The 69,351-nt window shown below is 34.8% G+C and overlaps 3 protein-coding genes and 1 long non-coding RNA gene across 4 annotated transcripts; 3 read left to right on the top strand and 1 right to left on the bottom strand.

Annotated features, from left to right (window-relative positions):
* Nucleotides 1–11,532: 11,532 nt before the first annotated feature.
* Nucleotides 11,533–12,094, bottom strand: LOC136797897 (uncharacterized). The gene is made up of 3 exons (XR_010845313.1): nt 11,987–12,094; nt 11,764–11,805; nt 11,533–11,658 (listed from the first exon to the last, which is right to left on the bottom strand). It is a non-coding gene; the product is annotated as an uncharacterized lncRNA (long non-coding RNA).
* A 1,795-nt stretch (nt 12,095–13,889) lies between these two features.
* LOC136797928 (uncharacterized) lies at nt 13,890–27,235 on the top strand. The gene is made up of 10 exons (XM_067054513.1): nt 13,890–13,997; nt 20,333–20,423; nt 21,061–21,530; nt 25,077–25,113; nt 25,311–25,386; nt 25,649–25,723; nt 25,934–26,008; nt 26,534–26,601; nt 26,698–26,735; nt 27,140–27,235. The coding sequence occupies exons 2-10, from the start codon at nt 20,360–20,362 to the stop codon at nt 27,233–27,235; spliced, it is 999 nt and encodes a 332-aa protein (XP_066910614.1). The 5' UTR covers nt 13,890–13,997; nt 20,333–20,359.
* Nucleotides 27,236–29,756: 2,521 nt separating this feature from the next.
* On the top strand, nt 29,757–35,752 carry LOC136797896 (TP53-binding protein 1-like). The gene is made up of 6 exons (XM_067054474.1): nt 29,757–29,957; nt 30,456–30,563; nt 31,892–32,020; nt 33,255–33,361; nt 34,239–34,430; nt 34,864–35,752. Exons 1-6 carry the CDS (start codon nt 29,813–29,815, stop codon nt 35,173–35,175), a joined length of 993 nt encoding a protein of 330 aa, XP_066910575.1. The 5' UTR covers nt 29,757–29,812; the 3' UTR covers nt 35,176–35,752.
* A 12,542-nt stretch (nt 35,753–48,294) lies between these two features.
* On the top strand, nt 48,295–65,734 carry LOC136797927 (phospholipid-transporting ATPase ABCA3-like). The gene is made up of 23 exons (XM_067054512.1): nt 48,295–49,204; nt 49,396–50,019; nt 50,326–50,470; nt 51,286–51,480; nt 51,782–52,011; nt 52,251–52,386; nt 53,036–53,218; nt 53,651–53,793; nt 54,454–54,541; nt 55,198–55,525; nt 56,285–56,307; nt 56,731–56,902; nt 57,474–57,715; nt 58,020–58,190; nt 58,968–59,133; nt 60,093–60,166; nt 61,112–61,381; nt 61,708–61,872; nt 62,237–62,418; nt 62,744–62,931; nt 63,350–63,520; nt 63,837–63,964; nt 64,376–65,734. The coding sequence occupies exons 1-23, from the start codon at nt 48,326–48,328 to the stop codon at nt 64,621–64,623; spliced, it is 5,151 nt and encodes a 1,716-aa protein (XP_066910613.1). The 5' UTR covers nt 48,295–48,325; the 3' UTR covers nt 64,624–65,734.
* The last annotated feature ends 3,617 nt before the right edge of the window (nt 65,735–69,351 follow it).

Genomic DNA, 69,351 nt, shown 5'->3' with positions numbered 1-69,351 from the left:
TGCTTGCCTGAAAAAAATTTTTTTACTTGCGCCAAAACATGTTATATCATATACTGTTGGAAAGGTCTTTTCACACTGAATCTAAAAAACATCACCCCCTAAGGTACCACTGTACCAAATTTCATGCTTTCTACTCAAAAATGCACAATTGCATCCTTTTTGTGCACACTTTCCCTGCACTAATATTTTTGCTGGTTTGAGACAGATTGAAAATAACATATTTGCGTCCAAAGGAAATATTTTAAAACCAAAATTAGATAAAAATTGCATATAGCTTACTCTAGCTCCTTGGATATTGAAAATAAGTTATGAAAACGGGGTATAGGAAACTTTCTACACCTAATGCCGTTCAGAAAATGCAAATACTTTGGAGGCTGGGTAAAAGATATAGCATCTTGAAGGTCAACCAGTATTTTGGAGTACTAGAATCAGCATTGACAAAACCGAAAATTCTAAATATGAGAAAAAGCAAAAAATCTTGGAATTCTATTCCTATCACCTTGAGTTAAAAGTTTATTACAAAAAATCAACATTATATATAAAAATTTTCGCTGAATCAGCAAAAACGGCAAATTCTGTCATTTTTTTGCAAAATATAGGAGAAAAATATCATTAAAGCTTAATATTTTCAGTTTCAGTTAAGCTTTTTTTCTAAAATTTTCACAGCTTATTCCATACATGAATGGAACTATTTTCAAAAGAGATTTGTTTTCAAAAATTTGATTAAGATGTTGTTAAATCAAAATTGTCATTTTGAAAATTTCTAAATTTTCAGTTTGGACTTTGCAATATCGAAAATCTTGAAATATTTCATAAAAATCATAAATTTTACATCCATCGGGTCGTAAATTTAAGGGGAAATACAAATATGTTCATAGTTTTTCCCCCTATTACCCCAGGGCTTAATAATTTCATTTTAACTACAACTCCGTTTTGGGGGCCCCAAACCTGCATTTTGACAACCAGGGGTAAACTGTAAAAATTTTATCAAATAAATTTATGCCCAAAACCCTCTAAATCATATTTCAAAGCTATGGTCAAAATTTTGTATTCATATCTTAAAGATATCTCGAGAAATCGCTAAAATTTCAAACCTCCGTTTTGGGGGCCATTAGAAAAAAGCTACCTATCTTTAAGAGATTGAAAAATATTGTTGAAATTGAAAATTTTGAAAAAGAACTTCCAGGAAATAAAGTAGAGATGTTAAAGGTTTTCATGCAGCAAAAATTTTTGTCAAATCTCTTTTCCTCTAGATTTGAGAGAAATTTCAAATTTGATCGCCGTTTTGGGGGCCACATACTGTAGCGCTATTCTTATAAAATTAAAAAAAAAACGATTGTTGGTTTATCACGAGGCTCAATTTTGGCAAAATTATTCCAAAAATTGACAGAATGATAAAAGCAATCACAGATCAACAATTTATTATAATTTATGTATTAAACATTATGAATGTTGTAGTCACTAAGACGCATTCAAAAAGCACGTTCGTTGGAGTAGGGGGAGGTCAGCAAAAAAGCGATCGAAAACGCACGGGGAGTTTAAGTCAATCTGTGTAAACTCGCTTTTCAAAAGCGTGACTTTTTTAACCCCGTCTATGAAAATCTATTTCGAATCTATCTCACATAATCACTTTTTTTTTGAATTTGCCCCGTCTAAATTCACCAATACACTCTTCTCGAGATGCATAAATTTATTGTTGTCCTCGTTTTCAAACAGATTTCATTGCTATGAAATTACATATTCACGATAATTGTGTTGTTTACACCTCATGAGACATTTTGAATTTCAAGTACTTTTGTTTTAGAGTTAATGTTTGCCTTTTGGGAAATTAAATTGGTTTAAATGTATAATTTCATAGCAATGAAATCTGTTTCAAAACGAGGACAACAATAAATTTATGCATCTCGAGAAAAGTGTATTATCTTAAAAAGATAAGGTAATTTTTAAAACATTTCTTAATAAAACATGTGTTAGAAATTTTTGATGTATTTGTATTGATTGTGGGTTTATCACGAGGCTCAATTTTGGCAAAATTATTCCAAAAATTGACAGAATGATAAAAGCAATCACAGATCAACAATTTATTATAATTTATGTATTAAACATTATGAATGTTGTAGTCACTAAGACGCATTCAAAAAGCACGTTCGTTGGAGTAGGGGGAGGTCAGCAAAAAAGCGATCGAAAACGCACGGGGAGTTTAAGTCAATCTGTGTAAACTCGCTTTTCAAAAGCGTGACTTTTTTAACCCCGTCTATGAAAATCTATTTCGAATCTATCTCACATAATCACTTTTTCTTTGAATTTGCCCCGTCTAAATTCACCAATACACTCTTCTCGAGATGCATAAATTTATTGTTGTCCTCGTTTTCAAACAGATTTCATTGCTATGAAATTACATATTCACGATAATTGTGTTGTTTACACCTCATGAGACATTTTGAATTTCAAGTACTTTTGTTTTAGAGTTAATGTTTGCCTTTTGGGAAATTAAATTGGTTTAAATGTATAATTTCATAGCAATGAAATCTGTTTCAAAACGAGGAAAACAATAAATTTATGCATCTCGAGAAGAGTGTATTATCTTAAAAAGATTATAAGGTAATTTTTAAAACATTTCTTAATAAAACATGTGTTAGAAATTTTTGATGTATTTGTGACTGTTGTAAGGATTAGGGTGAAAACGAATATTCGGGGGGGGGGGGGTAATATTTGAGATAAAAAAGAATGTACAAATAAAAAGGGGGGGGGGGGGGTTTAAACGAATGCTGACGAACAAGGGGGGGGTCTGAAAATAGGGAAATTTGGACGAACGTACTTTTTGAATACTCCCTTGTTAGCATAACTTTTAAAGACCGGGGGGGGCACTTAGCCAAAAATAGGTACGGGGACGTGCCGCTGGTCAGGGTACCTTTTTCAGTGAAGTAGACGCATGCGAGGGGTAAACAGCTTTTTGCAAATACTTATCGCACGGCCAACACAAGCGCTTTGCTGCTGTTGTCTCGCACCACACGCCCGCCATTGCGCCCTCTTAAAGGGATCGAGGCTAATTTCAAAGATACCTTTATTGAACTATTTAGAATAAATGTTCAGCTGAATAGTGGTACTAACAACATTGTTTCCAGATTTTGATTCAGATTTTTTATTTCAACTGCTATGTTTTGTTTCTTCCCATATCGTTGAGACATTCCGCTGTATGCTTAGAACAGCTGTAGAACAGAACAATACTCTCGACTCTTCTGTATTAGTCTCATCGACATCCTCTCGTCCTCTTTGTAAAAAAAGCGTCGTTTTAAAGCTTATACTTGCAAAATACCTAGTCCTTTCAAACCTAGACTTCATCAGTTCTGATTTTGAGAACCTTACCGTAGGATCGATCACATAAGATTCCGATTCCTGCTATAACATTCCACTTGCCACTTGAAAACAGATGACAGTTAGTTCCGACTAGTTGAAAACAATGAAACAAGTTGGCCGATTATAAAAATAATGAAAACATTACTTCTTTTTTGCGTTTTATGATTTGCCAGATTGGATTAATTCACCAGTTTCTGACAGTATGCCCGGGAAAACTAGCGGAATGATCCCGGAAAAGCGCCAGTAATGCTAGAGCGGGAATCGGAATCTTATGTGATCCTACGGTAATCCTGGAAACGGATATCTGAAATTTATCTACGTTCATTATTACGTTTTTTGAAACTTTAGCGCTCTATTTGTTCTTGTACATCTATAATATTCCAGGTAATCCTGGAAACGGATATCTGAAATTTATCTACGTTCATTATTACGTTTTTTGAAACTTTAGCGCTCTATTTGTTCTGTTTGTTCTTGTACATCTATAATATTGTATGACCTTTCTAGCTTTGAGACATATTTTGTGGAAGTAGAGAGTGATGATTTTGAATAATATTAAAGATATGTTTACATAACTCTCATCGTTTATTCTTTTGGTCGGTTTTCCAGGTAATTGAGATTTTCAATTTTTGCAATGCTGTAGTTTTTTAGCCAAGAAATGTTGATATCACGTTATACTTAACGAAAAACGCGAAAAACGTGTATAAAGAGTAGGTTTTTAACATAGAATCTGACAGGATAGGTTTTTCACAGTAGAATCTGACAGGCTAGGTTTTTCATCGAATTTTTCTTCTGACAGGGTCTATTTTTCATCAAATTTCATTTCTGACAGGATCGACTTTTGAAACTCCAGTGGCACGTCCCCGTCGGTCGTCAAGGTCAGTGCCCCCCCCCCCGGGTTTTAAAGTAAACATTAATGCTTAAAAACAGTGACTGCTATCAAAGACAATCGAAACATCAATATTGGAGCGTAATTAGAAAACAGGGATTAGTAGGGGGAAATTTGTTCGATTTTTTTAGGTCGCTCGACTTTTTATTCTGACAGGATCGACTTTTGAACTCCAGTGGCACGTCCCGTCGGTCGTCAAGGTCAGTGCCCCCCCCCGGGTTTTTAAATAAACTTAATGCTTAAAAACAGTGACTGCTATCAAAGACAATCGAAACATCAATATTGGAGCGTAATTAGAAAACAGGGATTAGTAGGGGGAAATTTGTTCGATTTTTTGAGGTCGCTCGACTTTTTTAGTCAAAGCACTTGTTATACATTTTTGGAAAGCTAAGGGGTAGGGGAATCAAAATAACATGGGTGCCTTTTTTTTCGGACACTTTGGACAATATGACGGTCTCAGGCAAAAATCAAAGGGTCAAAATTTAATGAAAATTTTTAACTGGAGAAAAGGAAGACCTGTTGTATATTTTTGGAAAGCTCTAAAAAAATCAAGATTAGAGATATTGCGAGTATAAGTGATTTCTGTACCTGCATGTTTTTTTTATAAGCATAACGCTTATAAGCATATGATATGAAGGCTCAGATTTGCAGAATTCCTAAGCATAACATGAGCATATATGTCAGCCTAAAATATTTTCCAAGTGGTCATTTTTATCTGTTTAAAAAGGTTTGGTGAAGGTCAAGTAAAAAATAAGACATTTCACGGCTAGCTAACATTCCACTGCTTCGAAAATCTGAACAAATTTTTACAAAATTTCTGAAATTTCATTAAAAACTTGGCTCGGGGTGAATCATAAGCATGATTCTTAAGCATATATATAATAAGCATAAACTATGCCTAGATGCTTTGAGAACTTAAGCATACACGAGCCTGACCAAGGGGCATACGGGCATACACTTGCTTATAAAAAAAACAACATACAACTGAAGATATTGACCCTTAAAAATAGTGTTTTTCAGCCAGAAACAGATATTTTGTTCACTTTTTGCACTTTTGGAAGCTCGAACCAGCTCAGACCTTATTAGGACCCCCCCCCCCGTTTATCAATTTTTAAGAATATTTTCAGTTGGCAAGATAATGGCTCCTTATTTTACTCCAAAAAGCCTGATTTTAGCCTACATTTTGGGTTTTTAGAAGTACAATTTCCAACCCCCTCGTTTACACGTTTTTTTTAAAGAAAATATTTCACCAAGCAGCCTCGATGTTTCTTAAGAAATCGGCCTTCTGAGCCTTAAATGTTTCTAAACTTTTTGACATAATCAGCCTCGTGAAAGGCTGAATTGGAAACGAAGGATCTTGTTTCTTTGTTTTTAAGTATTCTGAGCCTCGTGTTTCTTAAAAAAACAACAACAACAACAACAAGCTCACAAGCTACATGCTGAATGGACCTACCTGAAGAGTGATGTAATAACACAATTGAAAAGTCACAACAATAGTAAGAAGATGCAGAATAACACAAGAACAACTCGAGAAATTCAAGAAATCCGGCGATTCTCGAGTGTTCTGGCGATTTTTGGAAAGTTCCTGTACCAAAATCACTTTCATTGAAAATTGAACCATGCTTAATCGTGGACATTCTTAAAAATAATGCTTTTGTTTGAAAAAAAAACAAAGACATAAAACGAAAAAATCCAATGAAAATCTGCAAACAATTTTTTCTCAAAATAATCGAACTCGGACATGTTCTCTCTGCAAAAAAAAAAGAAAAAAGTATGAATGAAAATTCGAGAAAATCCCAAAAATCCGGTTTTTCCGGCATTACGGTAAATTTCAGTTGAAGCTCACTGTGCTTAAGTAAAGCTCAATTTTGAGCCTCGACTTATGCTTGGCATATTTTATTTTTTACGTTCACAAAAACGAAAAGCTTATTGTAAGTTTAGAAAGTGTACATTCTTTAGAGACCAAGTTGTGTTATTTATAAGAGATCAAACAAAATAAAATCACCAATTTTGTTTTAAATTCTCTTCTTCATTCTTCTGTTATTTTCTGAAGTTTTGGAAATTACATGTGTTTTTTTAAAAGCATAACGTTTATAAGCATCCGAGACCTGAATTTGTCTAAAAAATAAGCATATTACAAGCATATTACTGAGCTTGCTTTTGAGATGTGTAAGAGAAAAATTTTTTAAATAGATTTTTAATACAGCCTGCATTAAATTAGCAAAAAGTTTCTTCAAACGGCATTTTGATTTTAAAAAATACAAGCGTAAACACGGCAATCGTTCACAACTTTCCTGAAAAATCTTTGTGTGATTACTATCCTCATGCATAGCAACAACAGATTTTGGAAAAATTGGAGAATCGAATTTTTCGGAAAAATAAGCACATGATAAACATACTTCGAGCCTGAGTCTAAATTATCTCTAAACATAACTGAGCTTGTTTCCCAAAAAACATGCTTATAAAAAAAAAAAAAACATGTACCGGGTGCGCCACAAAAAAGTTTCTCTCTTTGAAACTAAATGTCTCGAAATCTAAAAATTTTAAAAGAATCATTTCTATTTCATTAGAAAGAAGAAAGATAAACTTAAATTTGGATGGGTCATTTATTACATTCGGTTCATTAGATCGAAAGTTAAGCTCAATTGAATAAAAAAGTCACTTTCAGAAAGTGCTCGAAAACGTCAAAAATAGACCTATCAAATTAAACAATAACATAATTACATGATACATCAGTAGTTTTGTATCAGTCATTAAAAAATGATAACTAGCTGTCTAAAAGAACTTTTTTATATGAAGGAAGGTCGGATTTCAATGAAAGGAAGAAAATTCGTCGAAAAAGGCCAAAAATCTGCTAAAATTCTTAAAAATACATCAAATATGAATAGATCCAGCCTTACATAGACTTAATCCGGTCTAGAACCAAAAATCTGAGGAAAATTTCGGTAAAAGTAAATTAAATTGATTTTGATGAAGATTTTAAATCCTTTTTGACCCTTCAGTTTCAAAATTTGTGTTTGATAACTGAAAAATGCTCTTAATCATTTAAAGACTATTGCGATTGCCAAATTTAAAATAAAAATTTGATAGGTCGATTTTTAACGTTTTTGAGCACTTTCTGAAATTAACTTTTTTATTCTTGAACATAACTTTTGATCTAATGAACCGAAGAAATTTAGTTTCAAAGACAGAAACTTTTTTGTGGCGCACCCGGTATGATTCTTTCTAAATTTCTTTGGCTGAGCCTCAGCATACCCTAGGGGCTGAGTTAGGACCACAGATCTGTAAAGCCCGAAGGGCTAGCTTTGCAGCTTTTATCGAAAAGTGAAGCCTAGGTTTGGAAAAATTTCCTACCAAAGTCACATGACTAGAATATGCAATTTCACCGGTTTGAGAGATGTGAAATAGCGTTTACCGCCTACTTTTTTTTATCTCGCGCTCCGAAAACAATTAAAATCCTATCCATCGGCACGAAATTTAAAAAGTCAAATTTTTACTTCACTTTTTTTTGCTGGAGAAAGCTTAAAGTTGCCTATCTAGGGCTTTACAGATATCTGTGGTTAGGACTCGTATGCACATCGGCGTATAGTCATTTTTTCTTTTGATCATGAAAGTATATTCCTTGAAGAGTCAGAAAACGTGTATGGCGTTATTTGGATCAAGGACAAATTTCCATAATGGCGGATTTTAGATTTTCAACCTTTTTATTAGCCCTCTTGCTTGAAAAAAATTTTTTTTTTAACATAGACATTTATATAATCACAAATTTTATGCTGATTAAGAAAAATGTCAGAACCATGGTCTGAAAATTTCGTTATCTGGAGATATGAAGCACTTTCGATTTTGATTTTTTGAAATGACTACTTTTAGTTCAAAATTTGCGTGGCTGTAACATTTGATCGGCTTACTCGATTTAATTGAAATTTTCGGAGGGTCTTACCTACATGTTTTTTTTTAATAAGTAAGTGTCTACCCCTACATCAGGCTCGCATTATGCTTAGCATTCTATTGTTTTCAAACAATAGAGCCATTGTTTAGAAAACTGAGCCTGCATATGCTTATAAAAGAAAAAACATGTACCGTTCAAAAAATAAAATTCAGGAAAATTTATTTTTCTACATGAATTTCGAAATAATGGCGGATTCAAAACTTTCCATCGTCGCATGGGCTCTCAGTAGCCTAAGTAAAATATTTTTTTGATCTAAAGCCCTGCATATTATATACCAATCGATCAAAAATTTTATGCTGATTAAGAAAAAGGTCAGAACCATGGTCTGAAAATTTTGTTGGAAATCTATAAAACTAGGCACTTTAAAAAAAGACAAATTGTGTTTGTGAAGATCAATAAATATATTTCATATCTATGATTTGATGTCTTTGACTTGAAGACCTAAAAACAAAAGAATGATTATTCGTTAAAACAATAATAGGTTCAAAAAATATAGACAAGTATGGTTTGTTTTTTTAAAAAAGATCGTTTTGGGGGTTCCAACATCAGAGGAGATTTGTTTTAAATAAGAATGGGCTCTTCCAGAAAAAATCCGTTCATGGGGGGTGGAGGATTAATTGTCCAGGGGTATTGAAAAAATACCAAAAAATTGCAATTTCCAGGGGGTAAATTCCAATGTCCAGGGGTAATTTTTTGTGTCCACGGGGTTGAATTGATGTTTGTCCAGGGGTATAACCCGTGTCCAGGGGGTTAAAAATCAAAATGTCCAGGGTAATTCATGAAAAAAATAATACATCCTCCACCCCCCATGAACGGATTTTTTTCTGGAAGAGCCCAATGGTATCCTTTGCTTACTCGCCAATTTCAACTTTGTTGTTTAGTATCGGGATATTAAAGAGGTTAATGATAACTGTCTATAAAAATTTACCTGGTGGGAGAGATTGCTTAAGCTTTTCTGCTTTTTCTTTGTCTTGGACAGTCAAAGTGTATAAGTAACGGCTGCATCTGACCTTGAATTTGACTGAGTCATTCTTCTTGCTCTTCATGATTTTGACAGCTTAAAAGTTAAGAGAAGATTTGTGAACAAAGCCAAGAGTTAAACATGCATAATGCACTGGGTTCAACTTCAGTAGCTTTAAATTTTGTAGACTGACTTGAAAAATCATGACATCGAATGATCAACAAAGTAAAGTATTCAACTCAATATTTAATACTCCTTTTACCTTTTAGTAGAGGGCATTTTGTAAAATTGCGATTTGTTTTGGTCAAAACACAATTATACATTTTAGGGAAAGCTAAGGGGTAGGGGAATGAAAATAACTTGGGTTCCATTTTTCGTACACTTTGGTGTGATATTGGGACAAATATGATGGTCTCAGGCAAAAATCAAAGGGTAAAAAATTAATGAAAATTTAAGCTTGAGAAAGCTGAGACATGTTGTCTATTTTTGGAAAGCTCTCAAAAAATTAAGATTTAGGTACTGAAATCACCTTTCCTTGAAATCCAGACTTTACTAATCGATAAAATTGATAGCTAATTGATAACCAATAGATTGATTAAGACGGCAACCTAAAATATGTTCCATTTGCATCGTCCGACCGACTCACCTTCAAAACATAAATCCAGAGTTGGAAAAAGATTTTGATAGCAAAGCACTTCTTTGAATCATCATTCGCTGTGAGTTTTTGTTTACTTAACCCACATTGAGTCCCATTTGAGTTTTTTCATGTACACTTATTGAAATTTTTTAAGTCGAAATTTGGCGACGCGGTAGGGCCAATACCCCTGAGAGCCGAAAATAAGGTCCGCTTTTAAGGTTCACTGGCGAAGATTTTGTTGATTGCCGACTTGATTCTTTGGGATTTACTAGATTTTAAAAACCCGACAAAATTTACTACCGACCGACCGACTGGATTTGAAGATGTTTTATGACACGAATGGAATATATTTTAGGTTGCCGCCTAAATAGTTAAGTGTTTAAGATAAAAACAGCAATTATTGCTCTTTTCTGCAATTAGCAATGAAATGCTGAGTCAGCAAAATGAATTGTACTTATAAGGGCAAAGAGGTCAGGTGTTTGAAAATTGTAAAATTGCATCGACAAAAAGGTTTTTCGTTTTCTTAAAAGTGAATTTTTAAATTTTTCATTGCTCATTAACATGAACAATTCTTAAAATAAAATGTTAAAAGATCCTGCATCGATGCCGAAACACAGCCGGAAAGAGAAAACAAAACCCCTGTTGTAAGTTTGTTTACACATGACTTGATTTTGCCATCGCATTTCCGACAAAAACCAGATAAAAACAAAACTAAAGGCACAGTGGACCTATTTATTGCACAAGTGTCAAATACCATGTGTTTAATAAAATCAACTTTTCTTTCCAAATACAGCAATAATTGCAGAAAAGAGCAATAATTGCTGTTATTATCTGAAACACCCAAATGTTTACATATCGATTTAAAACGATAATCGATAAAATTTTTTACGGCCGCCCGCCTCACTTTTTAGACCCAACGAGGACGCGAAATTAAGATATATGTGATCGTTGCCTTAGGCTTGACTTTGTTTATCATTACATGCGCCATTTTGGGATCGGAGGTCACAAGTTTTCAAAGGTCATAATTCTAAAACCACCCATTACACGCGGTTGTTTTGGCTGCTGGCTGGCTGGCAGTTTACTCCAAGAATGCACTCCAAAAATGGATGGAAAAACAAAATTTTTTATGACCGACCGACCGACTCACTTTTTAGACCTAACGAAGACGCGAAATGAACATATTTGTGATTGCCGCCTTAGCTATCATTTTAATTGATAATCGATTTTATGGATTAGTAATGTCTGGTTGTAATATATCTTTAATCTATTTTTGAGAGCTTCAGAACAGATAATACCCAGGTCAAATGGCTGAAATAATTTATTAGGTCGAGTTAATAGGTTGAGTTAATAGGTTGTCCCTTTCTCCCAATCCAAACTGTTGAATGCAAGACTTACTCGCGCGGCTGAGGTCGAAAAAAGTGGCTAGAAAATGATTTTCGTGATACACCTCTTAGATTCCACTTTTTTCGATGGAAACTCTCGAATTAGCATATGTAGATTCCAAAATCAAAAAGTTTCCACGATATTATCGTGCAAGTAACGAGTAAATGGCGATTTTTTGCGTTTCCAGGCAAAATTGCAAGGCCTGGAAATTCATGATTTTTTGGGGGTCTTCAAATTAAAAAAAGACCTATATCACATGATAGAGCTCTTCAAACTGAGCAAAAAAGTGTATTACACCAAAGTCCCAACTTCTCTAGATCAAAAGTTATGGGCCTAACGCGACTAACTTACATTTAGCATCTTTCCTTCTGGCAGTGAGGAGAAAGTCCTTGATCTCTTTGATTTCACGAGGCTAAAATGAGAAGAAACGATTCCACCGGTAAATCTGCGACACGGTGAATCATGGACAGTATTTGTCGCAGTTCCTATGAAGGCAGCAAATTAATATTTGTAAATGATAAGAAAAACGATGTATACCAATAATATTGCATTGCTTGCTTGCAGTATAACAAATCTAACTAAATATTTACCATTTTGATACTTGATTGGTCTGGATACAAATCGTTGTGTACCTGGAAAAAGCAAACCAAAATAAAGTCGACGTTAGCCAAATAATCTGCCAAAATAACAGTGAAATATCAAAAGAAGTACAAACCAAAACCAATTGTGAATCAAATTAACATACAAGCGGTGATAACGAAGAAGATATTGTGAGATTTAATTCGAAAATCTGAGTTTTCAAAATGTACTCACCAGCGTCTTTCAAGTACAGGTTGAAAAGACCCACATTGAAAATTTCCAAAATTTTAAAGTAAACCAAGTTGTCCTATACTCAAATGCATTTCTTTTATCACGTGACGCGTTCAAATATTTCGACTTAAGGTCAGCGCAATCTTGGTCTCTTTACGAGCCAACTTAAAAAAATGAACTCAAATTATACGCGCGGACAGGCATGCCCTCGAGAATGGAGACGGCACACTAGACAGGAAAACGTAAGATACAAACCTCCGAAATGTGATCCTTATCTCTGATCCCGTCTTTCTCTTTTCTGACTGTCTGAGTTTCTGAGTTTCTCATTTCTGACTGAGTTTTCATACCTGTCAATCATTTGACCATCAATTTCGACCAGTCTAATTCTCGCACCGAGTGGGATTCGAACCACCACCAAAGAAAGACCTTCGGAATCGGAAGCCAGCGCTCTATCCCTTGAGGAGTCTGCTAAATTGCGTGGGCTGCGTGGGTGCGTGGGTGCGTGGGTCGATATTTTTGCGTGGGTCATTTTTTTGCGTGGGTGCGTGGGTCAAAATATTTTTTGTGTGGGTCAAAAATTTTGCGTGGGTCAATTTTTTTGCGTGGGTCGAATTTTTTGCGTGGGTCAAAATTTTTGCGTGGGTCATTATTTTTTGCGTGGGTCATATTTTTTGCGTGGGTCATATTTTTTGCGTGGGTCATTTTTTTTTTTGCGTGGGCCTTTCTTTTTGCGTGGGTCAAAATTTTTGCGTAGGTCAAAATTCTCTCTGTAATTCGAAAAAATGTCTTCCCTTGAAATTCGAACTGGTCACATCCAAAATGTTGGATTTGTTTTACATAACACGTTTTGGTTTATTTTGTTTATTTTGCATAGCTGTACAGTTCCGTACTTTCTGAATAACAATATGGTGAATTAGTTCCAATAAACCGGGTCGGAAAGAATGTTTCCAACAAAGGAGTGTCTTTTTATAAGAGGAAGCTTTATAGAATCTTTTAGAAGCTTTATAGCTTCTTATAGCACGCTTTAATCTTTTGGGTTTCCTTTGAGTGTTAAAGAACAAAGCAAATGGCAACAAAATCTGAAAATTTTTCTACAAAAGTTATATTCATTAGGCGACCGATTACTAAACAATTTAATCGTTGTCAATCGGTGCTACTACATAAAAACTGTGTGCTTTTGTTTAGTTTTCGTAGATATATACACAACACATTTTTGTATAAGATAACTTGGAAATTTTAGTTTGACAAAAAAAACGAGTTAGCTAAAAAATCACCAACAAAATAGTGACCCACTCAAAAACTTTGACCCACGCAAAAAATAATGACCCACGCAAAAAATATGACCCACGCAAAAAATAATGACCCACGCAAAAAAATATGACCCCACGCAAAAAATATGACCCACGCAAAAAAATTGACCCACGCAAAAAATTTGACCCACGCAAAAAATATTTTGACCCACGCACCCACGCAAAAAAATGACCCACGCAAAAATATTAACCCACGCAAAAATATTGACCCACGCACCCACGCAACCCACGCAATTTAGCAGACTCTCCCTTGAGCCATCACCGCACAGCAAAATCACGCAATTCATAACATTATATACCAAACTGGCAAAATACAGGGGTAATGTTATTATAATATGGGTAAAAGTACCCCTTTTTTTTAAACCTGACTGAAATTCGAGCCGTTACTAGCAACCCTGCGGGGCCCAAGGCGCCGAGTATGCACCCGGCACAGTGATAAGTCGTTACTAGCAACCCTGACCTAAACAATCCCAAACAGCAAAACCCCCGGAAAATTAAAAATGTCGGAATGAGCAATAGCCGATCACATTTTGGAGGTTTGTCTTTTATGTTTTCCCACTAGACAGGCCCCACTAGACAACAGCCAGACAGCCAGACTCAGACATCTCTAGCAATCTAGTGTCGTGTCCAGACCAGAAAGCTACCTACTGCCTACAAGTTTGATTTAATTAATAATTATCAGTAATATTAGACAAAATATGCAGGTAGGTACATATTATTTTTTTGTGGTTTTCTCCCTCAATAAAATTAACAAATTTAAGAAGCCCCAAAGGCAGTTTCTTCTGGTGCTTCTATCGCTTGTGCTTGTGGTTGTGACCTCTGTAACTAGTGGTTTCACACCTTAAATGTACCAACATGGATGATCAAATCTATCAATGCCACATCCAAGAGGAGAGTTTAGAATGGCTTTGTCCAGGTTGTGCTTTAGTTTAGCAGACATCTCATTATACTATAGTCTATGCCAGCAGTCTAGTCTATGTATGCATGCGATACCTCGATCTCGTCCTGCAGCTCAACCTCTACACCCAAGAAAAAGAAAGTCAACCATCTACGTGTCATTGTGTGCAATTTCCAAAGCATCTGGAATAAAAAACTTCTGCTTGGAAACTATTTACATAAAAACGACATAGACGTTCTCAGTGGCTCTGAAACTCACTTGTCTTACAGTCTTGTGTAACATTGCAACTCTCAATTCCTTCTAAAGCATTACCTTGCCATTGGAAAAGGAGGAGTAATCTTCATCCACAAAGATAACCTCCTAGTCCAAGAACTTCCCGCAGCAAAAATCTGAAATTGTATCAATTAAAATAGAATCCTATGAGAAGCCAGTAATTCTCACAGCTTGCTACAGACCCCCATCAAGTGATGCTTCTTACAACACTCAGTTCATTGAAGACAGTCAGGATTAACTGCCTAAATAGGAACAAATTTTTCGATTTCACAAATATTCCTATCTAGGATATAGGTACTTATCTAGGAATAATTTTTATTCTAAGCTAGGAACATTTTCTTTCTTCTCCAAATTTTTCCTTTCAAAACAAAGTCGCATGTTCAAGTTATGACAAATAGATGTAATAATACAAAGTGGTTTCTTCTTCCAAAAATCAGCACTTTTGGTGGGTGGAAGGGTGGAAAATCTTAGCTTTTGTTAAAAAATACTTAAATAGGAACATTTTAAGGCTCTCTTTACCAAAAAACGGGATTTGATGTGTAAATAGACCATTAATAAGCTGTGGAATCTGCCTGGAAACTTTAAAATGCAATAACTCAATACTGCATTGATGAATCTTTTTGAAATTTGGAACACAGTTAGAAAATACCTAAATGAAAACATAGATGATAATTGATACATGCGACTTTTTTTAGTTTTAGTGTAAAATAAACATTTCTAAAATATTCTAATCTTAGAATAAAAAATATTCCTAGATAAGTACCTATATCCTAGATAAGAATATTTGTGAAATCGAAAAATTTGTTCCTATTTAGGCGGTTGATCCTGACTGGAAGATATTTCTAACACTGTGAAAAAGTATAAAATGAACTGAACCTGCACTGGATTTGTGGAGACTTCAACCTTCCAGACATAGACTGGGAATCTAACACTATTCTATTACTCAGAAGCCAATACTCAAAACAATTAAACGAAGATTTCCTTGAAGCCTTCGATGTTCTAAACCTCAATCAGCTTGTTGACTTCACAACTCGTAAAAAAGCCATACTTGACCTAATTCTAACGAACCGACCTGGTCTTACTAACAAATGTGAGCCGTATGAAGGATTTGGTGACCATGAGACAGCCGTTATTGCTGAGAGAAGAGAGAGAAGAAAATTGACATTTTTGGGACCCATTAAGAGATTTTCGCCAAAATTTTGGGCCATTTCCCCCTTTAGAGGTAGCCCCAAAGCGGTTTGTGTGAATGCGTGAATGTGCTCTTTTGGTTGGGCGTGAATGCGTGTTTTGAAAAAAATTGTGTGAATGCGTGAATTGAAAAAACTTATGTGAACGTTAAAATCATTCTTTTCGATTGCACGAATGCGAATCTACCCTGTTTTTTGCGTTAATACTTGAATTTTCCCTTTTTTAACCGACTTTTTGTACAATTGGATAATTGTACAATAATTTTGTGTACGGTGGGATTTTGTGTACTTTAATCGTAGAAATTTTAGCGAGACTAATTTTAGCGTTTTAGCGAGTTTTCCCTATTTTCGCTAAAATAAATCTCGCTAAAACACGCCAACACGACAGATCGCTAAAATTTATCCACGCCAAATTTCTGGTTATATTGCCTTGATACATTTTTATCAATAGGAAGGGTTTAAGTGCAAAGAAATGCTAGAAAACGAATTCAGTCAATAATGTAATACGAGTATTCGCTAAAATTTATCCACGCGAAATTTTTTGAAATCGTGATTCGCTAAAATAAATCCAAAAAAAATCAAGATTTTCCTGACTCGCTAATATATGCTAAAATTAGCCTCGCTAAAATTTCTACGATTAAAGTATACCAAAATTAGAGGATTACCTTTTTAGGAGATTTTTACTAGGCTTCTACTTTTAAGAGAACAATACCTAAACTAGGAGAATTGAACACATTTGACTGGGTTGGTCTAAAAAGCAGGGTAGCCAATTGGGGTAGCCAATTGGGCTAGGTTGTGGGGTACCTAAATATTTTACAGACCAGAATAGAAATACCGAAAATGAATGCATAGAACCACATTTTACTGACCAGGGAGCATGAATCTGATTGATACTTAGATTGATCATGTATGATTCCAAAGATAAACAAAGATATAAATTACCACGTGTTAATGCACGAGGAGTAAGAAATAGAGCTTCATTATGATAGAGCTATTTCAAAAGACCTTTTGTAAGCTGCCATATTTAAAAATTTTGAAAGGAATTAATTGTTTGAAACATCTAAACATGATTTAAATTAAACAATAGATTCAATAACAAAGGATTGTTAAGATATGACAAGATTAGAGATCATATGGCCTAAAGGCGATTCCAAAGCTATTATCATCGAATTACAGCTTCACGGAAATAACAATTAAAAACATAAATAAAATCTAAATCTAAAATATTAAAAACTGTTTTGTATATATTTTTTATTCGGGTCTGTAAATTTTCAATCGAAGCCAAGAAGGAAGACAAAATGGCGCCAGGTCTCTTGAGAAGTAACAAAGTTCAGTACATTTGGAAAAAAGGCTATTGTGGCTGAAGTTCGAAAGGAATCTTAAATTTTATTACATGGAATCATTAACAAGATGTTGTAATAGTTATTTCCACATTAAACAGGTTTCAGATTTCAAAAGTTTAGGCAAAAAGAGGTACCCCATAACCTAGCCCAATTGGCTACCCCATTGGCTACCCTGCTTTTTAGACCAACCCCATTTGACTCATTTCCCTTAAGGTTAACTATTTGCCCTTTATAAAGGGGGGGGGGCAATTTTCCAATTTTGAATGGGTGAGGGGGGAAAATGAAAATTTGAATAGTAAAGGGGGAAAAAAAAGAGGGGGGGGAAACATCGATAGTTGGCAAATTTGGTGGGGGGGGAGTGTGAAATCACTTCAATTTTATCTCAGCAACCAAGGTCAGTCCACATGATATCATGTGATTAGATCATGATTGAAAAATTAACCGATTTTCTTTCTATTTTGTCTAGTATTCCTTTTGCAGCAAAATTTTACGTTTGTGTCAGGTTGAAATTTGAGAAATTTATACGGGTATATGGGGGGAAAATGATATTTTCAGAATTTTCTGGGGGGAAAGCAAAAAAGAGGGGGGAAACTAAAAAACTGAAAAGTCATAGGGGGAAAAAAAGAGGGGGAGATTTAAAAAAATCAAGAATTTGGTGGGGGAAACAAATCCTGGAGGACACTATATGGCTGAGTCCGATTTTTGAGAAAACATATTTTCCGGCCGAAAATGCCGGAAACATGCCGGAAATCGCCGTTTTTCTGGATTTTCATTGGACTTTTTCCTTATGATTGGTTGTTTTTTTATTCAAAAACATTATTAATAGCAATACCCACCATAAAGCATGTTTTAATTTTCAATAAAATTGATTTTTGAAGCCGGAACTGTTCAAAAATAGCTGGAACAACCTATTTTTGCCAGACAGACAGTATTTCTTGAATTTCTCGAGCTGTACTTTATATTTTTTCATGAAATTTTGCACACTGATGTAAAATGACATTATCTAAAAAGTGACGGAGCTTTATTTTCAAAAAACATTTTTTTCCGGCCGAAAATGCCGGAAATATGCCGGAAAAACTGTTTTTTTTGGCATTTTCTCAAGATTTTATCATTAGTTTTTTCAGATTTTTTGCTCAAAGATGCGTATTAACAATGCCCAAAACATGATCAAGTTCGATTTTTGAGAAACATTTTTTTCCGGTTGAAAATGCCGGAAGTCGCCGTGTTTGCAGATTTTCATTGGGTTTTTTCCTTATATTCATTTCTATGTTTTTTACACAAAAACATTATTGATAACAATGCTCACCACATCAAGCATGATTCAATTGTCAAAAAAACTAATTTTTGCGACCAGAACATTCTATTTATTTTTTCCCTACAACCCTTCCCTCTCCCCCCATCAACAATCAATGATGAATTTATTAAGTTATGCATTTTTGCTGAAACACTATATTTTCTGATTGATTTTTTTTCATTTTTCTCCTTGCACTGCTATCTAACTTTCATCATCAGGTAGGTCCATTCAGCATCTAGCTTGTTCATTGTCTGCAAAGCTTGACAGTGTTGAATACTTCACATTTTCATCAATTTCATTGATCATGATAATAAACAATAATGTGCCCAAAACTGTTGGGTTTGATACAAGTTGTATGTTACAGTTTTCTGGTCTGTAGTTTGTATGACCTGTGTCTATAACCTGTAACTTGTAACCTGTGGTTAACACTAACTGCTTTTTTCTACCATAATTCTTATTCTAAAACAAAAGAACAAAATATATTAGAAAAATGAAAAAATCACGGGTGTTATCAAGTCGCCCAATAAATGAACTTCATTTGCCGGGCCATATCAAATTTTTGTATTCGTCACAATCTATTGTTAATCATTGTCCAATCCTGTAAAGTGACTGTAGCACCGTCAGCGATAATCTGAGAAGAGAACAATAACATTACTAAAATATATTATGCTAGGAAAATTTGAGAGGACAACACACAGCCTTAACATTTTCCCCTCACAAGTTTTGGGGAAAACGAACGTATTCTATATTTTATGTATTGGGAAGTGAAAGAAAGATTTACAAAATGGGTAGGTCTAAAATGCCTAATTAATACCTACTATTTAATACTTACTACTTAAAAATTAATACTGACTACCTAATCCGTTTGGATACTTTACAGACCAGATCTTTCAGGCCCTGGCTCTACTTCGCCTGTTCGAAATCTCTGTTCTAAGAAAATTGGTTTCGTGGAATGCGTTATCTAAAAGAATATTTGAATATTAAAGTAAATATTTTCTTCGCATCGTATAAGTACAAAGCAATAGGTTATTATCTTTATCTAGTTTTTCTTCCTTTTACTGCTCTCTCTATTATGACTTTGATTTAATTATAAGAACACATGTGCAAATATCTAAAACAGTTATTCTTATACAACCCTGTCTCCTTTATAAAGATCCAAATGGCTAAAACATTATTTATAAATGTTATTTGCGGTCATTTTGCAACCTGTTGTATTTATCTGCATCATATCAAGTCCTACTACTAAAGATTGGTTTGTAGGGCTTTATCATCTCAACTGATTCTTATAAATAAAATAAATATGAATGAGCAAGCAAAATATTTTTCTCCTACGAAAAAGTGTGTCTCGACAAAATGTGTGTAGTCTGTAAACTTTATAGAAAAAGCGCGGGAAAATGAAATGAAGAGAAAAAAAGAGAGAAAATATTTCATGTCTTCAAAACGCTATAAGACAAAAACTTAAAAATTTTGTTACACTAAAATTTCAGATTTGGCTATATTTGGCATGCTGATTATTTTAAAGGTATTTTCGAGCAATTTTGAGGTATATATAGTAAATATTAAGTATTAGGTAGTAAGTTTTAGGCGTTTTAGACATGCCCTTTACAAAATAGAAAAGTTTCGTTTTGGGGTAAAGGTATTCCAGTATTGTGACTTTAAGCGAGTTTCTATTTTGCAATTTTTCTACAGAGCTAAATAAAGATTATTTCTATTGTTCTTGCTCGATTGCCTCTAAGGATAAATTCCATAAGTATGAGGTTATCAAGACATGATTTGAGTACTTTGTGGGGAAACAAAATTAACATTGGTCTAGGCTGAAATGATTTGTCTTTTACAACACAGATGTTACCTAGGTACAAGATAATTTATCTCAGGCTGGAGTAATTTGTTATCAATAGACGTTTGCGTTCTTCCAAATGACTATTTCATTTCAATGGCTCAAAAAACTAAAGTAAAAAAAATGTCAAAAAGAGGCGAAAAACAAAGGATAAAATTTGCCCAAAAATACAATTTTATTATCTTTAATTTTTATTTGATAATGTAGGTCAAAAAGGCATAATTATCACAAAAGATGTACAGATCAAATAATGACCCTAACATAAATCAGTCCTCCTCTACACCTTTGTCTTTGAATTGTAAGTTTTTGATTTTTTCTCCTCTTGTCAAAATGGCTTGAAATTCTGCAAAATTTGGTACGATTATATGCTCCATTGTCCCAGGGACAAAAGTGAGAGAAGCACAAAGGTTAACATTTTGCAAAAACATTTAGTGGAAAAACACCAAAAAGTGCCTTTTTCGGACACTGCAGAAATATATTTTCAGTACAGCCCTCACTAACCGGTCATTATTGTATTTGTTAACCGTTTCCTTCAGCTTCGATTGATTTTTATAGCGCTTTATCCAGGAAAAATAGCAAAATAAAGCGAAAAAAACAAGCGAAAAGAGATAAAAAATTGTTATAATTTCTGACGTCAGAAATAAAAAATGAGAGAAATGATGTCAACGCATTGTTCATTTTCCTTTGAAAAAGTGACGTCACAATGAATTTTCCTAACGACGGGCAACTCTGGACAATGTAGGCCTGTCGTCATGCAAAAAGAACCAATTGCATTGCGCAAAAAGTCATATAGCCCGCTTCAAAAAAGTAACCGGTTAACAATCTAAAATATTGCCTGCTAGTCTCAATTTCTTAGGTAATCTAACTCTAACATAATGATGAACTTCTTTAATTTTTACTGAAAAAATGTATTATTTAATTTTTTTATTCTCCAGCAATTCCAGGTGGTTCTTCATCAAACTCTAGTGGTGCTAGTCTTGTACCAAACAGCTCACTAACTGCTGCTCATCATAGCAGTTCAAGTAGTCACGATGAATTCCAAAAACCCAACGATACCACTACATCAAGTCTTAATTTATCAAAATCACGTTTTGGAAGTTCTCAAGACATCATGGCAGCAAGCACACCATTTGTAAACTCACAACCATACCAGGATGACAGTTTTGGTAGCCTCCAGCTCTCTGGAAATTTACCAGCGTCACATAATTCAGACTCTCCACCATCCATCAATTTAGATCAATCTCCTACTTTGAACAAAATTTCTCAGTCAGATGTTGATATTTTCAATCCTGGTAAAAGCATTATAGAATCTTCAAAAAGCACTTGCACACTTAGCACTGACAGTAACAACACTCCAGAAATGGGAATTGGGTTACAGTTCGAGCTGTCGCAAGATTTTTCCCAGGTCAGATTTTCCTTAAGTTTGTTCTTTTCAATTTATGTTTTTTGAATCTTGATTGATAAGGTGAGATTTTTGGATCTACCTATAGGACCTATAAATTAACCATTGTCTGTTTGTCGGTTTATTTGTTCATTTGTTCATTCTGAGCATTTCTCCAGATTGGCTCTTTCAATTTTTCTGATATTTTACGCAAAGAATCAAAATGGTACACCCTCGAATGTGACGGAGCTTTTCGAAAAGAAAAAAATTGGGTCAGTTTGGGCCAAAACATGGCTAAAAATAGGGATTGAAAAATCGGATTATTAAATTTTTCTCTTTTTTTTGCATGAAAGTAGGGTACCATCAAAGGTAAAAGTTGGCTCAAGCAGATTTTCGTAAAACATTTTTGGCTTGAAAAGCAAATCACCATTTATAAGCATAGATCAATGTTCTTAGTCAAATTATTATTAGGTCTATAAAATAAAGCTTAATTTTGTGTTATTTATTATGATGTCATATTATACACCCCTGTCTCAGTGCCCCGGTGGCCTGATTTCAGTACATGATTTTTTTCAGTACATGGTTTCAGTACATGATTTTTTCCTACGTCACTGCAGTAATCAAATTTTTATTGCACTCATTTGTGAATTGAGATATAAGAGCATGAGTCTGCTAATGTCACCCATTTTCGGTTTTGTTAACTTTTCAACTTTAAGGCTCCAGTAAAAAATCTAGGTGCATGCAATAATGATACTAGCTGATGTTTTTTATCAGTCTTGATACTGGCAAGCTTAAACAGTCACTTTTTTCACTTCACAAAGTACACAATTTTTTCAGGACAGCTTTTTACATCAGAATGTGAACGGAAAATGAGGTTTTTAGCAAATTGTCTAAGTTCATTATTAAATAATCTAGGCCAATCATGTCTGATCATACTTAATTTTTCTTTTTATTACAGCCAAGGGATATGAAAAACAAAATCTACAAAAAGATTTTTCAAAATGAAGTTTTTCCCAGAATAAATGCAAAAAGTTGCGGACATAACTTTTTCCGTTCACAAAGTTTATGTCCGCACACAATTGATTTGCTAGAGAAGTGGAAGTGTTAATATCTATAGTTATTTGATTTTTAACCCTTCCCATCCATTAGAGAACCAAACCAAGTAACACTAAAATACCAGTTGTCCTTCATTGAAAAAGATTCCATTTTGAAGTGAACAGGGTACGATTTCCGTTCACAATTTCGAGTTATGTCCGCACATTATTTTATCCTTTAAAATTTTCAAAGGAGTATTCTTACTCAACTGAATCATTTTTCTATATCAAGGGTCATATTTGGGGTCATTTTATACAAATTTGAAGTCCCAAAGGCTATTTGTTGGGAGACGGTGAAACAAAATAGTTTCTCCAAAAATTAGTTATGTCCGCAACAAAAAGTTATGTCCGCAACAAAAAGTTATGTCCGCAACAAATCATGAAGTTTTCTCGGCCCCCAAACACCATTTTTAGGTTTCTTTGACAAATTATTGCATTTGAGGTCATTATAAGTTGGTTAAAACCAGAAAAAAGTCTGATAATTTTCCATTGGCAAGATTTCAGTTTTTTCACCTCATATCATATGTATTTCATGTTGCGGACATAACTATTTCATCTAAAATGTTGCTGATGAAGTGTATTTGCAAGCTGGCATGATGTTTTATTATGTGGAAGTAATGCTTAGGCTATTAGAATTAGAAAACAAATACTCTGATGCCAAGTTGAGGTCCAAAATTAAAATTTTAACAGAAAAATAACCTTTTTGTTTCTTTGAAAATGATGGTTCTGAGCCTGCGAGCTTGAATAAAGGATAAATCATGCATTAATTTGCATATTAAATTCATTGTGTAGTGTTCACACAACATAATCTACTACACATTCACTTACAGACTGGTTAGAATTGCTCCAATAGTTCAAAACAGAGTCAGATTCTGTAGCAAATTGTATGTTGCGGACATAACTATTAAAGTATTTTATCAGATTTTTGACCCCCTTAAGCAGTTATGCTAACACTTTGACAATACTAAAGAGTTACATTTGTAAAAACCATGCATTTCCTTGTTTTTTTAATTTTTTGTGTCCTCTAGAGGGTCGTTCTTCTATTAGAAATATGAGAAAGTTCTAATATCATTGATAAGTCTTCTTTTATTCTTTTCAAAGAAAAACATGTAATAAAACTGAAATCAAACCAAACCAAATCTTTTGGTTTTATATTGACTTAGTCTCTATAATATTCCTTAAATTTTGGCAATAGAAAAAGACACTCCAAAATCTTTAATTTGAGTATGTAAATGTTCTATGGTTCTACCCTAAGAAGAAAAAGTTATGTCCGCAACACAGCATTATATACATTTAAAAAAAACCCTTTCTATTGAAAAAGTTTAGTGACTCTCAAGGAAAAATCATATTTAATGATTATGAAAATGTACAACAGTTGATGTCAAGCTCAAATCTTAACTTTTAAGATTAGATTTTAACAAAAAATTATGTATGATTGGATTCTCTTTTACAAATAAATCCTCAATTTACAGGAAATCATAGTTACAAAGACCTTTCAAGACAACAAATTTCAATGATTAAGTTTTGGTTCAAGTACAGCAAAGTATTAAAAGCCAAATAATAACTCAATTTAATGTTTATTGCTGATTTTAAATCAAATTTAACAAAAGTTATGTCCGCAACCAACAAGTTTCATTTTCTAATTTTTATTGGCTAACTGAAATATAGCAAACTTTTGGTTTTTTGGAAGCCTTTTGATGAGTCCTTCAAATCTAGAATGAAATTACCTGACCATAGCCAGTTTTCTTTTCATGAAGTCAAACTTTATGGGAATATTTTTTAGTATTTAGATTTATCTTGAAAAAAAAGTGTCAGAATTTGAAAAATATATGCATACTGGAGGGTAAAAATTGCTTTTCAATGCAGCTTAATATATTAGCCATGAACTGAAATCTAAGACAAGTATTAGATAATGCATATTTTATCTCAAATAAAGTGTAAACTACAAAGAGTTTTTTGCCAAATTTGTCTGATTATAACTACTCTAGGTTAAATTTATGGACCAAGCCAGTTTGATTAAGCCCTGATACTTATGTTTTCTGAAAATTGAAGTCATTAATAAAAGAATTATCCAGGAATAAAAGTGAAATTCAAAACTTTATTTTTTCCAAATTTTTTCACCTATTTGGGTGACATTACCAGACTCATGCTCATAAATTGAATAAAGACAGCGACAATAAAAAACAGTTCTTGAATTCCCAAGCCATTTAGGATGATTACAAATGAGTGCAATAAAAATTTGATTACTGCAGTGACGTAGGAAAAAATCATGTACTGAAACCATGTACTGAAAAAAATCATGTACTGAAATCATGCCACCGGGGCACTGAGACAGGGGTGTTATTATGGAATGATGTTCACCAATATTAATGATTTCCAACTTACTTTCAAATTTTCTTTTACTCGCTGATGATAATGAATAGAGATTTATTAGATTTCTTTATTGAAACTATGTGTTTGTTGTCTTTACTTTTAGCACCCTCAGCAAGCTTTGGCACAAGAAGAAAAATCAGGTTTGAAATCTTGAATTACAAAGTGTTAAGTATCTTTTAAGGATTTAAAATCTGTCCTCACTATCAATTTTGTCTAAAATTCTCAATACAGATCTGGACTGTTGACAAGAATATTCGTAGGCTATTTACTTAGGCTATAGTCAATATTTTAACCTGCATTTTTTAACTTGCATTTTTTTATTGCGTCTTGATTGTAGATAACACACAGCCTTTGAAATCTCAAGAACCACAAAGAACAAAGATACGTGTCAGAGAATCGGAAGAGACTCACAGGTATACCATTTACAAAATAATACTTATTCCATCTTCAAAGATTTATTTTTATTTTGTAATAATAGTGGGTATAACACTTTGAATTTTGACCAAAGTTTTAAGATATATATGTGACTGTAGTGCAAGGTAGAGCTTGACTTGTCGGCTGGTATCTTATGCATCCATATGATTTACCTAGTGATGTATCTTGCATATACAATCAAAGCTCGCTAATAATTTAGATTGAATCATGACGTTTTATTTGTTTGCATTATTTTTTTAGACATGGCCACGAAAAAGACCTGTGTTCTACTAAGAGTGTACCAAATGTTGATAAAGACATATCAAAACCAAGAGAGTGAGTTCAACTTTTTCAAATTTTTTTAAAAGTTTTTTGCTTTCATTTTATTTTAAAAAGCTAAATTTGGAACCACAATTTATTTTGTTTCGTCTTTGTTTTTTTATTGTTTGAGATATTTTTTTAACTTTTATATTATTTTGTTTGATTGTATTTTCCTCAAATTTTGATAAACTCGACTAGAATTTTGTACTCTTTGCTGCTTTCCAGGAATGAGAAAGAGGATTGCACACAACAAAAAGATGCATCAAAACTCCCTCAAAATATTTTATCACCCAAAACAACGTAAGTGGTCTAAAATTAGATTTCCATAAATTTAACTGAATAGAAATAATGGAAGCTATAACAGAACCTCTTTTTACAACCGTTATTGCCCTAGTAAATAATCTGTCTGCAACACTATATCAAAATTGCAAAAACTGCCATTATGGCAATTATTTTCAAAACAGGAGGGTCTTGTTGACTGAAAAGGGAATAACTTTCTGATTTACTCACTTGTCATAACCGCCATTTTGAATTTTCAACCAGTGTTTGTGCTCCAATTAGAAAATTTTTGCAGAATCTGAAATTTTTGACTTGCCAGTTTAATATTACCTTGTCCATATCGGTCCTTTTTCCGCCTTATGGGTGTTCCTTTTTAAGCCCTATGGGCGTTATTTTTCGTGCTCAAAGTCAACTTCCCTTTTCAGGAAACATGCTATCTTCCTGATTCTGAAACTCTAGCCATTTTGGAAAGGTTTCCACCTTTTACCAAGGCAATACTTGCCATTTTGATTTAGACTATTTTACTTGATATTATTTCTATTGTAGGAAATTCGACTTGATTAAAAAAGTTATGAAAGATAATGATATTTCAAATTCAGATTTACGAAAATACTGTAAGTAAATTACCATTTATCAATGTTTTTGCTAAATTCTTTTTTAAAGCAGCACTTATATTCATTGGATGATCTTTATTTTACCTCCATTTTTAGTATCCAAACCAAAAAATGAGGAAAAAGAACCAATCTTTGTAAGTAACTGTAACTTTCCTTTGTTTTTTTTGTTTAGTTAATGAAAATTAAGTTAAATAGATCCCTATCATTTGATGCCCTTATAGGTTTTAACAGAAAACATATAAGTATGACGAGAGTGGCTCTTTAGAAAATTTGAAAACTTGGAATTTCAGGATTAAACAGAGCTTCGTTTTCTTCAGTGTTTAAAGAGGCCCCCAGTGGACCTTAAAGTCACGCAATCACGCCAAAATTTTTCACAAATTCACGCATTCACGCCATGTTTTTTCGCATTTCACGCAATTTTTGTTCACGCAAAGCCTTTCAATTCACGCATTCGCGCAATTTCTTTTAATTTTCACGCATTCACGCAAGTGAAAAAGCCCTTTAAAGGTGCCTTTTAACAAAAGTTTTTGCTTTTTAGAATAAAATCTTCAAAGGCAAGCATTGTTTTGCGAAATGGCGTGATTATTTTTTTGCCGCTGATGTAAAAGATTTTGATGAAGAAATTGACAAGTGAGTCAAATGTTATGATTGTTATGAAACTTTTTATAAAGCAGAAAAAGGTCCTCTATTCCTTGTCTTAAACGGACATAACTAAAAGATTAGGAATGGAATATCTTTATACTCTTTTGTGCTTAATTGTAGGGATGGTTGGAATAAGCAGGGGGGGGGTTGATACTATGGGAGAAAATCCATAAAATGGGGCGGAGCATTATTAAGTGATTCTGGGGTGACTTTCCCAAAGACACCTAGGAAAATGAAGGTTTTGGCACTTTTTACAGGGAAATTTTATAAAATGGTTGGTTCATTATTAAATGCTATTGGGGTGATTATTTCCGAAAAATTGCAAAGTAACCCCCCTTAAAGTAACCTCCTTAAAGTAACCTCCTTACAATTAAAAGAATAATCCTTTTCATCACTGTTCCATATTAAATCGAAAGTCCATGAAAAGGTTTAAAACTTTTGTTCAACCCACTATAGAAATAAGATAATATGGTTACACTGCAATTACAATCAATAGATTGAACATACTTCCTAATATTTTGTCTAGATTAGTTGTCTTTTTTTCATGTTAGTATATCCGTTGAATTCGAAGACAAAGAATCAGCGGAGTGTTCTTCGAACGACATTTGCATGAAAACAGAATTTGAAAGTGGTCAAGATGTACATGTACAAACAGATACAGGAGAATTTATGGTTGGGAAAATACACTTAAATACAAGGTGAAATTTCTTTTACTTACAAGTAGCCTATAAAGACCTTCCTTTTAGGTCCAAACCATGGCGTTCTAAATCTACAGGTCTAGCAAGCGTGCAGCGACTTTGATTTTGTGAGGGTTCAATTTTTCGAAGTCGTTGTATTGAAGCTAGTACAAAATGTACCAAAATAGCAGGAACTTTTGTAGATTTAGAACTCCATGGTCCAAACGCCTTATATAACACTTGCTTTGAGTATCATTTTAGACCCCGAATAAGAGTCGGAATATGTTTTTTCTTTAGTAATTAGTAACTAGGGTATCTGATTATTGAATTGCTAATATTAAAACCAAACCTTATGCTCGAGTCCTGGTTAGAGTTCCCTAGGAGAAGTTGCATTGATTCTCTCATAGATACAAACATAGGCTATGGTTCATTTCGAACGTGGGATGGCCTATTTTTTCGTCATTCCTCCATGTTAAATTCGGCCCAATCTCCTTGTCTAGAGTTGATAGGGTTATTCTGGACATGCAACCATGAACAGTCTTCTGCCATTAAGTTGCTTTTAAAACAGTTTTGGGTAGAAAAAAAACAGAGTGTTTCTTGAATCAGTTTGGTGATGTGAAATCGGCTCTCTATTTTTATAGGATGAATGGAGAACTAATGTATCTGTGTGTTGCTAAAGATAGAAATTACATTGTCAGCAGGTATCGGTTGAGATTCCTCAAAGAACACCTATTTCCTGCTTCTAAACGAAAGGTACTTATAATATACAATAATAAGCCGTTGGTATAGAAGAAATTTGTTTATTCACTTGAATTGTGCGCACTCGTTTTTGCTATCATACAGAAACCACTCTCAACAGAATTAGTCTCATTAAATTGACCATTCAATTGACATGGTTTCTATATGACAGCAGAAAAAGTGCAGACTTGAATATAATCTACGGTACATCATTACCACATTTTTGGTTATAGACTTTTGTCTTGGTGCAAAGTATCCGAGAACTTTGAATAGTTAAAAGCACACAGAACCACGTCTCAAGTTTCTCCCCACAAATTTTGTTGTGTAAATAATAATCTCCAACAATTCCCAACGTTAGAATTTGGGTAAAAATACTTTCAAATTATAGATCAGTAGTTCAGTAGCAAGGGAAAATATGGAAACTGCTATATTCGATTCGATTCGATTCGATATTCTATTTCGATCCGATGCGAGGTCAATTCATTGAAAAGGAAGTTATAGATAATATTTGGGAGTAAAATGAAGCGACAGAAAGGGTGACAGCTCCATGCTGAGTCAATAGATAAAAGCTACTTCTTTACGTAACGATAACCTCCAAGCAAAATAAAAGATTGAAAGTTGTTTCGAGATGTAAACTCACATTCTTTTGCTTTTGTAAACGAAAAAATAGCAATGTTGGTTTTGAACAAATTTACAATCGAATGTTTTGATCTAAATTATAGAAAACGTTCTATTTATTATATGCACAAGAAAACATTCTCATTATAGGCTCCTTTGTGTGAGAAATGCGTTTTTATTAAATAAATAAATTCAAGAACTTTTTCTAATCTTGTCGCACTTGGTTTTTACTTTTTTTGTTTTGTTTGTTATTTACTTTTGTTTTTACTTACGCGAGTGCATACTAATGCCAGGCTAGTGCACATGCGTGATAGCTTATGATATATTGCCGGGACTAAGCATCATCGGACCTTTCAATCAAAACAAAACTTTTAAGTTTTACCTTTTTGCTTTACTTGACAAAAAAGTTACTATTTTTGTCATTTTTGCTCTTTTCCTTTCAAAATGGAACGAAATTTTGATCCTTTCATTTTCAGCAAGAAAATACATCAAGTTCTTCATCTAACAAAGGTGGAAATAAGACTAAGAAACGAAGAATGACTGACTTGCAAAAACGAAAAATGGAAGAGTCGACACCTTCGTCAGAAGAGATAGTCAGCCCAACTCTTAATAAGAAGAAAACACAAAACCAACAAATACCTATTCAACTCTTCTCAAACTATATTTTCATGATTACAAAAGGTAAATGGGCTCTTCTAGAGAATGTCCGTACATGGGGGGTGGAGGATATATTGTCCGGGGGTAGCGAAAAATCATCAAAATTTGCCTTGTCCGGGGTAAATCTGCTCTGTCCGGGAGTAATTTGGGTTGTCCGGGGGGTCAACTGATGCTTGTTCGGGGGGCCAAAAATCATTTTGTCTGGGGGGTAAATCACTGAAAATTGTTATATCCTCCACCCCCCATATTCGAATTTTTTCTGGAAAAGCCTAATGCTCATTTTTATAAAAAGAACACTTTCTGTAAGTACCAGTGTAAGAACTTGGTCCACCCTCAATATGATACTGCTCTATTAATTTTCCAAGCACTCAAGAAAAAGAAAAATGATAATCATGCTCACCTCTGGGTCCGACCAAAGCTATTATAAAGTGTTCACACAGCTAAAATTTCCATTGTACCAGTCAGTCGTTAAGCTTAATTTGCTTACGATCTCATACGTTCTGTCAATTCTTTTCTCTTTAGGCAAAACCACACCACAGAATAAAAACCTTACAAAGAAAGAAACATCGACATCAGATGACAATTCTAAGAGAAATGCAACTTTGGAATCAGATCTTGTTTCTGAAAAAGGTAGGATAAAATCCGGGGGGGGGGTACTTAGGCAAATGGAGGGTACGGTATGTACCCCCTGGGATAAAACACTCAAAATATCCATTATTAAGTGAAGTGGTTTTGCTTGGATTAAGTCTTCTATCATCTAATGAAACAAGAAATCTATTTTTTAGATTTTACACGACTTTTACACTATCACCTCACAGTGAACCTTGTTAGCTCTGGTTTAGACGGCCCACTTTTCGCCCTGTCTATGTATTCTAATTGTGAATAAATATGGGCATAAAGTTAGTTGTCTCAATTCAGTCAGTTGCCCTCTATTGACAGTAATGCAATCATGACTTCTTCAAAACCTTTTTTAACTAAAGATCTTAATTGCCAACCTTCTGACCATTTTTTGCCTAACCATTAGAATAGCTAGGGCAGACAGTCGGCCGTCTAAACTAGAGCTTAGTTAAATTGTTTTAATGGTACTAATAAGCAGTATTTCACAATTAAGGTCCCTTCTTCCTTCTTAATGTTGACTTGAATGGGAATAAAGAATTTCTTAGATTTTGGTGTCATCCGCAAAATTAGGCTCCAATGGAAATATGACAGGGCTTGAACAAGTTTTCAAAAAACGATCAAAAATGTTCTAAACATGAAGCCTGCACTCGCTAGCAATAAAATGACACAGTCATAAAAATCCCAGATAATCCCCGAATAAAACTCATCCGCGAAATTGATTCAAAGCGAGATCCTATCCCATCAACATACATGGTGGGCGAAAAAGATATGGCCGGATAAAAATTGTTCTACTTGCAGAACAATTAGTGCCATTGAAATTCTAATACTTTGATGGATTCTCTTTGTCTTTTTACGACATTTCGGCGTGTCCCTGAAGACATTCATTTTATCAACTTTTTGACAATACATTCCTAAACCTAATTCTTTGTTAATAAATTGCAAACATATAGACAATGAATGAAACGTCTTAAACAATGAAAAATTATTGAAAGACTATTTTTTTTTTGGAATGCATTATGTTATCTGACATGAGAAAAGTGTCTAGTGGGAGCGCTTATAAAGAGGTTTCCAGTGCAACTAACAAAAGAGAAATGTAATTTCTATGGCACTAATTGTTCTGCAAGTAGAAATTTTTTGTCTGACTATATTAAGATGTCAAATTTTGGTAGATAAGGCTTTCTAGACCTGAAGAATCAACCCTTGAATGTAAATCCACCAGTAGCTCTATTTTTCGAAAAATGTAACTTGAGAGTCATTTTAGTTTTGAGGCGACGATATTTATTTTTGTCCACCCTGTAGTAAATATCTTGTGTCGAGTAATGATGTATTTTTGTATATAGGTAAAAATGAAGCAACAGAGAGCCAAGAGACAGAGGAGGAAGAGGATAGTCAAACGACGATCAGTGATGAAGCTGAAGACGTCCCTCTTTTCAATGAACAAGAAGCTGTACAATCGGTCCTTAATGAAGGTAACATTTCGTTTCTTTCGATTGGGCTTTTCCAGAAAAAAATTGAATATGGGGGTGCAGGATATAACAATTTTCAGTGATTTACTACCCAGAAAAAGTGACTTTTGGCCCCCTGGACAACGGGTTTTATTCCCAGACAAGCATCAGTTGACCCCCGGACAACCCAAATTACCCCCGGACAACCCAAATTACCCCCGGACAGAGCAAATTTACCCGGACAATGATTACTGATGTGGCAATGTTTTGCTTTTTCTTGAAGTAAAATCGGTCCTTTAACATAAATGTGCACTACTTTAATCGGATTGAATTTTGCGATCGAAAAAAATCGTGAAATTTTCTGGATTTAATTTCGCGAGTCAGAGTTTCGAAAAACTTTGCGTGGATTTAATTTTGCAAATAAGCCTGAAAACAGCTGAAACTTTAGACTGGTTTCTCCGCTGAAAATGCGTACCGTATTACTTCGAATAAACGCCCGAGGCGTTTATTAAATTTTTTCGATCTTAGGAGGGGCGTTCATTCGATGGGGCGTTTAAAAGAAGGGGGTGATTATTGAATTATTTTTATCTAAAGTCGAATATTTAGAACAAATATACCCTTTGTTTTAGTTCTTTATCAGGATTTTAGTGCAAAATTTCTTTGGTTCAACGACTGAAATTGCATCGAAAACTGCTTTGGTCACAAGAAATGACTAAAATCTTCCTTTTCAAACCCAATCAACACTGATATTGAAGTAGTAAAGTCATAGGTTTCTAATAAACGCCCCTCCCCTAGAGGGGGCGTTCATTCGAAGGGGGCGTTTATTTGAGGGGGGGGGGCGTTTATTAAATAATTTTCCTTTTAGGAGGGGCGTTTATTCGAAGGGGGCGTGTAAAAGAAGGGGGGTGTTTATTCGAAGTAATACGGTATTTGAAAATTTGATGGTGGATTTAATTTCACGGGTCAGGAATCTCACGCATTTTCGCGAGTTTTAATTTCGCGAAAGTTAATCTCGCGAAAGTTAATCCAACTAAAATGTTTTTCTACTCAAAAAAATCGAGAAATTTTGCTTTCATCGGACATAATTTTGCAGTGTATTTGTACCCTAAAAAACAACGAGAAATGTCTTGTCTTTATATATTCAAATTACATGGGTTTTTAAGGATTTATCATACCCCGGGGTTGTGTCAAATCACGATCATGTCCTGTCATATATAGTTGTTCACTTGCTGTTTTATTTTCCGTTCTGTTTTATCAGGTGGTGTTTACACAGACAAATTGTCAGCTTGTGATCTCGAGAAATCAAGCTATCGTGTTTGTATTACAGATTTAACGGACCCCACCTCTGATAACTGCTCCTTCAAGGTATTTTTACACACTAGTCCGAATAATTTGAGACAAAAAGGCTAAAAACTTAAGTCAAAAACCTTAAGTCAAAAACCTTTTCCAAGGATGCTTGATCGGACTTTACCAAGAAAAATTCGAGAAAAAAAAATTTTTTTTTCTTTTTTATTCTTGTCAAACCTTTGCGAAAAAATGCGAACACTTCATCGATATTAAAATGTTACTGCAGTAGAGTCACCATAACGCGAACCTCTATTACTCGAATCCCTCATTAAATGGGACAAGTTTTTTGGTCCTTCCAGTTTAGGCCTTCAAAAAACCTTATAAAACTTAACTTAACCCTCTGCGGGTTGGAGACTCCAAAACTTGAATCTACACTCTAGTCCTTAGTTCAGTGTTAAAAGTTCTCCCGTCTTAGACTCAAAGGGATTTACCTCTCAGTGAAGTATATGTAGAGTGTCTTCCGTCTCCAAATTCTTCATAATTCATCAAAATTTCAAGAATATGTGCTAGTTTACTGTATAAAATCCATTTCCCGTCTCAGACGAAAAACTTCGCTTTAACCACCGTTAGTTTAGCTCTAGTTTAGACGGCCCACTTTTTGCCCTGCCTTTTCTAATTGTGAATTAAAGTGGGCATAAAGTGGGCTGTCTAAAGTTAATGCATTGCCTTCTTTTGACTTCAATGCAATGACTTCTTTCAATCTTTTCCAAGCAAAGATTTTAACTGCCAACTTTTCGCCCACTTTCTGTCTACTCTAATAATTAGAATAGAATAGGCAGGGCGAAAAGTGGGCCGTTTAAACTAGAGCTTAGTGGTTCGCTACTAAATTGAGATTGTTAGTGGCACTACTGTCATCCAGTTTTCCTAAATCTCTGTTAAATTTTAATTTCCATAGTTCTTGTACTGTATCTCGAGAGGTATCCCGATCGTGCACTATGATTGGCTAATAGAGAGTGTCAAGCAACGAAAAGTGATGAATTTTCATTCCTATCTCGTATTCGCTGGTAGAGACATCACAGGAGAAAGGATTCAACAATACATCATGGAGAGAGAAAAGTTTCCGTATACTCCTTTGAATGGAACCAGGGTAAGATTACTTTATTTAGGTTTTATGATAAGGTCTTATGCTTCATTATTGTAAAAAGGTACAGTGTTTCGTAGAGTTAAATGTATTTTAACGGCCAGGTCAAGGTCAACGTCTTACCTATAAACTATTCAACCATTTCAATACCCTTTTACCGGAAAAGCAAATAAAATATTTCGCACTTACAGGGCATATCCTTGAAGGGCAATTTTAGATTTTAAGGTGAAACAGTCTTATTTATGAAATACATGTTTTAAACTGAGCCTGCCAAGCTTATAAACGTTATGCTTATAGGAAAAAAACATCTAAATAAAAGCAGTACATGTCTTCTTCGGATTCAAACAGGCATGTTCTGCTGTTTATTTCATAAATAAGACTGTTTTACCTCAAATCTTGATATTCTCAAATTTCAGATCCTTAATTTTCCGTCTTGCAGATACACGTTCATCTTGGTGAAGTTTTGAGGTACAACAGTCGTGAGGTGACTTTCGTTCTTCAGAAGATTGGATGTGATGTGCACACGACACAGCAAGTAACCAAACGAAGCCGAAAAATTGCGTTCGATTTGGATTCTGTTCACTTTATACTAACTTTAAGTGAAGACGTTCCAAAATTGTTGTTGGAAACATGCAGTGAAATGAAGAAAGAGATTTTAACGTTCGAATGGTTAAGACAATGTGTGATCAATAATAAACTATTAGATGTTGTGGATAGTCCGCTTTTTCGGTATAGTGTAAACATAGAATAATCGATGATGGAGTCTTTTATTGTTGTAGTGTGTTCAGTGTGTTATCTTTCCATGTACAATGCAACTTTCAAATCCGGCGCTAAATGAATCGAATGGAGTCTATCATTATTGTATGGGGTCAAATGTTTGAATTCGTTGCATTGATGCACTCATTTCGGCTTTTGGACATCATTAGATTCCCTGGTAAAATTCAAGGTTTTCCCCAAACGTCATTTATAGATATCTTTGGATCTCAATCTATATACTAGTTAAAAGTCTGTAGCCATTCACTTTTGGGGAATTCGTGCTTGCTAGAGTTTTCTGTAAATTCTAGGGAATTTAAAACGTTATAATTAACTGAGAGATTAATAAACATTGCTTTATCGTTTACTAGGAAGTGAGTCGGATTTTCGAGTAGTTTGAAATAAACAAGCCTTATTTTTAGTACTTTTAAGAAATTGTAATTATTTTCATCACTTGTAAATATTAAATGAACAAAAAATAGGTACTATATGTAAATAGTTTATTGTACATTTTTATTTTATGTAATTTAGGTAGGATATATTCATATAATCAGAATAAGTACGATTAAAATGTATTTTTTCCCTTGTGAATATCTTTAAAGTGAGCCAGGTTACTCCTTAACTATCACCGGATTATACCATCCAGTCTGTTCCTCTAAAGAATCCTGCATTGTAACACGCATGCGTAATTTGTCGTTCTTTTAACCAATTTAATTAATTTGTATGGCGCGCCAAAGCGGAAATAAATACTATCTTTTTAAAACAATACTATCTTCGTTTCAAACATACTATCTTTGTTGTAAACATACTATCTTCGTTTAAAACATACTATCTTTTTTAAAACATACTATTTTTTGCTTAAAAAATACTATTTTCGTTTAAAACATAGTATCTTTAAAAATTAATACTATTTTTACTATCTTTCATACTATCTTTTTAAAACAATACTATCTTTGTTGTAAACATACTATCTTTGTTTAAAAAATACTATCTTTTAAAAAAATACTATCTTTTTAAAAAATACTATCTTTTTTCGAATATAGGTTGCCTCGATTATTCAAATTTGTGTAATTTTCATTTTGAGGGGCGTGTAATGGGCGTTGGTTTTTCGTGTTTATTTTATATGGCCTCATCCGCCCACATGCAGGACCAACATAACAAGATGGCACTTGGTGTAGCTAAAATCTCATCGCTGTCTGAGGGCTGAATACTTCCTGTTAAACTAACTTCTCCATTTAAAGCAGCTTTCAGGCATTTACACCATAATCAATAGAAGAAAAAAAGGACATGACCACATAACATTGAGATCAAAACCAAAACAGTGGTGTTTTCACCACATTTTGGACTTTCTGTTCCGCCATTTCCATATAAAGCATGTTGTTCTTTCCATCCAGCAAGCATGGTCCCGCCGTCCCACCATGCGCGGGTCATGCATGCAAACTTTAAAATGAGCGAGGCAAGACGTGCCAATCTCGTTTCCAGACTGTTTTCGAAAAGATAGTATGTTTTAAAAAAGATAGTATCGTTTTAAAATAGATAGTATTGTTTAAAAAAAGATAGTATCATTACAAAAGATAGTATGTTTTAAACGAGAATAGTATTTTTTCAAACTGAAATAGTATTTTTTCAACGAAAATAGTATTTTTTGAACGAAAATAGTATGTTTTAATCGAAAATAGTATTTTTTTTAAAAGATAGTATGTTTTAAACGAAGATAGTATTGTTTTAAAGAGATAGTATTTATTTCCGCTTTGGCGCGCCATAAATTTGTATATTTAATCACATGATAACGAGTGCAATTCGAATATAATTCGCACGAGTGATTTTTTTGTTATTAATTTTCCGAGTCCGAAAGGACGAGGAAAATTCGAAACAAAAAAATCGCGAGTGCAATTTTCGAATTGTACGAGTTATTATGTGATTACGAGCTAATCGCACAATGGCTGTCACTACTTTTTCCTAGTTAGGAAAGTAAATTACAGAAATTACACTGAGAGTTTTATATTTTTCTCTTCTCTTTATGTCTTTCTCTTATTGTTGTTTATTGATTTTCTTTCTCGCAAAATAAATTTCGAATGCAATTAAAACGTTCGATTAAAAAAAAATGGAAGAAAAAACATTAAAATCAATTTTGTAAACATTGGCGCCGCATTGGAGAGTGTGATTAACGATTAATTGCTCTCTACAGGATGCAATTAACGATTAATTGCTCTCTTTGAGGGCGTGCCAAATAAGAAAAAATAACCCATCGTGCGATTACCGTTATAAACAAAGAGGAACGAATTAATAGTTGTTGACAAACTAACCGGTCGCGGGGTCGTGGACGGCGAAATTAATATACATTCCTTTTTTTATAAGGACAACGAGGTGCAAAAAATGCCGAAGAGCAAGTTCAAAACGATGCTGAGTTTGGAAGGGCTGAATGTTAATCTAATTTTAATGGTCAAGTTATTAAAAATGGGACATTAAAACCTGATTGATCTTATTTTTTGCTCTAGAAATAAGAACAGGATAAGAACAACGTTTCGGTCGAAATACCAAAAAGTAAGAATAGCCGAGCCTTATCAAAAGTTTACTGGTTCCTGTAAAAGAAAAGTGTGTTATACTGTACAATTTGTTGATCCTTTGGCGTTCGAGTTATAGAGTTCAACTTAATTGCATACTTTAGTTTTATGTGCCAACTCATGAGAAACTATACAAAAATATGCGTGCGGATTTTTTCTTCTTTTCATCCAATGGATTCGGGTATCTAGTTGCAAAATATAAACATTGCAAGTCTTTGATGTTTTTGTTTAGCCTAAGGATTAGTTGTATTTTTGTGGCTTCTTTTTGACACTACAGTAATCTATTACATAACTCCCATTTCTCACGTGTAATGTATATAATGACTTGTGTAGGAACGAACATTCTAGAAGGCCATTTTAAGGACTAGCGGGAGGGGTTACTAAAACAACAATACAACATTTGTCTCTGTAAAGGAACTTTTTTCTAATTTAGGATCTAAGTGTCTGGTTTGGAGAAACCATATACGATCATATATTCTACATTCTATAACCATTTATAACTACCCCCTCCCTTGGAGGGTTGGGAGGATCGAAAGTTGACCTTTACACCGTGAAGTAAATAAATAAGAGGAAAAGCATAAGTCGATGGGTTGCCCAGAAATTTCAAAATTCATCTCCAAGCAGATCCTCCGCGCTCCACTCACGGGACGCTACTTGACGCTACGCTAGGAACCCGGGCTAGGAACCTTCATATGCCGTAGCAATGGTGATCATGAGATTATGTAGTCTGACACATGGTCGCACATGGGGGAGGCAGCTGGGCAAAATGCCCGGGACCGACGGGGTATGTGCGGGCCCGAAGAGGGGGGGGGTTACCCAATTCAGCAATTCCGCCAAATTTTTCTCCAATTTCCGTCAAACCGTCTTAAATTGAACCAAAATTCCGTCACCGAAAATTCCTTTGAAATTCAATATTTTTGTCGAAAATTCCGCAAATTTTGAATATCTTTTACTAATTCCGAAATTCCGCAAACTTTTTTGCTAAATTCCGTTTTTCCGCACTAAAATTGTCTAATTTTCCGTCTCCGTCAGAGAACCCAATTTCCGTAATTCCGTCTAAATTTCCGCCAAATTCCGCCACTCCGTCCGAAAAAAGGGCCGATTCCGCTCCTCCGCCAACCATGAACCCCCCTCCCCCCGAAGAAGGGTACCTTTTCCAAGATGTTTAAAATGCACTGTTAGGGTCGGAAAAGCTAAAGATGCACTGTAAGGGGAGAAACTTCATAAAATTCTTGAAAATCTAGATATTTTGGCCAAAAATGTTAAAATTTGACCATTTTTTGCACGAAAAGGGTTGACAATTTGCAATTAAATTGATTTGCTTATAAAAAAAAACGCGTGTCGTGTGTGGACGATAAAAAAACTCACGTGAAGTTCACGTTGAAACGAGAATAGTTCCCGACTGTTTCAGTTTGTTGTCAATATAAAGTGCTCAGTCGGTCAATTCGTAAGAGTTTGTTTACAAATTTGCTGAACCTGCATAAAATTTTACAAAGTGAAAGCAAACACAGCAAAATAATAAATCAAAATCCTAGCAAAATAGTGAAAGAGGTGGTACAGTAAGGCAAAGAATGAGAATTGATGTGTACATTTGACATTATACTTTTGAATTCGAGAATAGGTACTGAGGGATTCTATTCGATCATTCAATTGGTTGGTAAGTGTCAAGAAACTCTGAGATCATTACTTTGTTCTGATGTCTGACTGTCTGAGATAATAATAAATAAACTTGTCCAACTTGTCTTGTTTATAGAGCGCGGGGACAAAATATAACTTTTGATGGAATTTGAGTACCCCTTTCCTGTAGTTCCAACTACTCAGAAATGGTCCTGGAAAATTCCTGCTTCACCATATATCAAATTATTTAGAAGGTAACAGTAGGGTGGTCAGTCAAAATTTCAAACTCATTTGTAAAATGTATGTCAAACAAAGCTTAATGAAAACCAGGCGATCTCAATCGAACGGAATCGACGATCGAACCAGTCGAACCAAATCGAACGCAATCGACCGATTGGAATTCAATTGTCGAACGCAATCGAATATTATTACCGCAATTTTCAGATTTGATTGATATTCGATTGCGTTCGAGTGATGTTCGATTGCGTTCAATTGCGTTCGATCGTCGATTCATTGACACCCGGATTGTTCATTGCATACCGTGAGATTGGGTAACTTGCATCAGTGGAGGCTAACATGCATAGCCCTCAAATGAAAGACCTGGCTGGTCATTAAAATACATCTACGCAGCTCCGCTCGCAGCTCTTCTCTACCATTTTTGTTTTGATTTAATTTTGTATTTTAATGACCAGCCAGGTCGTTCATTTGAGGGCTATGCATGTTAGCCTCCACTGATGCAAGTTACCCAATCTCACGGTAATTTCTACAGAAAGTAATTTCATTCGGCTTGTGATGTTTGAGAGCTTGGATGTTGGGAAGCTGCAAGAGGAATAAAGCCAGACGATCTCAATCGAACGGTATCGACGATCGAACCAGTCGAACAACAATCGAACCAATCGAATATTACCCAGAATTTTGACGGTTGATTGCGTTCGATTTGGTTCAATTGGTTCGATCGTCGATTCTGTTCGATTGAGATCGTCTGGTTAATCAAATAACATGTTCGGGCCTCTTGATTAATACTTTTTTTAAAATGGCCCGGCAATTATCGGACCATGTTTGGGCCAGATTTTCGAAAACTTGCTACGATCGCGCGTGTAATTTCAGGACCCAATATTTATATTTTAAATTCCTTATTTTAGCAAACAAATTTAAAAATCTTCATCTTTATTCAAATATATATTGTTCAAATATAAAAGTTAATCATCTATTTTCCAATTAAGTTAGGAAAATTATTAAAAAGAATGATTTGAATCTTACATAATATGGTCTTCTTTTTATCTCGTTCCCTTTTCTCGTGGTTTTCTCCTATTCGAAGCAGAATTTTTCTGGATCGTTTTTTGTACTGTTACTCTTGGGTGCCTAATAAACGTACAGACCAAAATAAACGTACAGGGGGAAAATAAAATTGGAATTAATAAACGTACAGGCTGAAATAAACGTACATGCGAGAAATCAGAGCTAAAATAAATAAACGTACAGGCTAAAATAAATGTACAGGCTAAAATAAACGTACATGGAAAAATAAACGCACCGGGAAAAATCTACCAATATTTCAAAAGTAGAGCATCCAGGTCGAAACAACTGACTTCTATTTCTATTTCTATTTCTATTCAATAATTCAGAGGGTACATACGTACAATTTCCTGAATGTAAAATAAAATGGTAATAAAATAAAATCTATCTAAATATAATAAAATCTAGAATTTAATAAAAAGGCAACCACTTTGGATTAAGAGGTAATTGAATATTGCAGAAAAAAAAACTTAGATTACTGAGGAATTTAATTGGTTACCAAAAAGAGCTACATGGCTGTATTGACATTGAAAACAAACTAAAAGGCTAAAAATGTGAACGATAAAAATATGTGAAGGATAAAAACAATTCTGAGTAAAAACATTTTATTAACTAATATATAAAACATAAGATAAATTGAAATAAATTAGATTGCAAGGTTGAATTGAATCACGCATCACTGAAAGAATTTTGAAAACTTGATAAGACCAGACAAGATTAATTAACACTGAGATTTGAAGCAACTTAAGAAAATAATCTATTTGAGGAAGGCCACTAATTTATCATTAAATATATCTAACGACTCAGCATTAACCAGACCAGCTGAAAGCATATTCCATTCTTTGATTGTGTATGGGTAGAAGGAGTAGGTATACCGTTGAATTGGACCTTGGATTGGCTGAAATCGAAGATCATTGCATCTCTGAGGTTTAATGGTATTAGGAGGCATGAACTTGATTCCATGGTGAAACTGGTAGAGAGATGTTAAGCGCTTGACTGTACGCCTCTGCTCCAATGTTTGCAGGTCAAGGTTCTTAATCATACTAGTTGGAGAGGCTTCTCGTTGCCATTGATTAGAAATCCATCTAGCTGATTTTCGTTGTACAGACTCTATGTGTCGATTGAGTTTTAGATTTCCTACTGGGTCCCATACTATTGATGCATATTCGATTATGGGTCGTACAAAGGTTTTGTAGCATTGGAGTTTAACTTCCTTGTCACACATTCGAAGATTTCGTTGCAAAAAATGTCGACAGTTATGAGCCTTTGCAGACGTTGTTGTGATATGTTTGTTGAATGTTAATTTGCTATCCAAGATCACTCCTAGATATTTAGCTGATTTTACCAATTCGAGATTGTAGCCATGGATTGAATATGTTTCTTCAGTTTTTTTGTGTTTATTTGTAAATCGCAGGACTTTACATTTGTCAGCATTAAACTCCATGGACCAGTCCTTTTCCCATTGGGTAAGGTGGTTCATGTCATTTTGCAGATCTCTGGCATCTTTGATTGATTTGATGGATTTGTAAAGTAGAGCGTCATCAGCAAAAAGACTTATCTCTGAGGATGTGACTGCTAATGATATGTCATTTATATATACTAAAAACAGCAGGGGTCCCAGTACCGATCCTTGTGGGACTCCGGATGTTACTTTTCCCTCTGGTGATTCTACGCCTCTAACGAGTACTTTTTGGGTTCGGTTACTGAGAAAATCCTCTATCCAAGTCAACAAGTTGTTTTTGATTCCATAGAAGCTTAGCTTTAAAAGTAACTTGCGGTGACAAACTTTGTCGAAAGCTTTACTGAAGTCCAAAAGTATAGCATCAATTTGCCCTTTTTCATTCAATATCTTGACTAGATCATTAACAGTTTTTACTAATTGTGTCTCACAGGATCGTTTCTTTCTAAATCCATGTTGTCGGTCAGTGAGGATGTTTTGCTGCTCTAAATGGTTGATTATGTGACTGTGAATTATGTGTTCAAGTGTTTTACATAGTACAGACGTTAGGCTCACAGGGCGGTAGCTTTCAGGGTTTGATCTGCTTTTGTTGTTGCCTTTATATAGCGGAGTAATGGTTGCTTTGCGCCAGTCATCTGGAATTTTTGATTGCTTCAGCGAAGCTTGAAAGATGAGAGTAAGGGGTTTACTTATTATATCAGCACACTCCTTCAAAATTCTGGTGGAAATTTGATCTGGTCCATTAGCTTTGCTGGGGTTGAGCTCTGAAAGTAATTTTTGAACACCATTTTGTGTTATTTCTAATTCACTGATGGGTGGACAGGTATTTCCTTTTATATCTGGTGTTCGGCCGTCATCTTCTGAAAAAACACTCAGAAATTGATTATTGAGGATTTTTGCAATTTGAGTGTCATCAGTAAAAGTATTTCCATTTGAGAGCAAAGAAGTGATTCCGATATTATCCTGCTTTTTCGATTTGATGTAACTGTAGAACTTTTTCGGATTTGATTTGTGTTCTGATAAAAAATTGTCGTTGATAAATTTATCACAAGTTTGTTTACCAGTCAATCTTGCTTTCTTTGCAGCTTTTATGTATTTGTTCCAGTCAGCTGATTGCTTTGTGCGTTTGTATCTATTATATAATCTTTGCTTTTTTCGAACAGCACGTCTACATGATTGGTTAAACCACCGTTGGTTGTATCGTTTAGTTGAATTTTTGCACGGTACATTGCTTTCTTGAGCAGTGGTAATGATATTTTTGAATTTTAACCACAAGTTATTGATCGGTGTATCGGTTGTTTCGTTTTCCAAGAATTGGTCTGACGCTTGTCTTACATCTTGCTTCATCTGGTTGAAGTTAGCACGGTTCCAGAGGTAGATTTTTCGTTGTACAGGTCGCTGTCTTTTAGGGTGGCAATAAACGTCAGCAAGAACAGCTGTCTGGTGATCTCCAAAACCTGGTGTTGGTCTGCAGCTTTCGATGAAGGACGGTCTGTTGGTAATGAGTAGGTCTAAGATAGATTTTTGTCTGGTTGGAAAATTGACAGCTTGGGAAAGACTGTTTATGTCAAATGCCTCAAGATATTGCTCATTCAGTGCTCGAGGGTATTGAGATCCAGTAATTGTGTATGACTCCCAATCAACATCTGGTAGATTGAAATCTCCTCCGATAAACTGAGGGTTTGATTTGAATTTTTTGGACAGGTTGTTTATTGATTGGACAAGGTCATTGTTTTCCTGAATTGAGCTGTTTGGTGATCGATAGCAAGATGAGATGATTATGGGCTTCTGGAATGTCTCCACTTTTACAGCGATTATTTGATGACTGTTAGAAGCTTTTATGGGTTCAGTGATCAAAGATTCCTTTGCGATGATGATAACGCCTCCGTACCCATCATTACGGTCACACCGATGAACAATTTGATAGCCTGTTTTTGGGATAAGCTCAGAGTTAAGAATGTTACAAGATAGGTGTGTTTCAGTCCCAATCAAAATGTCTATATCATTTGTAATGAGATAATTTGAAAGTTCTTCATTTTTGTTGTAAATACTTTGAAAGTTACAGATAACAATTCGAAGCTTACTGACTTTTTTCTTTGGAAGATTGTTTTCAATACTTGAAGCGGAACTGCAAGAAGAGATTGAGGTGTCAAAGAGACTGTTCGAAATATCTGCCAGTGCACAACCTGGCAGATACTTAAGTATAGGTATATCTCTTACAGATCAATGACAAGTACTACTACTCAAAATCTCACACAATACGTTTGAATGTAATTAACGGCCTTTCTACACGTCTTACTAAAAATAACAAATTTTTTCCAGTATGAATCGGGTCAAAATATTGGGTCAAAATAAATAAACGTACAGGAGGGAATAAACGTACAGGCGGGAAAATTCTTCAAAATAAATTAACGTACAGGTCCTAATAAGGTGCGTACAGGCAGGAAATTTGACACGAAAAAAATAAACGTATATACTAAACGTATTATTAGGCACCCGAGAGTATACAACTTTGTGAATCAAACTGGTATTTGGAACTTTGAATTTGTCTAATGAAAATATTTAACAATGGATGATAAACCAGGAAAGGTAAATAAAATTAACATGGCCCAAGCAAATCCGTATCAATTGTAAATACATGGCCCGAACATGGTCCGAACAAAATGTTCGGGCCGATTCAATAATACTTTTTTGTGGCCCGAGCATGGTCCGAGCAGGCTCGAAAATGTTCGGGCCATGCCGTGGGTCGTATCTGACAAAACATGGGACGACAATTCTGCCACCATTTCACCGAACCTCCAAAGGCATTTGATTTAAGTTAATGAAGGAACGGTGTATTAAAAAATGCATGATTTCTCTTTCGCACTAAGTAGGCTTTTAAATTGAAATATAAAGAAAATCTGTAGTGTCAACACGATGGAGCATTTGACGTCACTCACGCGACAAGTTACACACTCGTTATTTGTTAATCCCATTGTGCGATAGCCGACAGTCGTTCTCTAATTCTCCAATCGGCGTCCGGTCATTTTGAACAAACTTTTCCAGGGGGTCTGAGCCTTGATTTTCCAAGGGGTCATGGTTTCATCCATGATTCTGAGCCCCCCCTTAAAACACAAATCACCCCTTATCAATTTATCCCCCTTAAAGCTGAAAGATGGTTTTGAGGTGCCCCTTAAGTTTTACTCCACCCTTAAATTTGCAAGACTCTGATGTATACATGCCCTTGATTTTTGGGGTGTAGAGAGAAGCGAGAAATTAGTCCTTAAAGTTAAACACATTTGCAACATAAACAGTGAAATTCTATTGATAATTTTTTTTCTTTTTTACCATAATATTAACTCTTTCAATTTTAAAGAACAAAATATACAAAGTCATAAAGTCAAATTTACAGGTTAAAAATCAATCGAAATATCAAATGTAAGGTACATGTCCGTCACAATCTTAAAAATCAAAGTGAAACAACCTTTTTGAAACATTTACTAAAAGTTTAAGAAGGCTAGAACAAAATATGAAGAAGGCTTGCTTAGAAAAGCAGTACTGTACAAAATATGCTATTGATTGAAAGTTTTCGACAAGTCAAAAAGACAGATTTTGTTGCTTTTGCTTTTGATCAGGGACTCCTCCGTAAGGAGCCAAGACCAGCTCTTTAAACTCATTTTCATTGTACGCCTATTTCTTCGAGATAAGGGTATGGTTCACTGTTATTTCATTAACCATCAGCTCCATTTTCCCGATTCAAGCTTTTTATTTCTAAGTTTTGTTATAAACTCATGTGTCACTGCGGGGGAAAACCCTAGTTCTGGGTTCCGCTTTTTATTCTTTTGTTTCTTGGTTGGTGGTGCATCAGCATCAGCTCTATCTTTTGAGGAAGCTCTTCTACTGATATTTCTTTCTTTCATGAAAAAGTTTTTTATCATTATATACTTTGTTAAACCAGCAAATTTAAAATATTAGTAGAGAATGATAAACTGCAATAAACAATATACCTGGTATAAAAATCCCTACAATACACTTTTCTAAAATCGTTTTCTCCTCAAACTGATAGCATTTGAACGAAATTATTCCATATAGAAACAGAACAGAAAAATGTTCCAAATTGAATGTCTTTAAAAAATGTAAACATTCGAATCACGAGACATTCCATTACTGAAATGTAATTGGAGCCTCAGATTTAGTGTAGGATGATGACACGAAATAGAAAATTCCATCATAGCTGAAATGTGATTGGAACCTTAGATGCTTTGCAAGATCGGAACACAGCAGGAACAAAATTATTTTAGAATGAGGTAAAAATGAAAAAAGTGACGAAGAAATATCAGCTGTTGGAACAGAAAGGAACAAGATTACTCACCCCTCAAGTAGCAAGGGGTCCATTTGACCCTTGAGACCAAGTCCCCCCTTATTTCTCAGTTTTTAACATTTTTGCCCCTTGTGTTTTTCTCTAAATTTTAAATCATCCCTTATTTTAAGGGGTGGCTGAAATCATGGGGGCTTTTGTTCCTTTTTCAGATTTTCCAAGGGGGTTTATTAAAGTTGTCCAGGGGTTTCTCTCCTCTTAACTGAATAGTCATTTTCCTAGCCCTTTTTCAGAAAATTTCACTTTCCAGGGGTGTCGACCCCTAAATTCCAGGGGATAGTTTGTTATTCAATATTTCCACCTGGGGTTCGTGAAAAAAAAAATTAAAAAAAGTTGTAAATATGTATCACTTTTTAAACTGGACGGGTGAATGTGAATACCTTGTGCAATCAATTTTATAATTTGCAAAGATAAGATTGTATAATTCTAGATGGAAAAGAAAAAGCTTTATCTCTTTTAAACCTTATAAAAACTGGAACTCAAAGAATATGGCTTATTAACCCTTTAAGTGCCACGGTCATTTTTTAAAAGTTTTTTTAAGAAATTGCTAGTTCAAACTTTAAAGGCCTATATATCCGGATCTAGAAGGAGCTCGTTTGTTGGATAGCTAAGAGTCTCCTTTTTCTTTTAAGCCCCTGCAGCACTGCTTGATTTAGAAAGGGCGGGTTGGGAGGCGGTAAATGGGGGGGGGGTAGTAGGTTAGAGGAATAAGCAATCAGGCCTGCTGTGGGGACCTAGGCCTGAATGATAGAAATGTGCCCAGTGGCAGCCATTGTAATTCGCGTCAGCATTCGACTATTGTCAACGCAAATGCTGACGTAAATTTGACTTTTGCCCACGTAATAGTGCTTACTGACAATTTCTAACTCAAACTGGGCATTACAAGAGGGCTTCGCCCTCCTACATCGCCCATGTCTGATATACAACATTTTGGCACTTCAAGGGTTAAAAACACGCAAGAATTCATGTGATGACTGTGTATGGCATGTTTTATTTTCTCTCATTGTTTTCACAATATTAATATTTGTCTTGCTTCTACTAATTGTAGAATAGTGCTATTATCACTATTCCAGGCAATATCAACGGACAGTCAGGGATAATAACCTACGATCACATTATTTGTGTGCAAGTTTATGCAAGTTTATGCGCTGTGATCCTCATAGCTATGAGGCCTATGCCTTTTTTTTGGGTAGGTTTAGTCTCTCTCTCTCAGTTTATGTATTTTTGTATTGGACTGCTAGTCGGTTCAGGGTTATGGAATCTTGGGGAGGCTGAGTGTTGGACATCCTTAAAACATGTTTAAAGCTGCTTAGTTTTCATATATAAATGTTACATTTAGGCAAGACCAATTTGATTTTTAATTGTTTTGCAGGCCTGACTGACCTTGAAATCTCAAAAATCGAAATAAAAATGAAATTGATTTTGGTAGTACTGTATATACATTTTTGTTTTCATTGCCTTACAGACTGCCAAATTTGCAAAATTTTGTTTTGATAGTTTTTCCAAGGTTTTGAGATTTGTTCAATATTCAATTTTTCATGTTATCCATGAATTTTAGATTTTTGTGTCTTTTTATTTTCTATTTTGCATTTTTGTCAAGATGTGGTAGTTTTTGCTGACTTTTTAAGAGATTCTATAGGTCAAATTTTAGTTTTATTTTTATCTTTTCTGCTGACCGACCCTCTTTTTCTGGTAGCTTGGCCCGTAAAACAACAAATTAAATTGGTCTTACCTTAGAAGATCTTTGAACTTCAAGACAAAATAGAAAATAATGAATTCTAATTGCAATTTGCATTGATAACTTTGCTTAATATTTTAATCAACTCACATTTCCTCCTTTCTATTCTAGACTAAAATGGCAAGGGTGTTTAAACAGTTGAAACTACTTTTATGGAAAAACTTTTTGCTCCAAAGAAGAAGACCAATTGCAGCAACAGTAGAAATTCTGCTGCCTATTCTCTTCGTTGCAATTCTATTGACGATTCGTTTGACAACAGGAGATCCTAAAGATGATCAAAAGCCAGAGAAAGACTGGGAACCATTCAATTTAACCAACACTCTACCATCTAATATAACAAAAACGAGGACAGCTAAATGGAAAATAGCCTTTGCCCCAAATGACACCAGATTTTATAACATCATGAAAAAGGAATTACCAAACTTCCTTGAAATCGAGGCAGAGGCTTTTCCGACTGACTCAGATTTGATAAAAACTATTGAGAATGATTTAGAAAAGGACATAAGTAAACAAGATTATCTTTGCGGTGTTATTTTCACCACTCATCCCAATGACTCTCTAAGTCAATATTATTTACGTTTCCCAGCTGATTCAAGAGCACCTTACATCAAGAAAGGACAAGAGCGTTTAGGTTCTGACAATATTAAACAATGGTTTACCAATTTTGTTTTTCCAAGAACATTCACTGGACTGGGTGCTAGAAATGCTAAGGAGAATCAAGGAGGCCCTCCATTTTATTATGCTGAAGGATTTGTGACTGTGCAAAGAGCTATTGACTTTGCTATCATCAGTGAGAAAAGTGCACAAAACAATAAACTTCCAGGTTTAGAATTTACAAAAGTTCAAATGCAAAGATTTCCATACAGAAAAATCACAGTTGATCCTTTCATCATTGCAATCCAGAATAGTTTGCCATTGCTGTTGATGTTATCATTATTGTACAGTTCACTCTGTATTGTTAAAGGAATTGTTGAAGAAAAAGAGAAACGTCTGAAGGTATTATTACCATCAATTTCTTTCATGTTTTTCATGGTTTTCCCAATTTTTGAAAAGTGAGATTCGATTCGATTTTTTAAACACATAAAGAAAAAGTAATTAAATTTAAAAATTATGTTAGTTGTATGAAGTCTTTAAAACTGTCTTGAGTCTTTTTGGACAACCTATTATCTTTGGTTTTTATTTTCCAGGAATCAATGAAAATGATGGGACTATCAAATTGGTTACATTGGGCAGCTTGGTTTGTCAAATGTTTTGTGTTTCTAATCATCCCGATTATTGTTGTTGCTATCATGCTGTCAGCGAATTTTGGTGGTAATGGAAGAATGCTGAAAAAGTCTGACGGAACCCTTGTATTTGTTTTCTTGGTTCTTTACATCATGTCCACTATAATGTTCTCATTCTTGGTATCCACCTTCTTCTATCGAGCAAATATTGCTGCAGCTGCTGGTGGAATCTTATGGTTCTGCAGTTATATTCCTTACTTTTTCTTAGCACAAAACTATAACACCATGACTCGTGGTTCAAAGATCTTAGCTTCTCTTGATTTCCAAGTTGGGATGGCATATGGATCTTATTTGATTGGTCAATGGGAAGGTGAAGGAAGTGGTGTCCAGTGGTCAAATATCAGTAGTGGAGTAAGTGTTGATGATCCTTTTACGTTTGGTGATGTCCTTCTAATGATGGTTGTTGATTGTCTTGTCTACGGTGTACTGACATGGTATATAGAAGCAGTATTTCCTGGAGAGTATGGCATACCAAGGAAATTTTATTTTCCCTTTCAAAAGAAATATTGGTGTGCTGTTCAAGAGCATGTAAGTAACTTTTTTCTCTCATGTATTTGTTATTTTGGACAGGAATTTCTGCTTATAAATTGCTATTATGTATGATAAAAACTTCTAAACATTTACTATATACAGCTAAATGAACCTTGTTAGTTTTTACATTTCTTTTCAACTTTATCTGTGAGGGGTGAGGTCCCTTTTTGAAGATTAAATCAAAATCAGAATTTAATCCAATAGAATTGCTTCAATTTTTTTTTCACCTCATCAAAGCTTTGTTGGAAAAACACAAAATAGAGCTAAGAAAGGCCTTTTAATAAGATTATGTTTTCATTTCAGGATTACGAAGAATTTACTGACAATGCTGGTTTTGAAGTGGACAATACTGATATGGACAACAATCCAAACTTTGAGAAATATCCAACTGGCCTAAAAGCAGGCATCAAGATTCAAAATCTTAGGAAATTGTTCAATACTCCTCAAGGTAGTGACAATTCACTTTTGCAAAATTTGTTTTGAATATACATCACTCTGTTTTCTCATTTTTTAAATTTAATTGAACACAATTTTCTTTTTGTTAGAGCTAGTCTAATGTTAAAAAAGTCATATAATTATTACCTTATTTGAAATTCTTGCATTTAGATTTACCTACCGGGTGACCCACGAAAAAGTTCAGACGTTTCCCGACGTCTTGAGGCCGAACAAATGTCCCAAAGTGCTTGGAGTTTTGATATTTAGAAAGTAGATATCCTAACTTAAAACTTGAGCTATCACTTTTTAAATTTGACCGACTTGTTCTCTGCTTATGAGCTTTTAAAGTCAAAATTCACTTTACGGAAAATGTAAAAAAACACGTAAAAAAGGGTATCAAATTTGGTATTTTTAGACGTTTTTGATATACAGTTTTTGAAAAAAAACTATGAAAGCGTCAATTTTACAAAAACTAGTCTTGTTTAACAAAAAATTACTCTCAAAGGTGTTTTATTAATATTAATGTTAATAAGTCAATTTGTAAATTTCTGCATGAATTTAAGTTTTTACGTGTTTTTTACACTTTTCGAAAAGTGAATTCTGACTTTAAAAGCTCATAAGCAGAGAACAAGTTGGTCAAATTTAAAAAGTGATGGCTCAAGTTTTAAGTTAGGATATCTACTTTTTAAATATCAAAACTCCAAGCGCTTTGGGACATTTATTCGGCCTCAACACGTCGGGAAACGTCTGAACTTTTTCGTGGGTCACCCGGTATTTTTTGTAAGAGCTGGTATCTCAATAACTATCTTGTAAACTTTATTTTATTAGGCGTTAAAACTGCTGTTGATAATGTCTCATTGAACCTCTATGAAGGAGAAATCACAGCACTCCTTGGGCATAATGGTGCGGGAAAAACTACAACAATTTCGATGTTGACTGGTCTTTTCCCTCCAACCTCTGGAAATGCTGTTGTCAATGGTTACGACATTATGTACAATATGGAAGGAATCAGAGGAAGCTTAGGTTCGTTTTGTACAAATTTTTGTCCAATGATTACCCAAAATGTTTTCTTTATTTGTCCATTTTATCAAACCATGTTTTTGATGCAATAAACTTTTAGCCTCCAATTAGGTACCGGGGTTGCAACTCATCTGTAGACTATTCATTCGCATTCCGCATTTGCAACATTGAAAATCAAAAAGCTTCAAGTTGAATCTGATCTGCCAAGTTTAAAACACTGAGGTACACGAACTGACGTTTCAAGATTGATGTGTGCGTTTGTGAGATCATTTAAAATCTTTTCCATTGTTTTGCAATCTTACAGGAATCTGTCCCCAACACAATGTATTATTTGACCGATTAACCGTCAAAGAGCATTTATGGTTCTTTACCACCTTGAAAGGTGTTGATGATGTTGATCAAGTGAATACTGAAGTGGACCAAATGATCAAATCTCTTGCCTTGGAGGATAAAAGAGATACTCAATCTAGAAACCTCTCAGGTGGTATGAAAAGAAAATTATCTGTTGGTAATGCTTTGGTTGGAAACTCCAAGGTGAGTGTCTTCTAAGGAACAAATATTTAATTTTTGTCTTTTTATTGGCAAAATATTTTCATGTTTCTTGTTTCAGGTAAAAAATACACTTTAACAATTTCAAAAAGAGCATGGCACCTAAAATTCCGTGGATGAAATCATATGATTATTAGAAATTCTTCAGATGTAAATAGTTGAAGGGAAAGTAATTTTTAACAAAGATAAAGTTTTTACTATGCTCTTGTCTCGCCAACTTTCAGGTAGTTATTCTCGATGAACCAACAAGTGGTATGGATGTTGGAGCGAGACGGTTCACGTGGGATTTATTACAAAGAGAAAGAAGAGGAAGAACTATTTTGCTGACCACGCATTTTATGGATGAAGCTGATGTATTGGGTATGAAGTTGTAAAAATATTTTTGCGTCAACATTATCCAGTTATGTGAACAATTCCAGAATGTGCATACTTCTAAACAGCATCAGTTCGGCAAATTGCACAGATCCGCAACGCTGCGAAATTCTGCATCTTTAGCGTTGTGATATTTTGCAACGTTGCAAAATTCCGCATCTTTACTGCTGCATAATTTCGCAGCTCTGGCCTTTGGACCAAAACCGGCATCGCAGGGCCTGGACCCGGGTCCCAAAATAATGTGCATTTTGAAGAACAACCCAAAAGGAAACTTTTCACCCTAGCATTTTAATTTCTACCTAGCGAATTTTCACAATCATTCTTGGAAGAAATGCTACTTCGTTCAAAAAAGCGCTACTTTGTTCAAGAAAGCAAGTTTTTGCCTGATTTTGCATGTGTTTAGAAGAAAATTGGCAGGCGCTCATAATTTTTAAAATCACAAGCTTCAATTGGAAGCGTTGCGTAAAATAGCAGCGCAACCCTGGGGAAACGCTGCGAAAAACCGCAACGTTGCGGAATATTGCAACGTTGCGGATCTATGCAATTTGCCGAACTGGCATTAGTTGTTCCGGCAATGGTCTAACCAATGTGCCGTCAGCTTTTTCTGTTAAAATATCTTTATGGTTCTATTTCACAGGTGACCGTATAGCAATCATGGCATCAGGGAAAGTGCAATGTTATGGCTCCTCATTGTTTTTGAAGAAGAGATATGGTGTTGGCTATCACATGGTCATGGTTAAAACTCCAACGTGTGATGTTGAAAGAGTTGAGAAGTTGATTTACCATCATATTCCTACTGCTGAACTGGAAAGTGATATTGGTACATGATCATTCTTTTCAGTCAAATTTGTCACTAACTGTTACCTTTTTGATTCAAATTGAAACATTTTAAGAATTTGTATGGACGAGGATTTATGTGATTTTTTGAAATATGGAATATTTCTGTTTCAACTGGTTGGTTAAAATTAGTAGATGGGATGAAATACAAAGGGACATTCTCCCCTACAATCGAGCTTTTCTATAAATGCTAGTCAGAGGAAATATCCAAATGTATATTGCAATAACGTCTACAACTGGTTGAAAGAATTACTTTGCTTACTTTCCCTACATTATACTGTTGCTTTTCTATAAATTGGGTAGGGAGGACATATTTGAATGTACATGAACATTGCAATAGACACTTTGTAAATACTAAACAGAAGGTTTTGTAAGTTCATTCATTATTTCGATTCTTTCAATTTTAAATGTTTAGGACTGGAGTTATCGTTCATTTTACCAAGTGAATATTCGAATAAATTTGAAGAATTGTTTACTGAAATTGAATCGAATCGTGAAGAGCTTGGAATCGCAAGTTATGGTGCTTCTGTTACTACGTTGGAAGAAGTTTTTATTAAGGTAAATGTGAACAGAGTTATGCAGTGGTTTTTTACTTTAATAGCATTAAAAAGAGGTCTTTTACAAAGTCCACATAACTCCATTGACAAATCAAAGGTCCAATCTCAAAATTATTGCATGAGAAAACTATAAGAATTTTACTATTTGTCTAAGCATAAAATTTTGAGATTGATCCTAATTCATGTAGATGGGACCCTCCTCACTATGCAAAAAGGGCTGATCTCAAATTCAAGGCTAGCTGGACAGAAAAACTCTTAGCTTTCTCAGACACTAATTTTGTGATTGACCGTTTTGATTTGTCAACGGCGATAAGTGAAATCATAGCTTTCTATCATTGTTGCTGACTGATTCTGATTAGATATAGATTTCAACTGAATTTTTGTGTTTCACCAGCATGTCTTCTGAATGTGAATAAACCTGACCAATTTTTCTTTCCTTTCCGATAAAAGTATCAGCTACAGAGACAGGAGGCACAGGAGGCAAGGCTGAAATGGGTTAATTAAAAAAATCTACCCTCATTTTGAGCAGATCTCTTTGACTGGATTTCCCTGTTTTTTTGAAGACTTTTCTGGATAGGAAAAACGACCTTGCAGACATGAGAGTAAATTTTTTTTCTGGAATAGCACAATTGCTTAGATATTTGCTTCTTTCTTTAAAAAGGTTGGTGACGAACATACGAAGGAAGATGAGGAAACAAACAAAACACACAAAGATTTGTTTCGACAATTAAGTGAAAAGAAAAGAGAAGGTTAGACCAAAAATAATGATAGTATGGTCCCAGGGCCATTAACACAGATATCTAGATTAACACTGGAGAAGGTTATGCACCATCTTTAATATGTGATCCACAATTTTGCTTGGGCAAGCCTGAAAATTTTGAAGCCATTCTTGTGTCAAAACACTTTGACGGAAAGCCAAGGCTTTTGCTGCAGTGTATGGAGATTAAGCAAAGATGGTGCATTATTTTACTTCACCTACCATGACTTGAGAAAGATAAAGAAGCTCTATCTAGTGTTTAAGATTAGATATCCTGTTGTTATGTTAAGGATCATTTGAGTCTCTTTAAGGGTTTCCATCAAATGTTGCATGCTCAACAGCGTTCCTATCTACCCTGTTATGTAGTCCAAAACCATTTTGTTAAATGACACGAATAAAATCTAAAATAACAGCTCTTTACATTTTGTGTCTCAAAACAAAAAGGACTAAGCTTACAAAAGACATTTCAGCTTATCAGATAGTTGTTTCCCCTTCTTTAACTATAAAACTATCACTTGAATTCTGAACGAGGGGTTGAAGAGTATGGATGAAGGATAAAGAAGATGTTGTTTCAACGCCCATCTAACGTCCACAACGTCCGAATAATGCTCAAGTTGAGGTCATTAAACAATTTTTGTTATCTTTTAGACGAATCAGAAGTCTCCACCATTGATGCGCGTCAAAACTTTGAGTTAGCCAATGGAAGTGTCAGTGGTGCTGGAGTAATTGCCAAAAATACAGGATTCAAGCTGTTCCGGCAACGCTGGTGGGCTATGTTCGTGAAGAAAATCACTCATTCCAAACGTTACAAGATCTCGCTGATTGCACAGCTTTTGATGCCATGTTTGTTTGTAATGTTGTCGTTGATCACTGTCAGGAGTTTCCCGAAGCTGACAGATGAACCATCCATTGAAATGACACCTAAGATGTTCAAATCAAAAACATATGCCGCGTACTATTCGGGCAACACTGGAGGGTAAGGTGATTTATCTGTTGTCTACCCCACTGGATTGATTGAGTACCCAGTTGATTAACATGCAGCCCAACGGCTGGATATCAAAACCTCTTTTTGTTATTTTTAAAAGCGTGATTGGAAAGCTTTTTAAGGATTTTCTTTTGTATGATATAGAAATGAGGTACTGACAAAGCAGAATAGAACTAAAGAATTTTTCAAAGTTTGTGCTCGCGCGGCGTCGAAAGTGGAGAAATTGTTCTTTCTATTATTTAACAATGCTGTGTAAGCAATAATGGTAGGAGGTGTGTTTAATAATGTCTTTTACTTGTCAAAAATGGTTTCAATGCAGCGTTTAAACCAACTTGGTTAATCTGCCNTCCGATGGATGAACAGTTCTCTTTTCAAATGCAGGAAGCTCACCTATTGCTTCTTTTGTGAATATACTGCAGAACTGTCGTTGAAGTATATTGGCTTTTTCGTGATCTCATGCTTTAACGATTTTTGACATTTGGTGATTCAAGTAGTGATGAAACTGTACTAGAAGATTTCATCTTATTACGACATGTGACCAGAAGATCTTCGGGTTGGTCTTTGCGTTATCACAAATTCTTTGTTCGTAGTTCCTGGAGCTTGCTCTCAATTGTTTCACTCTTTTCTTACAGGGTGATTTTGCTCGATTGTATTCTTTTCTTCGGGGGTTGATTTCATCCAGTTCGATGGAGCGTCTCTTCTCTCTTTTTCCGATTGAACTCCATAGGTATGTTACCTTTCGTCTTCCAGTTTGACCACCGATGATCTTATGGGTAAAAACGGTTTCGTATATCCAAAATTTCTTTCGGAAAAGCTGCCAAAACTCCTCGGTTGACTTAGAAATTAGCCAATTATTGTGTAGTGTATGTAGCCCTCAAAGGAAAAGGGAGCTTTTGATCGCCCTAGTCTCCCTTTGCAAACTTACTAACTTTTACTAGACACATCCTTCAAACCTTGCCATGAGAAGAAGTTTGTTTCAATAGTTAAACCCAATCAAATTTTATTTGTTAATGGAATTTGACAGTAGTAGAGAAATGATTTACCTAAAATGAAAGCAAAAATGATTCAATTCTTTCGAGCAGCCAATTTGAATATGATTGACTTCTAGCTTTCTTAAAAAAGATTGGATACAATGAACTCTTTCTCAGAGTTTCTTTTTTTTTTAAATGTTTGATAATCAAACTTTCTTTTTTCAGTGACGTTCAAAGCATGGTTTAACAATGAGGCTTACCACACTCCTGGAATCGCTGTCAATCTTCTGTCCAACACCTTGCTTCAAGCATACACTGGACAAAATGATACCACAATCTCAACTATCAACTTTCCCTTACCACCAAACAGTGATCAAAAGAACCAACAGAACAATCAGTAAGTTACCAAGGCTTAGATGATGAAATCGCTATACCGGCAAACCCAAAAAAACTTTATTTACATGACTTGAAATTTTAACATTTTAACGTGTCTTAGCCAAAAGAGTGCGTATCTTCAAAATACTAATTTAAATCTCTGTGCAGCTCTGTGCAAAATTTCAGGGAGATACAAGATATCAACAAATAGCTATGTAATAAATGTTGTACTAGGAAGGTTGTATGAAAAGACGTAAATTTGTACGCGCCTAAAATCAATGTACATTTTTTCTTGGCCACCCGGTAATAAAGCAACATACATACTGGGTGTGCCAGAAATTAGTTACCCTCTTTGACTAATTGATATTGTAGACAGTAGCAGAAAGATTTTCAAAGATTGTTTCGGAATCATTCAGAGAAAATTCTTAAAATTTGGTGTATATTTTTTTTAAATTTTACTTCATTGGTTCAAAAAATTATGTTCAAAAACCTCATAAAACCCTTCTGAGGGTTCTGAAAACCCTTCTGAAAAGAGAGACCTCGCACATCAGCTAAAAGATGTTTTATCATTTCTCTTATGTTCTTTTTATCAGAAATGCTGTTGGTTTTCAAGTAGCCTTCAACTTGTGTTTTGGGATGGCCTTCCTCGCTTCAAGTTTCATCATCTTCTTGGTCCAAGAGCGCGCATCTAAAGCTAAACATTTACAATTTGTCAGTGGTGTTGATCCAATCAGTTACTGGACTTCCTCTTATCTCTGGGATATGATCAATTTTCTTATCCCCACAGCTTTTGTTTTGATTTTGTTTGCAGTCTTCAAGCAAGCTGATTTTGATGGTAAGTTTTGATTTCAGAAACACTCTTCATCGTTTTTGTAATGTAAATTATCTGAAAATATTCTAAAATGGACAGGGTAATATAGTGCTCGGTGATCGAGAATAAAGGGACATTGTATCACTTTCCTATTCTTTCGTTATTCAAACGTTTTGATACCGCTTCTGAATGTTGTTTTTATCCTTTGAGCCTCATTCTTTCCAATAAAACTTTGGCTATCACCCCCCTCAAAGCACCCTCCTAACCATGTTATTACTGGTATTTATGCCTATTAAAATAATTCACAAGTTTTTTTAATCAATTTCAGATGAACGATTGGGGTATGTGGCATTGATCCTGATTTTATACGGATGGGCGATCATTCCACTGATGTACATTTTCTCTTTCTTCTTTACCGTTCCCTCGACTGCATTCACAAGGATGACGATATTAAATGTGTGCACTGGATTGGCTGCTCTCCTCGTCATCTTCATACTGGGTAAGCCTACTGTTAATAATTTTGCGACAAGGGCTAATTTTACACACATGTTATAAATTTAGTAGTGAAGAAGCGTTAGAAATTTCGTATCTATACATTGAATATAAAAAAAGTTACGTCAAAAAGTTTAGGGGTGCGGTTTTTTTGTTGAATCACTTGTAGATGTAAAGAAAGCCAAGTAAAAGAATCGGTTAGACAATGAGAAAAAGTTCGATCTCATGGATTTGGCTACATCAATAAGGCCGTAGTAAGAAATGCAAAATAACACTTCGGATTTCCGTCTGAACGAAGTATAGTAAATAAAGAGGCTTTTCTGGTGAGCCTACTGTTTCAAAATCAAGGCACTTTAAAATTTCAAGGCGCGTTAAAAAATCAAGGCGTGTTAAAAAAAACAAGGCGCGTAAAAATATGAAGACGCGTGAAAATATTAAGACGCGTAAGGCGCGTAGGGTGCGGAAGCGAAGAAAAACTAGGGCGCGGAGGCGCGTAAGGCGCCTGATTTAGCAGACTCCTTGGTAAGCCTACTGTTAATAATTTTGCGATGAAGGGGTTAGAATAAGTAAATACAGTTGCCTCTCGATAATTGGATTTCCGTCTGAACGAAGTAAATAATGAGGTTTTTCAGTCTCAAAATTCTGCATAATTCCCCATAATTTAAGTATTATGCGCGAGTTTCATGCGTAAGATCCATTTTTCGACTAAGACAGAAAATCTTGCTTCGACCACTGGTCGGAATAAAGAATACTGTAAATTTAGTTTTCCTCTTCTCTTCTTCAGGAATATTGAACGAGCTTGACGTCCGAGATGTTTTCAAATGGGTATTCCTCTTCTTGCCTAACTACAATCTTGGACAATCCATGGTCGACCTTTCTACGAATTACATGTTCATAAGCTCTTTCACTACGGATAATCTTGTTAGTATGTGTGTCCAGTATGTTTATAGGTGAGTTAGACCACGTTGCTTAAACTCTCTCTAACTCGAACTTCTTTTATTCGAATCTTTTTGCAATTCGAAATCAAATATTCGTCCCCTCAGTTGAAAAGTGGTTTAAATTACTCTCTGTAATTCGAATATTTATTTAATTTGAATAAGATTTTTAGTCCCTTGAAGATCGGATTAGAGAGAGTCGACAGTAGTTTATACATTGAGTTTCCAATCGAAGGCTTTATAGAGGATACTCCTCAACGTTTGGGACAGCAGAAGTGATGCCTTAAAATTTGCGCTGCTTTTCTTATGGCGGATTCAATCTAGCACTTTCTATATTTTCGCGTTCTACATTTTCTGAATTCTGGCGGTAAATCGTACTACCAATAGAGCTTTTTATAAATAAGGTCACAAACATCACTTGCCTCATATTCAAACAATTTCCATGGTGATTACGTCCCTTTTTAAGGAATAGAAAGTAGTTTTAATAAAATCCGCTGAAAGTTACATACGGCAATACCACCACGGCAATAATTTCAAAACGAGGCAAGTGATGTTCGTAACGTAATTTATGAAAAGGTCAATCCAGCGTTTGTATGAAAACCGTGCAGATTTTTCTGTTGAATGACAAATTAAAGTGCTTTTTTATACCCCTATCAACCCTTAGCGGCGTGGTTGGCTTTTGAGGGCACTGGTAATGGGTTTATAAGAAAAAAATTTGTTAAAAAAGGTTACTTTCAATACAAACCAACCAAATTCCCACCATAATTATTTCATTTGAGAGGCATATCCCTTGGCCTCTGCGGCAATGTGCAAATATTTTTAGAAAAAATATAACTTTTCAGTTTTTACCTATCTGTAAAACGTCCATTGCGACCATTTAGCTGTTGCCAAAGTGACGTCATATACCATAAAAATTCAAGGGGTGTATATGATGAATAAGAGAGCTAACTTTAGAATTCTCTTTTTCTTACCAGTTTTACACCACAATTACCGCGAGATCAGATCGAAGCATTTTGTAGATTGCCACTCAAGTCTTACAATGGAAAAGGTGAAATATATTGTTTACAAAACTATACACTTTTTTTTTTTATAAGAACCAGTAAATTTTTGTTGAGGCTCGGCTGTTCTTATTTTTTTGGCACTTCGAGCCTCAAATTGTTCTTATCCTGTTCTTATTTTTAGGGCAAATTTGGGGGTATTTTTGGGTTTGAACCCTAATTTCATTAATTTGGACCTTATTTTACCTAAAACTCAGCAACTCCAGGCTCAGAATGGTTCTTAAATTGTTCTTATTTTTTGGCATTTTTGAGCCTCATTGTTCTTATAAAATTGTTCTCATAAAAAAAAAAGTGTAATTGAATTAATTTCACGGCTGGGTGATACTATAATAACATTTCTTCCGGCCAAGTAATCTTTTCGGTCTCTGAATTATACTGATTAGTACTTGCTTTGTTAGATCTGTACCTCAATTTTTTTATTCATTTTCGTGATTTTCGAAAGTCACTTCTTTCTAGCCCCACCCTATCATACCGTTTTTTATTTAAAAGTTTAAATTTTCACTTAATACTGGGCCTTAGTCGAGCTAGAATCAGACAATGTCTATCTGTTCGTCTATTACATATTAAACAGCCGAAAATGCTCGTGGTTGAACGTTCGGCTACCCTAAGCTGCCTTAAGGGAAGAAAGTTTTGGAAGATTCGCGGATTTTAATTTCGTGGTTGAAAGAATCTTTTATTCACAAAATGTCCTATTTTGCCCTAACAAGACCAATTTTAGAGGTGATTTTTTAAATCGTGAGAATATTCGTGTTTCGCGGTATTTAATATCGCGGATTTGCCAAAAAACCGCGAAATTAAAGTCATTGAAAGTTTGTTCCGCGAAAATTTCTTCCCTTAGGATAGTTCCAAACTACAATGAAATCGGAAAAGATAGAATAAGGGCTTATATATCAAACAGTGGAAAATAAAATATTTACAATTTCTCAACCAAATAGGCAAAATCAGTATCAGTCAATGTGATAAAGATTTGAAAGATGCATTCAAAATTCCTATCGTTCCTTACGACACACTCTGCAAAATGGTTCAAAATGGCCTGGACATGAGCACCAAATTCTTCCAATGGGATTACTTAGCTTGGGAGACTCCTGGCATTGGACGATATTTGGTTTTCTTAGCTCTGGAAGGGCTTATTTTCTTTGCCATCGTCTTGTTGATCGAATATGGTGTTTTCAGACGCATACTACAAACCATCAAAGGAAGACCAGGTACAATCAGCTCACCTTTTTTCAACGGAAATTAGAGCCAAAAAAGTTGTAAAAGTTAAATAGAAAAGGTGACCAGAGCATGCTAGGTGACCAATAAACAATGTTAAAAGTTCTTCGTCTCAGACGAAGTCAATTTTATAAGAAGCTTTTTCGTCTCAAATTTCTCCATAATCTAGCGACCTTGTGCACTTTAGGAGCCCCCCCCCCAGCGGCACCCCCAATCACGCCATCACGCAAACCGCTGGGGGGGGGGCTCCTTTAGCCCAATGCTCTACCTTTGCACGTCAATTCTAGAATCATAACTTCTATAATTTTCCATTTTTCAGCTTCGCCAGTTGTGAAACCAGTCACCAGTACGTTGAGTGACGTTTCAAGTGTATCAACCATGGTCGATTCTGACGTCTTAGAAGAACAAGATCGAGTAATGAAAAAATCTCGTACTGGAGATGTACTGGTTATGAAAGGCGTCACCAAAGCCTTCCAAGTACAAGGTTAGTAACAGTGCGGGTTTTTGAGTTCTTTCGTTTGAAAGTTCTAATTAAGTGGATACAAAAAGGTCGAAGTTATATATCTAGAGTAAGTATATAACAGAACAAAGAACATGTTCATATAAAAGCCATTTATGAGATCAACCTTAAATGTTTATGCATTAATGATCAACACTGGGGCTGTATTCTGCAATAGTTAAAGATCTTAACAAAATAACAAAATAATTTCTCAAAATTTGAGGAGGGACAGAGCATATTTTTCTTTTTCTATTGTTTGAAAATTCTGTGTAAGTAAATGCTAGGAGAAACGTTAAAAATGATGCCTTTTAAGCCTGTTAGATTTTCACTGTTTTTTATTGGTTATCAGGAGCACCATTGGTCGCAGTGGATCATTTATCATTGGGCATTCCCCATGGAGAATGTTTCGGTCTTCTCGGACAAAATGGTGCTGGTAAAACGACCACGTTCAAAATTCTCACCGGAGATGAAACTATGACCAGTGGATCAGCTTACATCGATTCGTATGATATTCAACGAGAACTAGGAGAGGTTTGTTGTCTTCTTCTACAGTGTACAGTAGACTCTCCATAACTCGAACCTTTATAACTCGAACCTCTATAACTCGAAGTTCTTCTTAACACCAACAGGTTTCCTGGTCCCTCTAAAGGTAATAAACCCTTAAACAAGTCTCTATGACTCAAATCTCTGAATCCTTTTTGAAATCTAGGAAAAGAATATTATATGCAATAGCATTCTTGTAAGTTATGAGACATGGAGGTAAGCCTGTAAATAATAAATCTCTGAAAGCCCATTTCAAATAATATAGATTGTACTTGGTATTAATTTATTCGTCTAAATCTCAATCTCGCGTCAGGTTCGACAACGTATGGGGTACTGTCCACAATTTGATGCGTTGATCGATTTGATGACTGGTCGAGAATTACTATGGATGTATTGTCGTTTGAGAGGAGTTCCTGAACAAGCCATCTCTGATACTGTCAATAAACTGGCCAAGGAATTGGGAGTGGACCAATATATTGACAAGTATACTAAAACCTACAGGTATAACCTTTTGATACCCTTTTGATACTTCATGATTTTAGTACTTTTAGTCTAGCTACTTTTATTAATACAAATTTATTTCTTTAAAAAAAATGAAAGCTATATAATTATAATAACGTATAACTATTACAGGGAGTGAGCAAAATCGAATGAAAATTTTCGTTTGAATTGGTGTTTTGAAAATGTTTTAATTATCGTGTTGAAAGGACGAGAATGATTTTTAGAAAATTTTTAAATTCTAGATGAATGAAGTTCTTACTTTTCATGTTTCACAAACATACTGTGCTATGTCTTTTAGCGGTGCCAACAAATAAAGATTATGCGACTGCATTATACTAAGATTCGATATTGAGTTTTTTTGGGCGAGCAAATTATTCTATAGACTTTTTTTAGAAGTTCGAATTTTTTTTTTTTTTAGCGGTGGCAACAAAAGGAAATTAAGCACAGCGATCGCCTTATGCGGGGATCCGACGTTGATTTTCTTGGACGAACCTTCTTCTGGAATGGACCCTGTGGCGCAACGTAACATGTGGAACTCCATCTCGAGAGTGATTGCCAGTGGAAAATCCATCGTCTTGACCTCACACAGGTTTGTGTATAGAGTAGAAGATAGAGAAGGAATAATGTTTTTTTAGCTAAATCGTAAGAACCAGGCAAATATATCCCGGTGAATTTCATTTAGCCTGGTTTTACAAAGATAAAAAAATCAGGGATTTTGCTCAGTTTTGTTCTGTGGAACATTTGAATTGGGATACGTCTAAACGCTCGAACTGTTTATTTAAAAGTTTATCAATTCTTTTTCTATTTCACTCTTTCAATAAGTGAACATAAAAACACAGTAGTGTGTACAACGGTGTCTTTATCAAGTCCTCACTCTTTCAAGATATATTTTATCATCTTTTCAGTATGGACGAATGTGAGGCCCTATGCACACGTCTTGCAATTATGGTGAATGGCCAATTCAAATGTCTGGGAAGTGCTCAACATTTGAAAAACAAATTCGGTGAAGGTTACACTCTCATCGCCAAAGTTGGTAGGTTATGTCATGTTTGTCTTTTTCGTCAAATTCAACGATAATTTCTCTTGGAAAGTTACCCGGCGGGGCTACTACTCTTGCTGACCGACGGGGGTGTGCCGCTGATGTTCGAAAAATGGATCCTACGTGGGACTCGTATTTTTGATAAAAGTGACCCTGAATTGGACAAGTATTCCAAAAGTTTGTTTTCAAAATTACCCCAAAAAGGTTCCTTACGAGGAACTAATTATTCTATTTTGGTAATTTTGCTACCCTTCCTGGGACTCGTGGAGGTGAAAAAAGGTACCCTGGCCAGCGGCACATCCCCGTACCCCTTTTTGCCCAAGTACCACTAGGCTTTTTCTACACAATACTTGAAATTCGTTGTTATAGCATATAGTAGTTCACGTCTTATTTGTTGAATTTCAGGAGTTGAAAGTGCTATTCCACCTTTGAAACATTACATTGAAACAACTTTCCCTGGTTCTCTCTTGAAAGACGAGCATCAAGGCTACATTCACTATCAGCTGAAAACGGATCAAAGCTGGGCGCAACTTTTCGGAATCATGGAAAGAGCGAAACAACAATATAATATTGAAGATTACTCCGTCAGTCAAACCACTTTGGAACAAGTTTTCTTGAATTTCACAAGGGCTCAACGAGAAGCAGAAGACTAAATAAATGATCTGCCTTGTCCAATCAAATTGCACGAAGACAGGTGGTTGGTTGTTATAAAGAGGTTTTCACAATTTTCACCAATGTCAAAAGAGAATTCTCCTCGATTTGTACCTTGTTTGAAATTTCAGACACGGCAACTTTATCATTTCGAAGAAGAATGTTTGCAAAGAAATTTTCTTGATGAGGTTCATTCATGATGTTTTCTGTTTTGAAGATTTAAGCTATTTCACTCTCTTTAACCCGCGATTCTACGCCGAGCATATTTAGTCTCTATACCAAATTGTTTTATTTAATAGTACTAGCCGTTACCCGGCGTCGCACGCCGGTTTAGCTGTTTGCTGAACGCATTTAAAGTCCTTTGGATGTTGGGAAGGTGGCTTAAACACCCCTTAAACACGATGAAATCAAAATTAAAGGGAAGAATTCTCTTCAAAGTTTGACTCTATCCCTCCCGGGTGACGTATCTTTTAACCATATTTTGAAAAATATTTTTGTGGCAAAAATGATCAGAAAGCAGAAAGGGCGCCATTCCCAAATTACACCATACCGGCGACCAGCGACGTCCGAGACGGCTCTGCAATTAGATTTTTTTTCTCGCTTCGCTCGCGTTATATTTGCCGTATTTCTTGATGTTCAGGAAAACTTTGATGTCAAGATAAGCGGAGTGAAATAATAGACATGACACGCGATTCGTCGAAAAAAGGCAGCCCGGGGGGTGCTTAGGCAAGAGAAGGAAGGGTATTGGTATATGCCGGCCTTAAAGGTGCCTTTTTTTGAAACATGGCAGTTTGAAAAATCGGAAAATCAAACTTCAGTCCCACTAAGAATCGGAAAAATAGGAAAATTTTAACTTTTTGCCCCCAGAAAGATAGAAATTTGGTGAAATTAGTCCCAAAAAGTGAATTAAAATTCACACAATATCCCTTGTTTCTTCTCCTCTTTATTCTGCTAAGGGTCCACGGGGCAGGGCCGAAAGTCAGCTCGCAACCATAGTCCCCCCGGAAGGCAGCAATTTTATGGTGATTTTTATAAAATAACTTCGTCATAACTTCGATAACTTTTCAAATTCAACAATGACTTAGATTTACAGCAAAATAATTATCGTTATAGATGTTTAAAGGTCCCTTTTTACAAAGAAAGAACTCTAGTTTTTACCGCCTTTTGAATGTATTTTTAATGTTGCTGTTGTTCTAACAAACTTGTCTTGTGATTCTTATGTTTTATTTTATATTTGTTCTTTTCTTTAACAGATTCTGTTTAAAAGATTTTCTTTTGTTTTGAAAAGAATTCGAATGTCTCAAATCAAATAGGTCGTTAATTACATTCGAAAATATAAAACAAAAGAAAAGAAATAAAAAAAAGAAAAAGTCTAATCTATCAATCAAAACAAAGTCTTTATAAAACGGCGCGAATCTGATTTAACACATTTGTGGAGCAAGAAGCAAAAGTCATCTTTTAAAAGAACAAAACATTGCTTGCGAAATCGAAAGTGACACACAGACAGAAAACAAAATGACATACGCGTTATACTATTAATATATAGATGAGTTTCAAAGTAGTTATTTTGATGATAAGTTCCATAAAATGATTGTAAATTATTGATTTTATACTGACCGAAAAAAGGGTTTGATTATCTTGTATCATATTTTTATTATGAATTTAATTTCCTGTTTTTGTTTGTAAATTAAGGGTTTAGAATAGATGTTCAATTGGGCTTAATTCTTAACGTAGCATGCGAAGATTCTTTTAATTGCTGATCAATTTTTTTTAAAGGCAATATAACAAGACATTTTATAATCTCCGAGCAGATTCTGATCACGTATGCACTCTAAAGGCCATGGTTCTGTAAGAGCCATATCCCTTTAGAGCAGAGGGTGGTATGCACATGTATGATATGTTACGAGACATTTTTCTTGCCTTTAAGAAGCTTTGAAGGTCTTAAAATTTCTGTAATTTGAACTTACATTTTGCAATGGTGTTGCGCCTTTTCGGGGTCATTTTTCAAGTTTTTTATGAATCGTTACAAGTTCAGTTTCAACTAAAATAAATTTTCTATTGTATATATTATAACAGAGATGTGTACATAAAAAAGTTGATTTGTAATCTAAAGTTTATTTTATAGTAGTTTATTTTCTAAATTGTTTGAAATATTAAATATCGATAGTTTTTATTTTCCAAGATTTTCAAGACACTATACATACTTATTCATATTATAAAATTATAAAACTTTTTCAAATTTTCATTGTTTTTTCATACTAAAAGATTTTCAGGTAATAAAATGTTAGGTTTTTTTACACTGCGGTCATGGACACATGAAATTTTCTGAAATGTTTGAAATAATTTAAATACATGTTTTTATGAGGAGTTTATGTTCGCGAGGCTCTTTATGCGTAGGAGTATACTTGTTTTGATCCGATAGTCTCCTTAATTCGAACCTCTATAACTCGAACCTTTAAAACTCAAAGTCTCCTTAACTCAAACAAGTTTTCTCGGCCCTTCATTTTAAAATGCCTTCTAAGGCATTATGAAACTTTCTCCATAGCTCGAACAAATTTCTCTTTCCCTTTGCTGGTTCGATTTATGGAGACTCCGCTGTATGTTATTTTTGTAGTATTGGATTTAATTCGAAATCATTCTCCCTAATTCGAACTTCTATTATTCGAATTTTGTCCTATAATTCGAAATAATACTCATTTCCTGTCAAGAGAAACCTTCGTAAGATTCCTGCTACAATTCGATTTTCTGTCCAATTCGAAAAAATAAGAACCCGTTTGAGTTCGAATTAGTAGCTTCTATCCCCTTTAAACGTTTGAGATTTCTCGACTTTTTGTTCAATTATTACAACAATCTTTTGTATTATCTTTTTAGATCACTCAGTACTAAATAAAAACACGAAAAAATAAATGAAATTATGGTTGGCTGTCGTCTACTTATCACGTGATCAAAATAAGGGCTGGTCCCTTTGTTAAAACACAGAAACTTATTGGAAATCAATTGATGGCATTTTGACCAAGTTTTATTGGTTATACTGACAAGTTGGTAGATTTTGTTTTTAAATTGTTTGGTAACGATATTTGGTTAATTTGCTTCGTATATTGATATTTACCGATTTTTACCGAATAAACTGGTTGAGTTGATTTATGGTTGTTATTGATTGATTTCATTTATTGATTATCGTTGTGCTATATTGATTGATTTTTATTGAAAATTATTGAAACTGGATGCTTTATTGGGAGAATACCAATAATTTGTTGATGATCGATATATACCCGCCCTTTAACGCCAATGAGCAATCACTGAGGCAGTAGTGGAGAAATTTAGATTATTTGTCGTTTATTGAGTTTATGGTTATAGATTACCATTCCTAGACTGAATAAAATGGGCGTCTGGTACAAACAGCTCGGTCTACTATTATGGAAGAATTTCCTGATACAAAGCCGTCGCAAATTATCAACATTATTCGAGATTTTACTCCCGATTTTTTTCGTCCTCATTTTACTCATTTTACGCATAACAACGATCAAAAGTAAACATCATGATGATCCAACACTATGGAATCCGTTCCAAATGAACCGCACTATACCGCTCAATAAAAACCCAGACTCTTCATCCATACCAAATATAGTCAATAGGAATCCTTATATGGACAATAAACCGTTTTATACCGTAAAGAAATGGAGTATAGCTTACGCACCAAACAATAGTGAAACTCGATTCATCATGTCAAACTTGAAGACATTTCTAGATGCGAATGTTGACGCTTTCGAATCTCCAGAAGAAATGATTAAAAATGTCGTCTAACATGCTTTCCAACGGTATGTAACATGACATACTTTGGAGAAAAAGATTTTCATTTTAGCCTGGAAACCTATTCTGGTCTGTAAAATACACAAACAGGTACCAATTTTTTGGGTCTGAGATTTAAATCCATTTTTGACCCCTAAACTACCATTGTGCAAAGTTTCATGCTTTTACGCCCTTGTGCACAATGTTTGTGACTTTTGGCACATTTAGACTGCACTATTTTTTCAACCTGGATTTTTGAAAATTCCAAGCCATGGAAAATTTGGATTTTGGCTTTTTCCAACCTCGATTTTCGAAAATTCCAACCTTGTTTAAATTTGAATTTTTTGCTTTTTTCAACCTGGATTTACGAAAATTCCGAGCCATGGAAAATGCAAAATTTCCAACTTTGGAGAATGTCCCACATTTTCAGGTTGGATTTTCCATTGGATTTTGTCTTTTGTCCAATTAAGAAAACTTGAAATTTCCAACCTTGGAAATCGAAGATTTTTTCCTGTGATTGAAAGCAACGTTGCCGGCAATGAAGAAGACAAGAAAAGAATTATGGCCTCAGTCCATAAACTAAACGAACAAAATTTTAGTCTAACTGATGACTTCTCCGAGAAAGAACGTGAAACCATTAAAGAATGGCATGAAAAAGCTAAAGAGAAAACGGAGAATGAGAAAGATGAATGCTGCTTATGGAATGTGAGAGGTAGCCCTCGGGTTAATTTCTACTCCAAGAAAATATGTAAAAAGACCGTCATTGATAAACTGTAAATTTAAATGAGATTGTTTCATAAAGGTCAAAAGACCTGCGAAATATACTTCTATAATAACTGTTTAAAGTTTTTCTTGAAAATCAGGCTATGTCACATTTTGGGTATTGCCAAAACGAACGAACGAACGAACGAACGAACGAACGAACGAATAAGGCAACATAA

Source organism: Clytia hemisphaerica, unplaced genomic scaffold, assembly GCF_902728285.1.
Source record: "Clytia hemisphaerica strain Z4C2 unplaced genomic scaffold, Clytia hemisphaerica genome assembly, whole genome shotgun sequence".
Lineage (NCBI taxonomy): Eukaryota > Metazoa > Cnidaria > Hydrozoa > Leptothecata > Clytiidae > Clytia > Clytia hemisphaerica.
This window is presented reverse-complemented; position numbering and strand designations above follow the sequence as displayed.

Coding starts and splice junctions, on each gene's coding strand:
- LOC136797896 (XM_067054474.1), top strand. CDS start 29,813: ATGACTGACTTGCAAAAACGAAAAATGGAAGAGTCGACACCTTCGTCA. Junction 29,958..30,455: donor TATTTTCATGATTACAAAAG/GTAAATGGGCTC, acceptor TTTTCTCTTTAG/GCAAAACCACACCACAGAAT. Junction 34,431..34,863: donor CTCCTTTGAATGGAACCAGG/GTAAGATTACTT, acceptor TCCGTCTTGCAG/ATACACGTTCATCTTGGTGA.
- LOC136797927 (XM_067054512.1), top strand. CDS start 48,326: ATGGCAAGGGTGTTTAAACAGTTGAAACTACTTTTATGGAAAAACTTT. Junction 53,794..54,453: donor TGGAAGAAGTTTTTATTAAG/GTAAATGTGAAC, acceptor TTCTTTAAAAAG/GTTGGTGACGAACATACGAA. Junction 62,932..63,349: donor AAGTATACTAAAACCTACAG/GTATAACCTTTT, acceptor TTTTTTTTTTAG/CGGTGGCAACAAAAGGAAAT.
- LOC136797928 (XM_067054513.1), top strand. CDS start 20,360: ATGTACAGATCAAATAATGACCCTAACATAAATCAGTCCTCCTCTACA. Junction 25,724..25,933: donor GACATATCAAAACCAAGAGA/GTGAGTTCAACT, acceptor GCTGCTTTCCAG/GAATGAGAAAGAGGATTGCA. Junction 26,736..27,139: donor AGGAAAAAGAACCAATCTTT/GTAAGTAACTGT, acceptor TTTGCTTTTTAG/AATAAAATCTTCAAAGGCAA.